A 72,089-nucleotide genomic window follows, 5' to 3' on the forward strand; every position below is an offset into this window, starting at 1 on the left:
ATAATGTAAGCAATTTATCCTTGGTTTAATAGTTAAAAAAATGAGTTGAAATGACTTGTGCAGCCAATTTTAAAATTAGAGGAAGTTTTTTTTTACAGCGAGGAAAGGATCAAGAAACAGTAGCCTACATATCATTCTTAAAAAGACAGAGGGGGTACGTGAACGAAATGCTGAGTTTTGCCGTTCATTTAATTCTACCCTACTGTAAAATAACATTAAAACTGAGCATGTATTTCTAGCAGGTAAAATGCCGTAAATACATGACATCCAATCAAATTACCTCATCTTTCACGGTCAAAACTGACTGCATCCACACAAGCCCGGTGCATATGATAGGTTGTGTGCACCGTGCAGAGTATGTTGCCTTAGCAAACTGCGCTATATTACTTCCATTCTTGACCATGTACCTTTGGAAAAGCGAGAGAAAGGCTTGTCCCTTGCAGTCTTCCAATGAGCAAAACTCAGTCCTTCGCCTAGCTGCCACAAAGACATCCGCCAACCAGGCCTCCTCAGCAGAAGATGGATCATGCTTTTTAATCCAGGTTTGTAGTTCTTGACACAAAATTCTCAAAACTGATTATAGTCTCTGCAAACTGCTGTATTGCCTTTTCTGGAACAGAAGCACCAGTTCTGGGAACTAGGTCCGGTTGGTAAGTAAGTAAGGCGCAACTAACAAGACCTGCTCCTCGTCCTCCCTTACCTTGCAAAGAGTCTGTGCGAGATGGCTCACTGGGGGAACTCATACTTGCGTTACCAGCGCATCCGTGCCGACGGTCCCCTCGGTCAGGGAGTATAACTACTGACAGTGGGACGTGTCCAGAGTGGCAAACAGGTCCACCTGTGCGGCTCTGAAGCGTCTCCAATTTAGCTGGACCGCCTGGCGGTGGTGTCTCCCTTCTCCCGGAAGCGTGGGCTGTCGTGAGAGCTCGTCGGCTGCACAATTGAGCTCGCCCGGTACGTGAATGCTTCTGACTCCAGAAGAGGAGATGGCGGGGAGCGAATTGTGACATACAACAGGAGCGTAGTCATCCTGGCGGTTGATGTACGCAACATCTGCAGTGCTGTCCGCCTGGACCAGCACATGCTTTCCCTGTAGCAGTGGTCTGAAGGCTAGCAACACAAAACAAATGATGTGCAAATGCAATCAAGGTCCTGTCTAGGAGCCCAAGGCTTCATGCTCGTGGCACATGGCACCATAGCATCTGTTGAGACAACAACATGCCTGGACACTTATTCTATGGGAACAAGGTCTGACCACGGGCTGAAGGTTTAGCAACAGGCCGGTGTGATTGCCACCCGGTGTGTGTGTCGCTGCACCATGCCCATATCGAGACTCGGCCGTGTAGCCAGTGCTGAAGCGGTCTCATACGAAGCAACCCAAGTGGCGTGACTGTGGCTGTGAATGCCATATGCCCCAGGAGCCTCTGAAACAGTTTCTGTGGAACCTCTGCTGTCCTGCCCTTGAATGGATTCAGGCAGTTCAGCACTGACTTAGCAGGCTCGTTTGTGAGAAATGCTGTCATGTTGACCAAGTCCAACTCCATACTGAGAAAAGAGATTCTCGGCACGGGGAAGAGCTTGCTCTTTTCCCAGTTGACCCGAAGCCCTAGATGGCAGAGGTGCTTGAGCACCAGGTCCCTGTGTTAGCACTACTGCTCCCGCGAGTGGGCCAGGATGAGCCAGTTGTCAAGGCAGTTGAGAATGTGAACACCGCGGCTCTATCGCGTCCATCGCCAGTAGGACTGCGATCTCCTCGTGCAGGACAGGAGCATCCTTGTCCACCACTGAGGTGTACCGGGCGCCAATGAACCTGGGGGGACGGCAGGCAAACTGAATCGCATAGCCGAGTCTGATAGTCCGAATGAGCCAGCGAGACGGGCTAGGAAGCAATAGACAAGCTTCCAGACACTGTACAAGTGGAGTCAGAGAGACTGGAGATGTACCCGCAGTGGGGCAGCCTGGTGGTGCACAGGGGCCGAACGTGCAGTGCAACACTTACCTGGCTCCACGATTTGGCACTGCTTTTTTACTGAAGCCAGTGGCGGAACAAACATTTGACTCAGCAAAAGATACTCCACACCAACACTCTCTGGAGGTGTTTGTAAAATAAAAAAAACGCTCTGCTCTTAAATGAATGAGTGCTGCACGCTTCCTTATATACCCACTTCGCCGAGCGGGGTTCGCAATGCAAATCTCACTCGCCAATGTCCATTGGCTTGTTTTGTTTACACTCGAAGGTGATTGGGCTCTCCGGTGAGATCACAATTCGTCAGTCACCTAACATATCTTAGAACGTGACTGACTGATAGGGAACCAATTTTGGTTCCCCAAAGAACCTTTCAGTTAAAGGGATTGTTATTATTAAAATTAGCCCATGATTTACTCACCCTAAAGCCATCCTAGGTGTATATGACTTTCTTAGGGAATACAATCGGAGTTATATAAAAAAAATTCCTGTCTCCTCCAAGCTTTATAATGGGAGTGGATGGCTGGAGAAAATTTGAAGCCAAAAAAAGTGCATCCATCCATTATAAAAGTAATCCATATGGCTCCAGGGGGTTAATAAAGGTCTTCTGAAGTGAAGCGATGCGTTTGTGTAAGGAAAATACCCATATTTAAAACTTTATAAACTATAATCACTAGTTTCCGACAGACGGCTGTACGCATCGACCCCTCCAGGGGTCTCGTTGCTCCTGCTGCAGCTGTTGCTTTGGTGTGTGTCTGAAAAAGCTTTGTATATCTTTCTGTTTTGAATCATTATTTACTATCATTCCTTGTTTATACTGCTAAATATAACTTACTCAACATTACACATTAACCTGACATCGCTAGCTTCAATCTAATTCGTTATTGCTAGCACAACACGCTAGTAATTCGCTAGCCTGTTAGCGCTCTTTATTTATCTGTGCGCTCTTTATTTATTTATTTATTTTTCTCTCGCGCCTTTTACGAGTCCATCAAACAACTTAGGTGAGTAGGATCAGTCAACAAACACGGTAAGTCATGTCATCTTCTCCTCTTATTGTTACTTGCACATCATGCAACATGTTTAGCATATCCTTCTCTGTCAGCACAGGATTTACATGTGATAAATGCAGGGAGATAGTCAAGCTGACGGGGAAGATTTCAGAACTAGAAACACGCATCCAAGCTTTAATCAAGGTTAATTGTAAGAGTGCAAGGGCTTTAGATACTGCTTTGGATGCGACTAGCTTAGTGAACTCTTTACATTGTTCGGTTCCGGCTGAAGTAGAGCCCGTGCAGCAGGGTAATTGGGTGACGGTGAGACGCTGTAGTCGCGGGACAAAACACAGCTCTTCTGTTCCGATTACAAAAACCCATGGCTTCACATGGCTTACAAAAACCCATGGCTCCACTTCAGAAGGCCTTTATTAACCCAACGGAGCCGTGATGAGTATTTTTATCATGGATGGATGCATTTTTGGGGGCTTCAAATTTTCTCAAGGCATTTACTCCCATTATAAAGCTTGGATTAGCCAGGACATTTTTGTATATAACTCCGATTGTATTTGTCTGAAAATAAGAATGCCATATACACCTAGGATGGCTTGAGGGGGTGAGTAAATCATGGGGTAATTTTCATTTTTGGGCGAACTATCCCTTTAACAGTTCTTTAAAATAACCTTTTTTTTTTTTTTCTTTTTTTTTTTTTTTTTTTAAATAGAAAGATTCCTTGATCTTAAAGGTTCTTCAATCCATCAATCCAATATAGAATTATTACAAATATTAATACAAATAAATATTACAAATAGCGCACAATATGTTTCACATCCCTGTTCATAGTGGCTTTTCAGCACTGCATATTTGGGATTTCTCCCTAATCTAACCTGATTCAACTCAAAAGCGTGTTAGGCTCCCGTCTCCTGTGCTGGAGAATCTCCCATGAGACTTTGTCTGCTGTTGCCAGAGGGTATAGGATACAGGCAGAGCTAGGGGAATATTGTTTTTCCTATACTATAACCACCTTGACAGATAAGCGAGGCAGTTGGAGAGACCTAAATAATAATGGGAAATTTCACAAAAATAACAAATTCACTTTATTTACAATACTGTTCAAAATTAGTTTGAAAGGAGTCTCTTCTGCTCATCAAGGCTACATGTATTTGATAAAAAAAAAAAAATACAGTAAAGACAGTAATGTGTTAATTACAATTTGAATTTTCAGCATCATTTCTCCAGTCTTCAGTGTCACATGCATGATCCTTCAGAAATCATTATAACATGCTGATTTACTGCTCAAGAAACATTTATGATTATCAATGTTGAAAGCATGTTGTGCTGCTGATTATTTATCTGGAAATGGTGATACTTTATTTTCTGGCGTTCCTACTTGACTACTGCGTACAACTGTATTACACCGTCATGCTCTCCAATTGATAGCCACAGCATTTACATACATTTAAACTCTGCTCAACTGTCACATCGTTCATACATACTCAAATCAGCGACTCTCGTTTTAAATAAATTGCTGCATGCCTTCAGAATTACATACATTCCTCAATCCTGTTTATGACACACTGGAGTACTCTATTCAAATCCGTTTTCGCACATGTTCACTCAAAATCAGCTCAGAAAAACACATAAAGACTGTCGAACAGCCTGCCACTTCAGATTAGATCTGCATCACGCTTACCATGTCCAAGTCATAAGTAAAACTCACTTCTTTTCACCGGCTTTAAATATATCACCAGCATTTTATGTATGGCTTCTGTCTTCTTTTATGTTATTTGATCAATGGTTTATGGTGTATTGTAAAGCATGTTGTTCAGCTGTTGCTGTATAAATGGTGCTGTATAAATAAACTTTGACATATTCTGTCTAAGTGTAAGTCTACAAACGGCATGCCAATCCTCAGGCCTCAGTGTGTGAGGATTTTAGTGAAGTGGAGGGAGGGAGCTATTGCTTTTTTTCTTTCTTTCTTTTTTTTTGCCAGCTAATGGTTTACTAAATTAGGCTCCCCATCTGTCGGCTCTTACAGAGCTACCTATTCCCTAATCTACGAAGACATTCTTAGCCAAGAGATTTTGTAGGGGAGTGGGGGAAAGGGCATAACCCTTGGTTTTAGAGTATGTTTTTGATTGCTTTTGATTTCTGTTTGAATGGTTAAGGAGAATAGAAACTGACATTTTGTTTGGCAAAAGGACAGAAAATTACTGTGGATTAGTGTATATAATTTAAAAAATGACATACTTGTATATATTTTTGTTGCAGTTATTGTTGTGCACAGAATCACGGAAAATACAAATTATGTTTTTAATTTATAGCAAAGCCTCTATATATAAATGTTTCTGTGCTGTACTCAACATCAAGCCAATACCAAGTGACAGTTGCCAGATAATTAGCTGAATTTGTGTGGATTTTGTGTCAATCATAGCTTTGATGCTTGTACGTGAAGAACAAGAATTTGCAAATGACCCAATTATTTTTTAAGAAGGCACTTTCAGGTGTACCTTTTACTCACAGGATCTATTGTTATTGAGCACATCAGAATGTACATTTGCTTAGCTTTGACAGGTACTTTTCAAACACTTCTTTAAATAAAAATTGGGTTACGGTGGTTTCAAACACAGTTCTTCAAACTAATATCTAAAGACGGCATGAAAAATCCAAAATCATATCCAGAATTGCAACTTTTACCAATTGCATTCAAAAACTCAGTGTTATTTATTAATGTTTGGTTCATAATTTAAAAAAAATATATTATTATTATTATTATATTAATTATACAATATTACTATATTAATTATAGTTTGGTGTAGATTTTGCAATAAATTCAAAAGCAAGTGCAATTATTTCATCAAGAAAATCCAAGAAGGTTTTATTGTAGCAATTAGCAGTCCAAGGTCTGTTTCTTTTATTGAATTTAAGTTAATTAGACTCCTGCTGTTCCACTAATTACTGTAACCCACACTTTTCATGGAATAAATTAGTTCTGCAGGTGCTTACATTTATTGTTGAAAATGTTTTTTTTTTTAGTTTTTTTTTTTTTTAGTTTGGAAACTGAGATTTTGTCTATGAAAAGCATTGTTTTAAAAAAGGTATTTATGCAGATCAGGGGAAATGTGTCATTCTTTGTTAAATGATTTAATAAGAAAGCATCTGCAATATGATGCTAATGATATGAGTTATGCCATGATAATTGAGTTAGCTATCAAGCTATTTTTGTTGAATTTTAATGAATTAATTAGTGTGAACTATAGCAACTATAGTGTCAACAATAGTGTGAATTAATTATGGAATCATTAATTCATTAATGATTCGTTATTAAATCATTAATAAACCAACTCATTAAGAGCCGGTTCAAAAGTCATTTGTTAATAAATCAGACTGCACTTGCGTCTTGCTTTTGTGTGCAAGTAAATGAAGACAACTCATAATAGACCTTCCCCAAAACCTCAGTCTGGCTCTTAACCTGTGTATTTTAATAAATGTCAATCTTTCATTGGGCTTTATATATTTTTCATTGGGCTTTCATCTTTATCTTTATAGGGTATTTATCTTAAAGATTACAAATATATACGAACTTGTGAAATATTATGATACATAATACAGTGGGACACAATGCAGTGTTTTGAGTTAGTCTAAAATAACACAAAATGTTCAGATGTTTACGTGGTTTGGCGCAGCTGTTGTTATTTATTTTATTTTATTTTCATACCGAATAACATTTTAGGGCATATCATGAACAGAGAAACTGAAAGCTCTTTACGGTAACCCTTCAAAATAAAAGTTCGGTTTAACTTGAAGAAATTGTTACAGAAATATATTACTGTTGTACAGTAGCCTAGAATTTAGCAATGTAATAACACTAATAATAATAATAATTATTATTTTTAAAACTTAATTTTTAAAATGAATGTTTTATGCCTTAATTTGATTGCCAGAAAATAGACAAATAAAAAAACACAACACAGAATTTCTGAAGAATAAAACGCATTTCATAAAAATAAAAAACAGTTGTATTAAAAATTTTTTTTAAAGTGTTATTATGAATTAAATTAATTAGACATGCTTTTTGATTTTTACAATTTAATTAAACCATTAAAATGGAACCCAGAAAACTTAAAACAGAAGACAGAATTTGGTAAAAAAAAAAACAAAACGGAATTTAAGAAGAAAAAAAAACTTTATCTCATAGGACCCTAAACATGTTTTATTATTATTTTTTTATATAAATTGTTGTTAAATTGTATAAGTTTCATGATTTAAACCAATTAGACATTCTTTTTGATTTCTAAAATTTAATTTAACCATTAAAATGGAGTAAAAAAAAATGAAAACAGAATTTGAAAAAAAAGAAAGAAAAGAAACGTAATTTGGGAAAAAGTCAAACGGATTTCATGGGGCCCTGCATTTTGAAACTACGAACACTTTCATGAATCTGAAAATGTTGAATGGCCTTATAAAGGATTTACACACACACACACACAAAAATCCTTCTGCTTGTGTTTCGTGAATGAGACCCATTGTCTTTATGCCATCATATTGAATTCAAACTGCAGGCTCACATCAGGTGAAATGATCATTTGTTTTGGCATCGGCGCTGAAGATTCAGCAACTAAACAGCAGCTCAGGAAACGCTAAGTAGCTTAAACAAAGCTATCAACGTTTACTTAAAACGAACGTTGGAGGCTTACACTACATCAATATGTAATCTTTTGTATTGGCCCCTTTAACACACATTACTGTGCTCCCAATCTCCAAAGAAACACTGTCCGTGAAGAAGCCCCTCCCCCACCACACTGGTATTTGAACATCAGATTATCCCTAAACGATTTGAGCGCTGTGCATGAGACAAAGCTAAGGAACGAATTAGGCAATGAGAGAGTTAAGTAATGCGGGCCTTGTGCGCGAGTTGAGTTGGGGGTTACAACTAGTCTACAACTAGTCATTTTTAGTCCTAGTCAATGCTCATTAAAAACTGAAGAAACTGAACCAATCAACAGGTCAGTTTGGTCTGCATGAGAACGTGCCACAACAAATCAATTTACTGCATTGTTTCATACATGTGCACACGCAACAAAACTGTGTCTGTTACAGTTTAACCAAACCATTACCCAAAAGCGTATTCAGATCACTTGTGAGTGACTGCTTTGTCTTTTCGCTGTGGGACTGATGCCTTTTGTTTATACCATACTGCAAAGAAGACCTTGAGGGTATGTGGAGCCCTGGTACATATAGCGCCTCTGTTTGTGTGTTTAGCTGTCTCTAAAGACGCCTGTAGAAGACTCTTTGTGATATGATCATTTAATATCAGCAGACTTTGTGATTTTTACAACGCAACCGAAATTTTTCCTTTCCTGAAAATGGATTATATTAAATATATATTCTTTCCAATTACTATTCTGACCCTGACTGTGAGAATGCACATTTTTCACATATCCGCAGTTAATTGTAAAAGTCTGAATTCACGCGTAGCGTTATACAATCTCTTTTGGTCTCATGACTTAGTTCTATCGACTGAGTAAAATAAATGCTCTTCCAAATCAGTATTTTCAGTGAATACATTTCAATGCGTTCCTCACACAAAAGCTTCTTGCTTCAATGTGTTTTATATGTGCTTGCAACTCAGGTTTCTTTCCTGATCTGTAAGGTACTTACTTGTCTGTTATTGCTTATTTAAGGTTTGAGTTAGATTTTTTTCCGTTTTTTTGGGTCGGAGGGGAAATGTAGATTGGAACAAGAGATTAAAATATAACAGCTACTTGCGTCACATACAGTAGAGTAATTATTTGAATACTCTATTATGTGAATTCAACTGGAATAGTTGTGCACCTCTGGGGTTTAAGAATCATTCACTTCATTAGCTATGGCAACATCATGACATGTATCTGAATAAGGGTCTCCGGGAGCCTGTACTGTATAAAGTTGCTTAGTTCGATTTTTTAGCTTAGTCCTTCCTTTTATTGCAATTTTCATGTTTGATAACCATTCTTACTATTTACTTTTGTTGGATGGAAAAGAGTAACTTTGCTAATCATCAAATTCTCCACACACAAAAAAAATTATTATGATTAACTAGCCTATATACTTTACTGGCATACCATTTGGAGTGAAAATTAAGCACACTATTCTCAGGTAGAAAATAACTTATAATGCATTTATATTTTATTCATTTCATTTGCCTTTCTTTTACCATTTCATCCCATATAACAATTGCTTCAATTGTTACTGTGCACAGTAACCCATTGAAATCACATTAGGAAATCTGCAGCGCCACTGCTAGTACAATAAAAGCTGTCAGTCACTCCTAAACAGCTTACCTTTAACTGCACTGTACCTGCTATTCTGCCAGCATTAATTGTGAGGGAACAGAAATTCCTGCTTTATTACATGACCAGAGAATCACTGCCTTAAAAAGTTAGCTAATCGATTTTACTCGATCCACTCATTGGATCTCCACTCGCTGCTTCTTCAAAGTGACACCTGATTGGCTGAGCTGTTGTCCGAGTGACACCTGATTGGTTGAAAAGGCTGCAAGCTGTTGATGCATGGCAATCTTTCTTGCATTGCAAGCCATTATCCTTTTTATACAGGGATAGTTCACCCCAAAAATTGTAATTCTGTCATTAATTACTCACCCTCATGTAATTCCTAACCCGTAAAACTTTCAATCTTCTTCGGAACTCAAAAGAAGATCTTTTTTTTTTATGTGTTACGCAGCTCGTTTAAACTTCTGCAAGAACCAATGAGGTTCATTCTTGTGTTACAAAGTACGTTTAAACTTCTGAGAGAACCAATGAGGTTCATTCTTGTGTTACGCAGCACGTTTGAGCTTCGGCAAGAACCAATGAGGTTAATTCTCATGTTGCGCAACAAGTTTGAGCTTCAGCAAGAACCAATGAGGTTCATTCTCGTGTTACACAGCACGTTTGAGCTTCAGTAAGAACCAATGAGATTCATTCTCGTGTTACGCAGCACGTTTGAGCCTCAGCAAGAACCAATGAGGTTCATTCTCGTGTTACGCAGCAAGTTTGAGCTTCAGCAAGAACCAATGAGGTTCATTCTCATGTTACGCAGCAAGTTTGAGCTTCAGCAAGAACCAATGAGGTTCATTCTCGTGTTACGCAGCAAGTTTGAGCTTCAGCAAGAACCAATGTGGTCATTCTCGTGTTACGCAGCAAGTTTGAGCTTCAGTAAGAACCAATGAGATTCATTCTCGTGTTACGCAGCAAGTTTGAGCTTCAGCAAGAACCAATGTGGTCATTCTCGTGTTACGCAGCAAGTTTGAGCTTCAGTAAGAACCAATGAGGTCATTCTCGTGTTACGCAGCACGTTTGAGCTTCAGTAAGAACCAATGAGGTTCATTCTCATGTTACGCAGCAAGTTTGAGCTTCAGCAAGAACCAATGAGGTTCATTCTCGTGTTAAGCAGCAAGTTTGAGCTTCAGTAAGAACCAATGAGATTCATTCTCGTGTTACGCAGCACGTTTGAGCCTCAGCAAGAACCAATGAGGTTAATTCTAATGTTACGCAGCAAGTTTGAGCTTCAGCAAGAACCAATGAGGTTCATTCTCGTGTTACGCAGCAAGTTTGAGCTTCAGTAAGAACCAATAAGATTCATTCTCGTGTTACGCAGCACGTTTGAGCCTCAGCAAGAACCAATGAGGTTCATTCTAATGTTACGCAGCACGTTTGAGCTTCGGCAAGAACCAATGAGGTTCATTCTCGTGTTACGCAGCAAGTTTGAGCTTCAGTAAGAACCAATAAGATTCATTCTCGTGTTACGCAGCACGTTTGAGCCTCAGCAAGAACCAATGAGGTTCATTCTCGTGTTATGCAGCAAGTTTGAGCTTCAGCAAGAACCAAATGAGGTTCATTCTCATGTTACGCAGCACGTTTGTGCTTCAGCAAGAACCAATGAGGTTCATTCTCGTGTTACGCAGCAAGTTTGAGCTTCAGTAAGAACCAATGAGCTTCATTCTCATGTTACAGAGCAAGTTTGAGCTTCAGCAAGAACCAATGAGGTTCATTCTCATGTAACGCAGCACGTTTGAGCTTCGGCAAGAACCAATGAGGTTCATTCTCATGTTACGCAGCAAGTTTGAGCTTCAGTAAGAACCAATGAGATTCATTCTCGTGTTACGCAGCACGTTTGAGCCTCAGTAAGAACCAATGAGGTTAATTCTCATGTTGCGCAACAAGTTTGAGCTTCAGCAAGAACCAATGAGGTTCATTCTCGTGTTACACAGCACGTTTGAGCTTCAGTAAGAACCAATGAGATTCATTCTCGTGTTACGCAGCACGTTTGAGCCTCAGCAAGAACCAATGAGGTTCATTCTCGTGTTACGCAGCAAGTTTGAGCTTCAGCAAGAACCAATGAGGTTCATTCTCATGTTACGCAGCAAGTTTGAGCTTCGGCAAGAACCAATGAGGTTCATTCTCATGTTACGCAGCAAGTTTGAGCTTCAGTAAGAACCAATGAGATTCATTCTCGTGTTACGCAGCACGTTTGAGCCTCAGCAAGAACCAATGAGATTCATTCTCATGTTACGCAGCAAGTTTGAGCTTCAGCAAGAACCAATGAGGTTCATTCTCATGTTAGGCAGCACGTTTGAGCTTTGGCAAGAACCAATGAGGTTCATTCTCGTGTTACGCAGCAAGTTTGAGCTTCAGTAAGAACCAATGAGGTTCATTCTCATGTTACGCAGCAAGTTTGAGCTTCAGCAAGAACCAATGAGGTTCATTCTTGTGTTACGCAGCAAGTTTGAGCTTCAGTAAGAACCAATGAGGTTCATTCTCATGTTACGCAGCAAGTTTGAGCTTCGGCAAGAACCAATGAGGTTCATTCTCATGTTACGCAGCAAGTTTGAGCTTCAGTAAGAACCAATGAGATTCATTCTCGTGTTACGCAGCACGTTTGAGCCTCAGCAAGAACCAATGAGGTTCATTCTCATGTTATGCAGCAAGTTTGAGCTTCAGCAAGAACCAATGAGGTCATTCTCATGTTACGCAGCACGTTGGAGCTTCGGCAAGAACCAATGAGGTTAATTCTCATGTTACGCAGCAAGTTTGAGCTTCGGCAAGAACCAATGAGGTTCATTCTCATGTTACGCAGCAAGTTTGAGCTTCAGTAAGAACCAATGAGGTTCATTCTCATGTTACGCAGCACGTTTGAGCTTCGGCAAGAACCAATGAGGTTCATTCTCATGTTACGCAGCACGTTTGAGCTTCAGTAAGAACCAATGAGATTCATTCTCGTGTTACGCAGCACATTTGAGCTTCAGCAAGAACCAATGAGGTTCATTCTCATGTTACGCAGCAAGTTTGAGCTTCAGTAAGAACCAATGAGATTCATTCTCGTGTTACACAGCACGTTTGAGCCTCAGCAAGAACCAATGAGGATGAGGTTCATTCTTGTGTTACGCAGCAAGTTTGAGCTTCAGTAAGAACCAATGAGGTTCATTCTCATGTTACGCAGCACATTTGAGCTTCGGCAAGAACCAATGAGGGTCATTCTTGTGTTACGCAGCACGTTTGAGCCTCAGCAAGAACCAATGAGGATGAGGTTCATTCTCGTGTTACGCAGCAAGTTTGAGCTTCAGCAAGAATCAATGAGGTTCATTTTCGTGTTACACAGCACGTTTGAGCTTCAGTAAGAACCAATGAGGTTCATTCTCATGTTACGCAGCACATTTGAGCTTCGGCAAGACCCAATGAGGGTCATTCTTGTGTTACGCAGCAAGTTTGAGCTTCAGCAGGAACCAATGAGCTTCATTCTCATGTTACGCAGCACATTTGAGCTTCGGAAAGAACCAATGAGGTTAATTCTTGTGTTACGCAGCACGTTTGAGCCTCAGCAAGAACCAAAGAGGTTCATTCTCGTGTTATGCAGCACGTTTGAGCCTCAGCAAGAACCAGTGAGGTTCTTTCTTGTGTTACGCAGCACGTTTGAGCTTCTGCAAGAACCAATGAGGTTCATTGTCATGTTACGCAGCACGTTTGAGCTTCTGCAAGAACCAATGAGGTTCATTGTCATGTTACGCAGCACGTTTGAGCTTCAGCAAGAACCAATGAGGTTCATTATCGTGTAATGCAGCGCGTTTGAGCTTCTGCAAGAACCAATGAGGTTCATTCTCATGTTGCGCAGCACGTTTGAGCTTCGGCAATAACCAATGAGGTTCATTCTCGTTACGCAGCACGTTTGAGCTTCGGCAATAACCAATGAGGTTCATTCTCATGTTACGCAGCACGTTTGAGCTTCTGCAAGAACCAATGAGGTTCATTCTCATGTTGAATGAGGAAACAGATGGATTGACATAGCCTATGTCTAAGTTCCCCCAGTGGGGAAAAATTAAGCTGACCAAAATCAATGTTCGTCTTGATTTGAAGCATTGAAATATCAACATTGATCCAATATTATTTAGCACTGAATTTTCAACCTCAACCAAAATGATGATTCTGATGAAATTTCAACATTCAATGTTACCTTGCTATCTGGGGTCTCTTCAGAAAATGTGGACTACACTGCTCGATTCATGGTTTTACTTATCTCTTTATGAACTTTTTGAAGCATCTTTCAGATTTAATCAAAAAGATCTTAATGTGTATTCCGAAGATGAACGAAAGTCTGACAGGTTAACAACAACATGAAGGGAGAGTAATTAATGACAACATTTTCTTTTTTTGGTGAACTATCCCTTTAATGCATTAAACATTCCTCAGAGAGACTAAGTACAAATGTAATAATTCAATTATATTTCTGTAATGTAAATTATGTTATATTTTTATCTAAAGTATATATTATTAAAATAATTACAATGTATTTTTATTGTTTTATATATTATTTATCAACATATGAAATACACAATATAAATGACAAGGATCATATAAGTATTAACATACGATAACAGACTATTTTTAAACGAAGTCATCTGAATTATTTTCAGAAAAAAACACGCTATAGCAAAATGTAAAGCTTCGGCATAGGCTGAATAAGATTTGGATGTGGGAGGGACATGTCAGAACAGAAGAGTGCTGCAGCAGCGAAGACCCCCCCCTCCAGCCCTTCCCACAGAGAGAGAGAGAGAGAGAGCGAGAGAGAGAGAGCGAGAGAGGGGCTGATGACGTCGACTCTGGGAAGCTCCCAGTAGAAGGTGCGCGCCCGCGGGAGGGGCCGATAGAAAATGGCGAGTCTGTGCAGAAGGCAGCAATGCACGATCGAGAGGCGCGGCTTTCGGCAGGAACTTGATTCGTGGCGGCATAAACTCATTCACTGTGTAGGTAAGCTCGTTTAACCTAACATGCAGAATTGTCCAGAACAGCTTCACGTTCCGTAAATGTGTATATTTGGTGTAGGGGACTGGTGGAAATCTATTGCCTATAGCGGCGAGCGAAGCGTTTTTTTTTGTCTCGCAACGATTTTTTCTCATAGCCGCTCACCACCCGCTGGACCTTATCAAAAAAAAAAAAAAAAAATCGCAGTTATGAGTTTAGTTATGCGGCCGTAATATGAGCAATAATGTGTGTCAAGTGCACATTTGTTTTTATTCCACTGTGTAATAGTTATCGTTTTTGCCCCCGACGTTATTTCTTTAAGTTATTATTTTTTTAAGAAAATTTGGGCGATGTTTATTTATTGTAAGCAGGGCGTGTTACGTGTACAGAGAGAATTGTGCATTGACCAATCAAATGCGTTCCTTTTGCCAGTGTGCGCGCTCCCTGTTTTATTGTAGGCTACTGTATTATTTGGGGTTGGGGGAGGGCTATGCGCGTCCCCGCCCCACTGTCATGCTGCTGCTGCGCGCGCGCGCGCGTCCTCCCTTCCCTCAAATCATCGGCGCTGGGGGAGCGCGCTTTGCTGCAATGGGGAAATGTCAGAAAATAATTTTGTATTTTAGGGGAAGGTGGGGGGTTGACAAAGAAAATGACACTGCGCATATTGCATAGTTGTTATCGCGGCCTTGTCAAGACCAATTCTTGCTATCCTGAGCATTTTAATATAACGCTTTGATCTTAATCTGACGATTTTTTGGCGAATGTATACGCGCTGATATTTGAGTCTGTTTTGATGTGTTTTTTTGGTTAATCGATTGCTCGCTTTGTCCGTGCACGAGACTTGCCAGTGTAGCCAAAATGTCGCGCAAACAACAACATTATTTGGTTTTTAGGAACCCACGAGTCCCGTTTCAAAGTGTTATTTACTCATATTTTTTTCTCATTTCCAAAAATATGATGGAAAATATTGGTTTCCCGCCCCTCCCCCGTTACATGTAATGTTTCATTAGCTGTGTTTAATCCTTTTAAATCGCCGTATCTGATGTTATTGGGAGATTATCTATTGAGTCTTAACCTCGAGGTTTCCTCGTTTTCAACCCTAGATTTGTGTTAATCTCCCTTTTAATGTCAGACAGAAACCCCTTGGCTTTTGGCATCTGTTAACTGCAGCTTTTGAGTAAATGTTGGTCATTCTTTATCAACCAAAACAATGTAGATATTTCAACGACATAGCGAACCGCACAAAGTCTGATTATAATGTTGCTTAAGATATGACACATGCCTCAAATACATTTTAGATGTCACATATGTGGATCTCTATGAATGGTAAAGCTTTTATTGTGAACTTTGCTCTTCTGTTTGCTCAACATGCTCTACATCATATCAAATATGATACACTTCTGTGTTTAAAATGACTAGGATGTGTTTTATTATCGAACATGGCATGTGTCAGTGAAACCTGCTTAGTTATCATCTCATGATATGAGGAAAACACTCCCAATCTGTATCAAAATGCCTGTTTCAGGAAGTATCAAGGCACTGAGGTTATGTTGGTTGGATTCATTGCTCTTCTGTTCTGAAATATGAAAGATATTTGGCAGTGAGCCATTAAAGGGTTGGTTCATCCAAAAATGATTTCCTTACCCTCAAGCCATCCTAGGTGTGTATGACTTTCTTCTTTCAGCCAAACATTATCAGAGTTATATTAAGTAATATCCTGGCTCTTCCAAGCTTTATAATGGGAGTGAATGGTAGAAGATATTTTAAAGGCCGAAAAAGTGTATCCATCCATCATAAAAGTAATCCACACGCCGTCAGGTGGTTAATAAAGGCCTTCTGAAGCACAGCCATGCGGTTTTTGTAAGAAAGATATCCATATTTATAACTTTATAAACTATAATCGCTGGCTTCTGGTAACGGCCGTACGTGAGTCTAGTTCCGGCGGAAGAATGACCTCTGACCCGACGCGTGACGTATTAACGAACGCGGAAGTGTTACCGAAAGCCAGTGATTATATTTTTCTTACAAAAACGCATGGCTGTGCTTCAGAACGCCTTAATTGGAGTCAGAGGGTTAATAAAGAATAAAGAATATTACTTTTATGATGGATGGATGCGCTTTTTTGGAGCTTCAAAATCTCAGACGTTGCTTCCATTACAGTATAAAGCTTGGAAGAGCCAGGATATTTTTTAATATAGCTCTGATTGTGTTTGGCTGAAATAATAAAGTCATATACACCTAGGATGGCTCGAGGGTGAGGAAATTATGGGATCATTTTCATTTTTGGGTGAACTATCCCTTTAATTATTACCTTACAAATCATGAGAATTTCCTGTTATAATTTTTCCTGTTATATTCTGCTCAAAAATATTACATTGTATAAGATTGTTTCTTTGAGAGTACAATCTCTATGAATTTAAAATAAAATCTTTCTAGTAATCACAAATGAATATGTTATGGAAAAATTATTATTGTGTGGGAACTCTATTTTAAATATAATTGCTGTGTTTAAGGCTTAAAGATTGGTTGCTTCTTGTATCTTGTGCTGTGTAGTTATTCTGTCCATCATAAGAGATTAATTCCAAGTACATTTTGAGGACATCTAGGCTAAATATTTTGGGCTTAGCCTATTGAAAATTTGCAGTGAATTCATAACGAGAGCTTAGCTTTATCATGTGTGTTTTTAAAAAGTAACCAAAGCCATTAATCTCCCACCGTATTTCTGAAATCTACAAGTGTGTAAAAGTTGATTCACACCTTCATGACGAGATGTTTCTCCCGAAGCTCTGTTGATAACGCTTTAGGGAGCATCATAAATCATTCCCTCAAACTTTTTGTTGCAGGGTCAAAGTTCCAAAATCCAAACTCTATTGTTGTTAATACACTTGTCCAGCATTCCAGCACTGATAGAAGTTGCAACGTTCAGAAACACATTTTTTATTATTGCAAGCTAATTAGTTTGATGGTGAATTTGGACCGTCAGTATCATATTTTGTCATACATTTCTCTTTCCGTTTCTATTTGTAGTCTGATACTGAATCGCCCTCGGTAATGTAACATGGACTATTATGTTTCCTACAGGCTATAGCTTTTCCTGTATGTTGCTGGTAACTTTTAATACAGCCTTGCATTATGGGAACAGCAGTGGTTCTCAAAACTGATGGAATCCTTAAAGGACTGATTGCCTAAAATGGTTAATAACCTGATTAAAAATGTTAATAAATTCATAATAATTGACAAAAAATGACCAACATTGAATTTATCATCATATTCATTAACTCATAACTGTTATTTACATTAATTTTATGATGAGCATTTCAGTTTCAGTGCCATTCCTTGTCATTAATTTTCATTTACTTTAAGTAACAGTCTATTATGAGACCCCTGAATAGGATTTGGGGTGTTATGGATGGATGTTTCATTTGGTTAAGGTGCCTGTGTTTTAATAAGCCAAATTTATTCCATCTGCTGTTTATTTTCACCCCCCCCCTGCAAACAAGTTGATCCGTACGTGGACCCGACGCTCCAGTGCCAAACCTAACCTCGGCTTTCCCGGCTTTCCGGACCTCTTTCTGTGTGAATTTGTCGGCACACATTTGGTGTCATGCTCGAGAGCGTCACAAATTCAAACAAAACTGAAGGTCAAAGCTGCTTGCTGTGAGAACCATTACCATCAGGAAAAATGTCACTTTTTATTTTTATCTCTAGTCATCATCTACCTCCCCCTCTCTCTCTCTCCTCGAAAGCTTCCCTTTCCTCTCTTTTCATCAAAGATCAGCAACAACCTTATGGCCAATTATGATTCTTGCAACGTTTCTCTCAAATATAGGGCTATTTTGGATATTCCTTTGACATTTTATCAATGCCTTAGTCTCCAGTTTTGGTCTAGTCCATATTAGATAGATAATATAGTGCTTTAACAAGTTCCTGTAGTTCTTCTCAAATGTATTATTGGTTGATATTCGTGCATTTTGGTTTTGGTGGCACATATTGAGAGCGACTTCATACCTTTATTTTTCTAGCTAGACCGTAAAAACCGTTTCTAGCAGCTCTTGAACATCCACCCCCAACTGAAGAGGTTGTTAAAGAAGCGTCTGGAGCTATTTGACGACAGTTTCCAGCAGATTTAATTGGTATGTAGGCTGCAAGAAGGTGCATTGATTCAAGTTGCATACGTTTTGACCACCGCTGAAAATCAACAGCATTTTAAATTGATTTAAAAAAAAAAATTGTCATCTGAATTGTGTATGGATCTTTTTCTCAGTGGGAATGTTGAGAAGCTGCATATTGGGAAAATACGGGATGGAATTTTTTATTACATTTTTTGTAATAGTTATGCTCCATAAAGCTGCATTTAGTATTTTATTCAGTGAAATATAGGTTTCATTGCACTTAAGTTTAGATGACCAAATGAAAGACGTGTTTTGTTCGCACCATTGGAGAAGCCGGTTTATAATCACAATAGCAACTGTGATTATTTTACAGTGGCGCAGCTAAGGAACTAAAACATTGATTCTTCATGATTATCGAGTTTACAGCTGCAGTTTCCATCACAGCTTTGAAGCTGTCAGGGTTTCACTAAACCATGTAAACTACTTTAAATGTACTAGCACTACACTCCCACAGAGATAATACTTTTGGTTTTTCCACTGGATTTTTCTCAACAGTTCGGATCTTAAATATGCCAGGCTTCTGTGCCTAAGTATTTTGACATCTGGGAAGTCTGTTTCCATTATTATTTCCTTTAAAACCCCAGGGATTCTCATTCTGTCAAAGGGCATCTAGATTAAATCCGTACTTTATCCCAATTCTGACTTTTCTGACTCCTCATTTCATGCAAATCCTGTTCTTTTTTTGTGTGTGTGTCCATGTACATAGTGATTTTTGGATTAAAGGCACAATATGTAAGATTTTTGGATTAAAATATCCAAAAACCACTAGAACAGTGTTATGTTTTTTTTTTTTACTTATACTTAAATTATCTCATGTTTCCAACAATGTTTAAATCCATAGAAATCAGCAGTTTTAACCAGTGTAACATTGATGTCATTTCCGCATTACCCTAGATTTTCACTTTTACTTCCGTTGTAATCATGGAAGCACCAAAGACGCTTTAATAAATATTGTTTTTTATAGCAACTGTTCGGATACATTAATTGACGGAAAACTAATCATTGATTTATAGCTCAACACAATAGTGTTATAACAACTTTCAACACACTCAAATGTGTTTTAGTATGATTGTTTTGACCAAGTCAAACACCGCTGCGTTACTCCACAATTTTAATTTGTCAAATAAAATGGCCAGTATGAGTAATAATTCAGCACTTTCATTAGAATTACATAAAATAATGTGAATTTAAGTGATCAAACGTAACTGTAACAGAATTCAAGTTCGGGAGGCAGACATTAATCGTAAAATAAACATGACCAACAAAACGAAAGGAACGGCCGACTACGGCATATTAAGTAGCCTGGAAATCCAGACCTAAATCTGAAAGATTAATGGTCTGGCGTCGACTAATGAAAATCGTCCAGCTCGAGGGGCGGCACCAAGCGTGCATTCGAAAATCTCACTGCCCGCAATTGGATAACACTACGACCAATCACAACAAGCCCCATACGCTTAGCTACCAGCGGAGCTAACTGGTAGATTAGACTCTTGCCGTATCCGGTCGTCAAAACAGCAAAAACGTCCTTCTTGTAAAGGAACGATTCGAGCGGCGTCTTCTGTTCCTCTTTTAGATAAAAAGCCAAGTCTAACTCGTTCATTGTAGCGGCCGAAGCCGTTTCAAACAACTGGTGTTCATCCATAGCCATCTCGCAATGTTTACTAATGACTTCGACGTCACAGCGCTGTCGTCATCTCGCCTCTGGCCCGCCTATATCAGATAACCCGATGTGATTGGTGCAGCTCAGATCGAGGGGCATATTTAATGAGCATCATTACTCAACACCAGAGTCACTCGCTGAGCAAATTCAACTTGTGCTCTCGCGAGAACTCTGGATTACCAGGTTAGCATATAAGCATAATAAAAACGGCAGCGTAAAATGTCCCACGGCCCGGCTTCATACCACAGTAACGTTAGTAAAAACTTTTATTCATTAGCTCATGCATGAACACGATTTCTGTTTATTTTTCATTGGCTGTGAAGGTGAAGACGACAACTCCCATGATCCCGCGCTCATTCACGGCGTCATCAAGCTACGCCTTTGTTATTGTTTCGAATAAGCGAATAATAACGCTCTGGCGGCGAAACTTACACACTGTGCCTTTAAGTGGATCAGTTGGTATTTTGGATGTCGGATGCAAAATGAACAATAATTGTGAAATAAAACCTGTGTGTTTTGAACACATTTGTTCTCTCAAGGCAGGTTTTCCCCTAAATTCCTCAAAGATTCTAGGTATAAGCGAGTCCTTTGATTTGATAAAATGAAACCTTCTTTAACAGCCTCTTGCGCAAGAACTTTGGGAGTGTTTCTTTTTGATATCCAGTAACCGTAAAAGACAAGATAAGCAAAATCTTCACTCTTCCTCTTTCTGTGCTGAAGTTCATTTTAGCCTTTAGCTAAACAACTCCCTGTAAATTCAAGTGTGTCAAAAATCTGCCATATGGTTTACATGTTTTTTTTTTTCTTGTCTACTTCTCATGTGACACTCTGTGGTTGTTATCCATTAAACCCCCTGAACACTTGCCGTGTTGGGAATGAGTTTAGATTAGGGTGAGGGTTGAAGGAATTTTGACATTATTTTTGCTGCCTAATGTTTTCAGGGAACTGTTGGCATGCTGACGCAGGTTTCAGTGGCAAACAAATGAAAACCATTCAGCCTAGTTTTCAGGTTTACAATGGTGGTACAATTCCTAAACGCTAAAAACATTTTAGCTTCACTTTTAGCAAAGTAGTTTAAATCTTACTGTAACATACTAGTGAAATGTTGTACACAAAGACATTTATACATTTTCCAAAACTGGTTTTCTTATTGCAGTTATTTGATGGATATTTCGCATGCATGTGAGTGACTTTTCTTTTTTATCCCAGATTTTGTGGTTAAAATTTTGAATACTTAAGATATATTTCATTTAGATGCTATCCTGCAAATATATTGAACCAAATGTGAACAAAAGTCACTCTATCATGAAGTAAAAGCCACTGTTAATGTTTCTTGTGTCATTGTTTAACATTAACATTGCTTAATAGTTTTACGGTCGGTTAAGTATTTTCATGTATTTTGGGGTTATGATTAGCTGTTATTAGGGATGGGTTGCGATGGTCGATTGATCAGACAAAGTACTTGTCGATTAGTGAGTTTTTTTGTGAAAAATATTTTGCACCAATACTTACATTTGCATCCTGTAAAACTCTCTCGGAAAAGTTCGTCCCGTTTAAAGCACAAAGGTGAATCCAAAACATACAATTAATTAATTTTTTACACACACAACCCACCTTTTATTAGAGTTTACAAGTGTGTAGTTCTGCCCATCCCTGAGCTTTATGTTTGCATCATTCATTTTCTCCTACATCCATCTGGATTCCAACACGTGAAGGATTTCTTTTGTATCTCATAGCGCAAGAATCCATGTGAAAATCATATGAAAAGAGCCGGCTGAAATCTCATATCAATTACACGCCCCCCCCCCCCCCCCCTCCCTCCCTCCTCTCGAATAGAGATGATTTTATACTCTGGTGATCTGATGACTATTGTCTTCAGGGTCTTTTTGCTATTAAATGAGGATTAATTGTGAATCCCATTGTTCAGTAGCTGGCACTAATTAGAAAAGTAAAATCACGTGTTTACTATCCTGAATTATTATTATTATTATTATAAAACGATTTCTTTTTTGGTTATTTTAATATTCTCAAATGTTTGGGGATTTTTCCACACAGTTCTGATTAAAAATCATTTAGTGGAACGCATTATCTCTCCAGCGAAGTTATTACTTTTTGTCCGTTTTTTTTTTTTTTTCTTCAAAGCTAGATTAAATCTCATTAAAACCCATATAACCTAGAATAGCATTTAAGCAGATATAGGGAGTACGAAGTGATGTTATTTTGCTGAAGTTTGAGTTGTTTTGTGTTTCTCATAAATGAGAAATGAGAAACACAAAGCAATAGACCTGGATATATATATATATATATATTGCTGTTTGGTTGAATTGTGATATTTTCATGGTAGTTTGACAGTTTCTTGGTAAATCTTAACGCTGGTTAATTTTGGGGCATTATTGGGAAAAATCTTTTTTTAAATCCTATTTTTTTTACCAACCATTTTCTGAATTGTGCATTGTGTGTAGTTTTTTGATTTGTCCAGGGAGAGGCCTGGAGGATTCAAGACAGATTGATTTGTGGGAACGAGTGCTTTTGAATGGAGTATCGCATCTCCTGCATTGTATGTTGACTTGAGAGATGAAGTTTTCCTTTCACTCGTGTATTGTCGAATTATCACACTGGCAAACAGTGGATACATGTTCTCTGATGTCTTTGAAACATTTTGAACATACTTGGCAACATTGACTGCATGGTTGAAATTAATCGTATTTATACAATATAATATAAAATATATGAAAAAAACCCCTGAAAAATAGATACATTTTTGTTATATCAGTCAACCCTATTAAATGAACAGATAGAAGGATATTATTGATTCAAGGTCCAGGTGCAAAATAGCGGCAATGTAATACACACACGATGAAGGCCATGCCTTTTTTGTAAGTGCTTTCATTCTCAGATTGTCCTTAGGCTATAAAAATAACATCGTTTTTTTTTACAGAAAAAATGAATTCTGTCAAAGAAATATATATTTTTAAATGTGCTGCAGATGTTCTGTGGGTTTACATGGAGATCGCCACATCAGTTTGACGTGCTAGTCGTGAAAATAACCAACAACGCCTTGCAAACATGAAGTATCCTTTAAAAAATGACGGCTTTTTGAAGAAGAAAAAAAGGCGTTATTCTACATCACATTTGTTTTGTTTTTTGGTGAACACTTAACCCTATAAATAACCTGCTCTGCACTGGACTTAAATCCACATCTACTCTAACCTAATGCTTCACATTTGGTACTTAATGGCCAAGTAAACATTGCTTTTGACACTAATCACCACCATCAAAAGCTTAAAATTGCCTTTCGTAGCCAATAGTTCGTTTTTATGACAACTGGTGCATGTACGAGATGTACATTCCCTGCAATTGGGGCTTGATGACCTAAAAGGTCCTGTCATAGAAGGCCGATGTCCTGATGGGTTAAATTTGATGGGCCGTTCCCTCAAAGCACATCTGCGGGTGTACAGTTTTCCCGCACTCGAATTCAAACACACGATCTAGGTCAAGAGGGGCCCGAATGACTTTGTTTAACCTCCTCTCCAAATAACACTTCTGCACTTGCAATGTTCTTGCTGGAATTGGACAAGGGAAAATAAAATAGCTGATGCAGGAAGCGTTTGAGTGTGTTTACTCAGAGTTTTGTGCACTAACATGTACCAGGAATGTTCTGTTTTTTTATTTTTTTATTTAGTTATTTATTTGTTGTTGTTGCTGGAAAAGCAATGTATTTCAGGTAATAGGACAAGACGGCGAAGTCTTCTTTTATCCTTTATCTTTATGATCTTCATAGTGTTTCTTACTAGGTTAGACTTATTATTATTATTATTTAGACATTTAACAATCCAAACAAGATTTGAATATATTTTTGAATAATATTTATTTATTTACTGCCTTTTTACTTTATTTAGATTCTAGTCTCCAGGGGTATCAAGTAATATTTGTTGTCTAAATTTGGCTGTTGCTTTGATACTTAAAATGTTGCATTAATTTGCATATTTTTGAGAGTGTTAACAAAAGTGACAAATGCTGAAGTTTTTATTTAGTGAATTGAGCCAAGATGGGGTACAGCAATGGGCATTATATTTTCTGGATAGTGCGTTTATATTATTATTAGTCATGTATTATTGCCTGTCATATGACAATTTTTCGATTCTTGCCTGAAAACTGTCAATTCTGATGAATTTTCTGTTTGTAAAAAGTTTTGGGTGAAACTGTTTTTAAAAAATTTTTTATACAAATGTGTAAATGTGTTTAAAATAAATTATATTATAATACATTTTCTTAAGGATAAAAAAAAATCTATTTTAGCTAATGCTGTCAACTATATGGGGAGCCCTTAATTACAAATTACTATAATATTAAAGGTTACAATTAACAACAGAGCCCAAATTATTAAATTTAGCTGCTATTTATTTTTAGATATATAATAATCAACACTTAATTGCACATAAGGCAGAGCTGATAAGAATGTAAACGTGTACCTTGAAATGCAATGCAAGTCGCTTTGGATAAAAGTGTCTGCCAAAAATGCAGAAATGTAAAATAGATGTTTTGCGTTAACTTCTAAATCTAATTATAAAGTAAATTTTCTAATCAATTTTTGAAATTTAATCATTTACTCAGTGGCTATCATAACTTGTTTTCATGACATATTTATTTAAACATACATTAAATAATCAAGACATTAATAACAGGTTAAGTGAATATAATGTATAGGTTAATATAGTGCATATATACGAAATGCTTCTCTCTAGAGTTAATTTATCTTTCGGACTGACCTGCAAATCTCTGAGGTAAATGTAATGCTACGTGAGATATTATTCTCAAGTTGTTTTATTGATACAACACTGGTTGAGAGATGTAAACAACATCGAGCGATCGTCTCTTCTTCTTCTGTGCTTTTTACTGGTAGAGAACAGCGTCGCCCCCTTCTGGATTGGAGTGTGGATCACCTGTAATGAATGTATTCGTCGTGTGACTGCATGTACCGAACCGATGTACGATCCGATGTACGGTTCGGGGCAAATACCTAGAGTTGGGTATCGTTTGAATTTTAACGATTACGATTTCAATTCTGCTTATCGATTACGTTTCTTATCGATTCCTAATTTAAATTCCAATAAGGTAAAAAAAAACAACCAACAGGCTAAAGAACAACTTGCGCAAGGAACGTTTGCCTGTGGTTTAAAAATACCAAAGAAAAACAACTAGCCTTCATATTTTAATATAAATTTCAAGGATTTGCGACAAATAGATACAACTGAACAAAGATACGATTGAAATAAACAGTGTTTTAAGATTTCCATGTATTCGGGTACAGAAACTGTAATCAAATGTAAAATAACACTGCACTTTATAAATAAAATATACATTACAAATATAGTTGCAAAAGTTATTCAGTCAAGAACGAGTGAATTTTCTCTTTGTCTTTTGTTATTTGATTAGTGTTGTTATAGAGACGGCAGCAGGAATATTAGGCTGCTGTCACTTTAAGAGTTGCCCAATAGTTACACATGCAGAAAACAGCGTGCAAGTCGTCTTTATAACAAGTATCCGATTCCTGACCTCAAGTTAGCCTGGGTTTCCCCATGCTGCCTTGAGCGCAGCGCGGTTTTATTCACGCTGCTAGGCAGCCTGGAAACCATGGACCAGATTTTCGCCTCAGCGAGGGGACCAATCACAGAACGGGGAGGGAGCAGCAAGACGATGACGACGTCTATACGACACACCGAAGCAGTTTGTTTATATCTATGGATCCAACATGGCAGCAGACGCGAAGTTACCTTTCGATGAAGCCTTCTAAGTAGTTTAGTCTTCTTCCGCCATCGTCTTCTTCCTCGTCGAATTTCTCTCGCTCTACATACGTCATCTGGTATAATTGAAACGATTGGCTATGAGCTACGTACAGGCGCATTTGATAGACATTCGTAGCACCCAATAAACGGCTCTGGGCATTCGTAAACCCTACACTCCTACTTATCAGTCAAAAGACCAGGGGTGTGTTTCCCGAAAGCATCGTTAGCCAACTATGTTCGCAAGTTCCGTCGTCATCAGCATAGTTCAACGAGTCGGTGTTTCCCGAAACCTTCTTTCTAACGAACATTCGCAAACAGCATCGCAAAGTTGTGTGGTTTGAACGACAGCTCTCGAGCTGTGGTTAGAAGCAGAGTTTCTAGTTTGCATGACATGTGGACTTAAGAAATCCTGATCTTTAGCAAAATAAGCAAGATGACATTCAGGACAACCTGTGTCTTTAATTTAGAATACATACAAATGTCATTTATGTCTTTTAGTTTGTCAAGAGATTTAAAGCACCATTTTTAAAGAGTGCGCATGTGCGAACGTGCTCTAGTATGTAAGAACAAGTCTATGATTGAATCTGGAAATAAAGCAAAATAACTGAGAAAAATGAGAGATAGTCAGATGCCATGTCCGTAACTTATAGCAAAAAATCTAGCATTCGATCTTAAACAGATTCATTAAAAGTAGTTATTACTCCACCACCTGCGTGACGTCATTAACCAACGTGGCTGGAGTGGACGACCAATTTGCGACAATACAGTTTTGGGAAACAGTCACGACTAGCTTAGCGACCAGCTTCTCCTAGATTGGGGCGACGCCCAACCGTTCCCTGACGTCTTCGTTCGCTACGTGGTCCCGTCGCTTTAGCCCGTCCGCATCTCCATAACACGCAGAGCCTGTTCGTGTTTCACAGGGCGAACAATGATCTGATAGATCTTGGCCTTGAGGCGGTCAGGCATCCGTTCGAGTTGTTGTCTTTACAAAACAGACAGAGCTGTTTAACAGCTAAAGCTCAGAATGCTAATTAAAATATATTTGTAGTGAAGAAAAAGTCTAAACCTCACTGAGTCCTTAATAAATGCGAGGATCTAATTTGCTGTCATTCACTTGTATTATATTATATATAATCAGCATTATATCTACCATCTTCCACCTTGATCTCAGAGTATCGTTTTTAAAAAACTCATATTAGTCATGCTTTAATCTCCATTGTATGCAACCGTTTAACATTCATTTACCTTCCCTTTAACCTAGCGCCCTTCATCTGCAGTAGACCTACGGCATTCTCCAGGAACTCGCAGTTACGGCCAGCGTGTTATAAATACTTTTCTAACTTCATCAGATGCTCAACACATCATTTGAGGATCATAATTAGTCATTCATCTGCAAACAAAGACCCCGTATGAATGATGGGGGTAGATTTCCTGATTCAATCCTCCCTTTTATACCATGCGTGTCCTTTAGAATTCAAAAGCCTTTTTAAGAGTTTTTAAAAGCAAGTTTTCAATCGCAATCCAAACATGTTTTATATATATATATATATAGTCCAAAAAAGATGACTGACAGGCAGCAGGAGACAAAGGGATGGAGGAAAGGCTAATTAAGAGAAGTATATAGCGATCTCGCCCAGTGTCACTAAGCAACGTGTGAAAACCTTCTTTTACGCCCTGAGGTTAGGAAGCACACGTCTGAGAAAAGCCGGTCTGCCTCCATAAACTTCCCTTTTTTTCCCGTCCTCTCTTTATTAATAAAGTATGTGCACCTTGCGACCTCATAATTAGCTTTTTCAGCGGTCTTTCAAATTAATTAGTTTGATGTCTGTGTATGAAATACGGGGATAGAGGGCATTAAATGGTGAAGGCAGGCAAAATGGCAGTAGCGTTGCGCTTATTTATAACATTAATCTCACGCAGGTGATGTGGCACTCTTTTATTTAAGCTTCTGCGATGAAAGAAAACAGGTTTTTAGAGGTTTGCAGTTCTTGAACGAACAAAACGAAACATTAAGGTCGCACCTAAAGCCGTGGCGAAGTGGTTAATGGCGCTGAGCTGTGATGCTCACGCGGACTCTTGAGGTTCAAATCCGGCTTTCAACGTGTCTCTTCCCTTCATTTACTGTCGTTTTTTCCCACTTTCATGTGGTAAACATTATATAAAGGGGCAAAGATTTCGCGATTTCAAAGATTTTTTAGTTTTTGTTTAGCCAAAAAGGTTTTATTTCCTGTAATCTCATTAAAAACGAAGGCCAAACATTAAAAAGCAAGGAAAGGTCTATGTTTTGAATTCTGTGTTTTTTTTTGTTTTTTGGAGCCAAAGAAATACTACAGGTTTTCAAAGCATTTGACACAAGGTCATCTGTGAGCAATGCTTTTATGTTGGTGTTTACAGTTTATTTGGAGTTGAAGTTAATTGACTCTGGCAGAACGTGTGAATTGAAGCGTAGAAAACCCTATAAAGCACTTTCCTGTATGAGAATAGAGAATTGAGTCTATTGATATAACGTAGACACCAACAGCAGTCGCATGAGATATCTGCGCTATTCACTCGGCGTTGGTTTGTATTTGCTCGCCGTACACCTTCGCAGGTGATTGAGACGAGAGCAGAAATCCACTCTCTCAAGGGTGAACCCGTCCAGCTGCAGCATAAGCAGCCGAAGGTCATCTTCGTTACCCCAACATCTGTTCCACTTCACTAAAAATATGAGCGTCTTAAACGCTGAATAAAACATAAGCGTTTGAAAAGCGCTCGCTTTTTGTGAGCAAAGTGTCTCTGCGTCCAGGATAATGATTTGTGAATTTATATTCTGTTAGTAAAGAATGTGAAAATAGATGTGAAATTGATTACTTTTAAAATGATTTAATTTGAGTCTTTTGTTTATCTATTAACTTGCTGAAAAAATATAAATGTAATATAAAAAAACTATGAATATTCATTTTATTTATAAATAAATCTTAGAATATATTGTAATATATTTTCATATATATTTACATAATGGATACCTTGACAGTAAGAAGAATTTACTGAATTTGAAGATTTGTGAGATAAAAAGTGGCAATTTTTTTTTTTTTTTTTTATTACGTGGCGGAAATAAGCTTCCATATGTTTGAGCTTGAAGTGATAAAACTTGTGTAGTACTTGTATTGATGTCTCTGGCTTGTATTTTTTTTTTTTTTATATATATATAGTTTTTTGTTGGGACAAACGAGTGGATGTTATCATACCTTGATGCTTCTTTTCATATTTCTAATAACCAGCGTTCCCAGCGGGCTTTGAGGCTCACACTATTTAGATATGTGTTTTGTATAATATATTGAAAAGGTGTATTAAAGATAGTGGGACCTATCAAAATGACTTTAGATTAACTCTATAGTATTCTAGCTATATTTCTTGGTGCTTGAAAATTAGAGCACATTAAAAATTGATTTCATTTATTTTTATGAATGTGTCAAAGGAATAATAAAAGATATCAAGCTTGCGTTTTACAATTGAAATCCTAATCATTTCAGTGGCCTTCAGTCGGATAATTAAATAATTGGATAATTAATTAGACGTTCTGCTTTTGGCACATGGCGCACTGAATAAATCATTGGCCCCAACAGGATCGTTGAACTGCGCTGCGTGACTCCTGCGCGCCGCCACACTGAATTCATCCGGCAGATTCCTGTCACAGGGAAAATGTTGCTGCTTTTTTTTTTTTTTTTTTTAAACGTATAGAATAGCCGTCAGGGTCACAATGGCAGGTTCTTCGCAGATTTGGGATTGCTTTCTCAAACACTGCGGCTTTTTTTTAGTGGGTTAACTCCTTAACCAAACAAAGAGAAATGACCCATTTTCCTCCACCCCTCCCCAATTTGAATAAGCTTGGAGTGAAATTGGATAAATGCGGAGAAACTACTCTTTAAACACAACAGTGGACTGAAGAATGAAGTTGAGGGCAGGATTGGGATCATATTTTGGTGTGTTTTTTTGTCTTTTGAACTGCTTGGGGCCGGATAAAGGGTGACATCCTCTTCCGATGTATATGTTGAAATCTAACAATCTACTCTTCCCATCGGAGATGTTTCTGCTGGGACTAACCATTAGATCTAACCGAGATTAATGTGTCTTGATGGAGGTGTGTGTTTGTCATTATATCGTCTTGAAAACTCAGTTAATTTTGCTTCGACACACTGGTTTGTTTAGTTTTCCTTTGACCTGGCTGTCACGCTGCTGACTTTTTTTGTGTACCATCCGTCTCAGGGAATGGCTCTACCAGATAGAGATGGTTGTAGTTGACACAGATTTCCCCTGAAAGAACAAACCCAACCCCCTTTCTACCTTCTGTGAATGGAGGATGTTAAGGATTGGGGGGAGGGAGTTGGCTTAATTTAGGGTTAAGATAAACCACGGGGAGGCAAGCGTGCACCGTCTCTAATATGCTGATTTTAATGATTTAATGAAGGTATTGCCATCCCCGGAGAGAAAAAGATATTTCCCCCCTCAGTCTTAATGTAAGATGATATTGATCTCTTGGGTGGTGCTTAGTTCCTTAAAATGTTACAGAGGAAGTCTGGAGGATATTGACAACAGCTCAAGCCTTTAGGAAAGTCTATATTTTAAGCATGAAATGGCAATCAATTTGATTTTTTTTAAATAAAACAAAAAATGTTAAGGTACATTTTTAGCAACATATATGAAGCCAAAATATTAACAAATTATTGTAATATTCATTCAGAAGCAGTTAATATCCAAGTTCATTTCAAAGGGGCCAAATGTCAATCGGTGTGCCTCAGGGTTCGGTACTCGGTCCAACGTGTGAAAATCTCCAAATCGACTTGCTGTCGCCACAGATAAAAATAATGCTAATGCTAAATCTCAAACTTTGCTCGGAGACGTTGTCACATCCGGTTCGATCCCATAAACTTCTTTCTCTTACTCGTATATATATATATATATGAAGAGTTCATATGCAAAAGCCTCTTAGTGCCATCTGAAATTTTCTTCTAGAATGATCATTTTTATCAAGCTTGTATGTTTAAGTTCAGTAATTTCACTTAAATGACAATTAATAGGTAATTTTCATTGTCATTTAAGTGAAATTACTGAACTTAAATATACAAGCTTGATAAAAATGATCATATGATCATATATATGTACACACACATTTTAAGGGGATAATATAATAGGAATTTTAGTAGATAAAATAAACCCTAATGTAGTTCATGGATTTAGAAACATAGCCTCCATGTTGATTGTGTTTAGACTAATTTCAGCATTAGAGGTAAAAGCATGATTGTTTTTGTTTTTTTTACAGTAACTGAGCCTTCCAATCTGTCCTCAATATAGATTACACATATGCATCTATGTTCAATTAAATTCAATTAAAGATTGAACAGTTAGCTTGTGTGGAAAGCTTGCTCAAGACGTACATCTTAGAAACGTTGTCCTTCAACCATCCGCAGAACTCAGACTCTGTACGATATATCGATCTTATCTACTGGTTAGATACATGGTTGCTTGTTGCCCAGTGAAAGTAAATTATTCATTCATCCACTACACTATATATAGACTATTAATGGTCACCAGGAAGTTCGAACAAAAAGCTGCTGACGTGACCCTCCCCTGGTGTCAAATTGATTGGCTTGTTTCTGTTCGTTCACGCACCCCTCAATGGGACATTTCCCCGCCCTGGTTTTGCTGTTGTGTGTGTATGGAATGCATTCTTCATTTGCTCATGGCGATTTAGGGTCATGTAGTGAATGAATGTTAGTTTTGTTGGCTTGACTGAGTCGCTCTATGTCGATATCCCACACAGTTGTCCTTCATACAAAATGCAAAAGGCCTGTATGAAGTATTATACCAAGACTTATGATAATACAAAATACTTCTTGCAAACCAACTTGCGTAAGGATTACATTTTAGGCTCAATTTTTACACACACACACACACACACACACACACACACACACACACACACACACACACACACACACACACACACACACACACACACACACACACACACACACACACACACACATATATATATGTATACATTTTGTTTGTGACATTTGTAAATTATTTTAGATTTTTTTTATTTGCTTATCAGTTTTTTTTCCCAAACACTTTTCCCCATCAAACACTCCATGAAGTAAAACGTTAGTTTTGTGGTCCATGTGTGTCAGCTTTGAGGTTCTTGAATTGTTGACAAAATTGGCTTTTAGCAGATACATATAAAATGTACAGTCTTTTTCTTCCAGGAAAATGGCTCATCTTGCATCGCTCATTATTTTATCGGTAACACTTAATAAGGTCTTAACATGTATTAGCTAACATGAACTAACAATGGACAATACATTTGTTACAGTATTTATTAATCTTTGTTAATATTAGTTAATAAAAATACAGATGTTCATTGTTTGTTAATGTTAGTTCACACTGCATTATCAAACACAACTTTTGATTTTTATAATATGAGTAAATGTTGAAATTAACATTAACTAAGATTAATAAATGCTGTTGAAGTATTGTTTATTCTTAGTGCATGTTCACTAATCTAGTTAACTAATGAAACCTTATTGTAAAGTGTTACAATTTTATCCAAAATATGTATTAAATAAAAATATAGAAAAGAAATTTGGCATCACAGTCCATTCATCTTTTTTTATTTTTTATTAAATACTCTTGATTACAATATAACTTATAATGTGTATCTGTAACTACACATCATATGAACAACTACACTGACTTTCACAAGCAATATAACTCTGTATCAGTTGATTTTGGGCAAAAAATGATGTATGGCAAAAATGTGTAAATGTTTGTGAAATGTAATCACACAAAAAAATCTCTCTATATAAAATTTTTTTTTTTCCTTAATCACAAATATCTTTGCATTCTACATCCAGTGCTTGATCACTGTGTACCTACCAATGCAATTATCCACTAGAGTTGGAAAAGCGCTGCAGTTTTAGCATTAATGCGGTGCATTTAATGGACTACAATGTTAGAAGTCTTTGAAGTGCTCGTTTTTGTTTTCAAAGCCTCCTTTGTAGAAGCAACAATTTGGTATGCATGCTTTATAACGGCAGTGGGAACGGCTGATGAATAGTGAATCACACTAACTAAGTCTGGCTGTTTCTGTTTCTGTTTCTGTCAGAAAGACGGCGGTCTCCCCTGAAGGACAAACACTTGTGATCATGTTCTTCTTAATCATTGTGACAGCATAGCTTTAAGGACGTCATTGAACAGTATGGTTTTTTTGCCTTAACTCAAGAAAATGCCATACATTCAAGTTTAAGTGTACGGTACGGTTTAGACTAGAAAAATGCACAGAAATGTTATTTTGACAATGTTAATTATTTCATTATGATGGCTGTATTAATTTGCTTAAACCTTTTTTTAGAGATTTTTGGTGGCAGTTCTTCATTTAGGAGTTGACATTGTGTTCAGATATTGTCTGCATCGCATCTGGTTCCTTTGTAAGATTTCCAAAGCTTGTACAAAATCACTTCTATAGACATTTACCCAGAATAATACTGATCTTTTTTTATTTTTTTTGTATTCCCTATTTTAGCCGGCTTCATCAGAGTGTATTCATGCAACTACTCCGTAGATCCAGTATTTTCAGTTAATTAAATTGAGTGGCAGGATTAAATTGGCAAAGCATTGATTTAGTTCATAAAATTGAAAGCGGTTTGTGCTTGTGTGGGGGTAGACGTGGGTGGACATGTGATTTGTACTTAAAGTCCACACATATAGCTAATAAGAATGTTACCTTTGTCTTCTTCACAGGGTTTGAAAGCATTTTGGAGGGGCTGTTTGGACCAGGACTCGTAAAAGATCTTACCTTCTTTCAAGGTCAGTGTTGCAATTTATATGATGGTGGTGAAGATTAAAATAACGATAACTTTTAGTTTCGAATGTTGTAAAAGAAGAACAAATTTGACTTGTTCAGATTTTCTTATATTAGCCATGTTCCTAACCTTAAATTATAAATCATGAAAATGTATAAAAAATCCATAAAAAATATGAATTATTACATTTAAAAAACATTTGGCCACAACTAACAATTTTGCCTCTTAAGTTTTTTCCAACTATGACTGTTTGTTCCACTGTAGGTTACCAAAGAAACAATAGCGTCAGTGAAGAGCATGTTCAAAACTAAATATGACATTAAATTAAAAACGATATTGTGCATAATTTGCAATCAACCTGTAATTTTTTTTTTTTAAACTGCGAAAGTGTTGTGTTCAAAAATAGTGTGTTCAAGGGTACGCACAGTGCTAGCAATAAAATTAGCCTTTGGGAGACAAAGAAGTTGGCCGGTTTATTCCAGAAATGTTTAAAGTGTTATTTTAGTCTCAGAATGCTTTAAACATAATACATAATCCGAGATTTAGTGAAGTTAGGAAGGAAATCTGGACTAAAACATGCAGAATAAATGTACAGATGTTCCACTGTGGTGATGGGAGCAGCTAAAAGAGAGAGAGAGAGATTTGTAGAGTTCTTAAGTTATTGGAGGTTTGACGTCATTCGTGACATTCACTCTGATAAAATGAATGGTTGTAACCACAGATATACGAGTAGGCGTCAAACTAGGGCTGTGCAATGATTAATCGCATCCAAAATAAAAGTTTGTGTTTACATAATATATGTATGTGTACTGTGTATAACTATTTAGTCTATATAAATCGATGTAAATGCACACACATGCATGTATATATTTGAGAAACATTTGCATGCATTTACTGTATATATATTTATATATAATTTATATTATATATAAATAAGAAATTTTTCTTAAATATATACATGCATATGTGTATATACAAAATGATTATACACAATACACACACATATATTATGTAAACACAAACTTTTAATCGTTGCACAGCCCTAATTCAAACCATCAAATTCATTCACGCTGAAAAGTCCAAATCCCAACTCGCGTAATTGCAAATTACTCTCGGAGGAACATTGTTTTGGTAGTTTTATGCCTCCACTGCTCGACGGACAAATCTTTTGTACTGCACTTTAAATAATGAAACCGTTTAAAGAGGTTTTTTGTCCACTTAAACAAAATTGCTGTTGAAAAATGTCTCCTTTTGTTCTGGAGTGCCTCAGGGCTCTATTTTAAGACCTTTAGTCATTTTGTAAATTCACAAAATAAAACGCAACGATCTAATTGCACATTAGCTTGTCAACCAGAAAATGTTCAAACTGTCTGTTTCTAAAGGTATAACTACTTTAGTTGTTCGCTCAATAGAACCATTCATGAGCCTAAACCCATCAAATCATATTAAGCTAGCTAAATTTTTATAAAAAATGTCATGAATGAGCATGAAATATAAACATGGCTTTGATGTTCTTTTTTTGCAGCACTTGAAGTGCCAATTACCTTCACACAGAATTTTCTATGCCAAATATGACCTTTTTCTCCAAGTTTTAAAATATGCTGGCAATTATTTATTAAGAAAAATGCGTATTTTTGCAATAACATTTCATATTAATAAATGTCCATTGATAAATATATTTCGTCTTTGATAATTTTAAGGACATTTCTGTTTATCTTTTGCTGTTACTGGCAACCACAGTAAGAAAACAACTATTCATACCCAGATCAGTACAGTTTAGTTCTGGCTCTTCATGTTCTTTGGTAATGAGAGATTGTTTGATTGCTTGAGACAGATGACACAGCATTTGTTTTTTTAGTTATCCTTTTGTCTTAATTTAATAAACCGTTCTCTGTTCTTCTTCACTATTAAATAATCCTTATTATAACACATAATTTGTTTAATTTACCTGTCACACATGGAGTAGTCTAGACTGTCCCCTCTTGGGTTACTTTGCAGTCAGTCGGTCAAGAGACGGCAACTCCTAAAAATAAGCAGAATGACCTTTTCATGTGATTGTCAGCTAGCGGCTATGATCAGACACAGCGTTGAAAACATAATCTGCCAAGGATCATAACAAAGAAGCATATTTAAAGGGGTCATATAAGGGCCCCCCCCCCCAGGCCCACTTATGGTAGTCAAGGTTTCTTACACCAAAAACCATTGTAATTTAGTTTCGCATGACCATTTTCCACCCCCTCTTTTGAACCCTTAGAAATTAATGGGCCATTTTTATTTTTTTGCACATGATTCCTGTCAATGTTCACCAATACATCAGATCACTGCAGTCTTCCATGTGATTTAATTTAATTAATAGTTTGGTCACACTTTAGATTAGGGTCCAATTCTCACTATTAACTATTAACTTTGACTTTTGCCTCAGTAAACTCCTAATTACTGCTTATTAATAGTTAGTAAGGTTGTTAAGTTTAGGTATTAGTGGATTAAGGGATGTAGAATATGGTCATGCAGAATAAGGCATGAATATGTGCTTTATAAGTACTAATAAACAGCCAATATCCTAGTAATATGCATGCTAATAAGCAACTAGTTTACAGTGAGAATTGGACCCTAAACTAAAGTGTTACCAATATTTTTAAATCAATTACTAGTAAAAAAAAAATATATAGTTAAATACGACTCATATGACCATTATTATTTGTTTTACTTTGTTTTGCTTTGTCAGAAGGTTCTGTTTCAGTTTCATCTAAGTTTACGTGATTGCGTTCGCTATTCTTCAGCGTTTTAGTTTGTGTGTTATTATAAAGACTGCGTTTTAGTTCTTACTCCTTTACAACTACGAGTCTGACACTCAACACACTGAAATTAGAGAAGAAAAGTTCACTTGTTGCGCATTTAATTGAATTATGCTTACTAAATATCTTCTGACTTCTGAGCTTAAACCTCTATAGTGTCAGGTTTTCTCAAAGTTTCATTCTTTTTAATACTTTAATATAAAAAAAAACATAGTATGGACCAAAATATGGTTTGGGTTGCTACTGAAAAATTGTCAGTGCAGGAAAAAACCCACAGTATATAATTTTTTCATATGCATTATAATTAATAATTATAATTGGGCCAACATGTTGTCATTAGTTGCAAAGTGTTTTCAGTGTTTGTATGTAAAAGGATAGCACTTCACTAACACCATGTCTTGTTCTCCTTCAGATTGTGAGCCTGAGGGTGTGTCAGATTGGTCGTTTAATGAAAATTGTCTCTTTTGCTGCTTAAGACGTGAAAAAGTGAAGGTAATTAATCTCGCTCTTATTTTCTTATCTATGTATTTCCACAAACAATGCATTAGCAATGTCACATTTCACCTTGAGTCATGCTATGTTTTCAACCATACAGCACTTTATATATATATATATATATATATATATATATAGTATCTGTAGTAGCTGGGTCATTGGCGTTGAATAAAAAGAAAAACAGGAGAGATGCTCATTAACGCTCTCAGGAATGTTTATACATTATTATTAATTTAACTCTTTTAGTGTTTAAGATATGATCTTCAGATGTGACAGATACACTGTAAAGGAAGATTTTCTCTATAAAAAAACCTCAAATCATGTTTTTTCTTTCTCTGAAAGTAAACGGCATTACTGTGTTTGTATTCACATCCATTTTTCAGGTGAAAAGTGAATTTTTCTGAGTGCAATTCATTTGTTAATGAAGTTTCTAATATGATTGCTTTTGCTTTTAATTAGCTTTTTTTTTATTTAATTAATTTAGTCTCTCATTGTATTTTCTCTCTAGGAAAATTTGGTTGGTTTGAACAACCAAGTGTTATCAGAAGCGGACAGCTTCAAGCAGGATCAGTCCAATATTAACAAACTTGAGAAGCAAGCAGAGGATTTCCTCAATGTTGTCTTCTATAGAAAGGGTAAGACAAGCTTCACACGCTGAACAGTTGAAGACTGTGTAAAGACACTTTTCCCATTTTAATGGTATGATCAATGTTAATTGTAGTTGAATTGTGTGTTTTTTCTTTTCCAAAGGCAATTACGGTGGAGAACTAAAATTCTATCCTTTTAAAATAACCCCAAATAATGATAACATTGCAAAAATCAATTTTGAAATAATTGACAATTAGTTAAAACAAACCCTTCAACTCAATTTAAAGAGGACCTATTATTCTTTTTACATGTTCAACCTTCTTTTAGTGTTAAATGTGTCTGTTTGAGCACGAAAAAGCTCTGAAAAGTCAGTATATCAGTGCAAAATATCAGTGTCAGTGTTTCTGAAACGCCTCCAGGAACAAAAAAGTCACAATATTCCTCATTTAAATCATTCCCGCCCATATCCATCCGCAAAATAAAGAGACGAGGCCTGGTTGAGTTAGTTAGTAGTGTGTTAAAACTGGCGATTATGGTAATTAGGGGCGGGACATTTCCCAAACACGCTTGAAGCGCTTAGCCAATCACAACACACTGCTCCAGCCGACCAATCAGAGCACACTGTGCTTTTCAGAAGGCGGGGCTTCATAGAGACAGGAACTAAACAGAGCGTTACTGACAGACTGGGAAAAGAGGAGCTGCAACAATGGAGAATATGAGAAAAATGTTGCGTTTTTTTTATCATTCATGCATGAAACCTATTCTAGTAGAGCCCAAAAACAAAATACACAAACAAAAAAAGTCTTGAAAAAGGGCATAATAGGTCCTCTTTAAATCAATTACAATATACAGTAGTCAACATTTGAAGTGGATCAACACCTTTCATCAAAGTTATACATTCATTTTGAACAATACCCGTTCTTGTCTTAGGACAACTTTGCTGAACTTTTTTGATCCACGTCAAATATTGACTATTGTATAATATATACACAGGGGTTGGACAATGAAACTGAAACTTTTGGAGGTTTCATGCCTGTATATGCACGGCCTGGTTGGCCAATCTTCACTGATTTGGTTTGAATTAGCCGAGCAATAGCACAGCTGTACATAAAATACTGCAAACCACACAGCATAATGGGAGACAAATCAGAGTTCAAATGCACCAATACTAGGGGTGTCACAATATATCGCAATACAAAAACGCAACAATTTGTATCGTGAATAGTGACAAAATGTACTGTGTATAGTTCGACCCAAAATAAAAATCGAGTTTTGGTGTCAGTACTACATTAAACTGCTATATATAATGTTGAATATAATGTATACTAATACAATGGGGGAATATGTGTGGGTCCTGATGATGCCAAATGTCTTGTTACCAGTAAAAAGTGGCCAATATTATTTTAAATATATCTAGTCAGTGAAAGAGTACAAGCATATTCGTCTAAAATAAGTCAGTATTTTCAGCTTCAGAATCATGAATATTGTTATTCTGGTGTCTCTGTTGTCCTGTGCTTTGGTTTATCAGCCTATTCATTTACACACACAATGTAATACTAAATTTATACTTAATAATACTTAAATTAATACTAAGTTAACCTTTTATCATCAGTCTTGGAGTATCGCAATAATATCGTATCGTGAGTTCAGTATCGTGATATGTATCGAATCGTGACATGAGGGTATCGTTACACCCCTTCATCAAACCATTCAGTCACCAGTCTTGCTGTGTGTATTGGACCGACACACACAGCAAGACTGGTGACTGATTGGTTTGATGAACATGAAAGTTAAGTTGAACATCTCCCGTGGCCTGTAGACTCACCAGATCTAAACATTTCAGGGTATTTAGGAGGAGCGAGTCAGAAAACACTCAGAATCCCGCTGTGAAGGACTTGTATCAGTCATTCCCAAGACGAATTGACGCTCTATCGGCCACAAAAGGAGGCCCTACACTATAATAATACAAAACCAATGTTTCCGTTTCATTGCCCAACCCCTTATATCACACATGCACACACACATGCTACAGTAAACAGCATACGATACGCATATGTGTACAAGATAAGGGTTTCAAATGTTTTCAGGAAGTTTTCCTTCCTTGTGCTGTGTGTATTTGATGTGTTATACTCTACGGAAACGGTCTTCCCTTTCTGAAAGCCTGCAGAACTTCACTGCCCAGTAGGAAATGTTTTCACAGCCTTGTCTGCTGAATCCAGGGCCTTTGATTTGAACAATGGCAGTAAACAAGCGCATTGTGAAATAGTTTGATGATGCAGTGTTATAAGATATAAAATTCATAAAAGAGAAATATTGATGAGAGAGAGGTATTTTTAGTCAAAAATTAACTTATCTTGTTCGTGTTCACCTGGCTGTTCAATAACAATATTGCAAAATACGTAAGAGACTTGTTCAAATCTGTGTGTGTGTATATAGACAAAAAAAAAAAAACTTGAACTAAAATTAAAACAAAAATTAAAAATGTAAAAATAAAGATCATTAAAAACATAGCATATAGCATCTCAATGATACTAAAAACACTGGTGTAAAGTGTGAGCTTGGAGTGATCAAAATATTTGGAGGCTAGACGTATATCTTATAGCTAAAGCTACTTTCTCTATATCTTGAGGTAATATATACACTAAATGCATTCATTGTCTCATTGCATCCCGTATATCTCTCTCAGCAGACCTCCCAAGATTCACAGACCCCCACATTCCTCTAGTGGCTCGTGAGATCATGCAGCGAATGATCCGACAGTTCGCTGCCGAATATACCTCAAAAACCAGCTCAACTCAGGACGTACCCCAACCCCAGTCCCAGCCCAACGGCACCAAGGACCAAAGCCTGCCGAAAGCGCCCTCGCTGGAGCCGGACGCCTCCACACCCGCTCCCGGCACCGGCACCGCTGCCTCCGCACAGAACCCCGTCCTCAGCAAGCTCCTCATGGCAGACCAGGACTCCCCGCTGGACCTCACCATCAAGAAACCAGAGACGCCAGAACCCAGCGAACAAGGTGAGGCCAGCTTCGGTCATCGCTGCCAAAACTGTTTTCTTAACATGTATGTGTATCTTTTTTAAATGTCCAAACATACTTATTTAATGTTTTCAACAAAAAAAAAATCAATTAAGTCTTTATTTAGGCTATTGAAGAATTGAAAAAAAAAAAGTAGTGCTGGGCAACAATTAATCGCATCCAAAATAAAAGTTTGTGTTTCCATAATATATGTGTGTGTACTGTGTATGATTATTTTGTATATATAAATACACACACATGCATTTAATTTAAAAAAATATATTTATATATAAAATATTTATATTTATGATCAACAGTCGTCAACATTTGAAGTGGATCAAAATCTTTCATCAAAGTTATACATGAATTTTGAACAATACCTGTTCTTGTCTCAGGACAAGTTTGATGAACTTTTTTTGATCCACTTCAAATGTTGACTACTGTATATGTACAGTATATATGCAAGTATTTCTGAAATATATATATATACATTCATATGTATGTATTTATATATACAAAATAATTATACACAGTACACACACATATATTATGTAGACACAAACTTTTATTTTGGATGCGATTTAAAAAAAAGTTAAATATCTATATAGTTAATAAATAATCAAGGCATGTCTTCCATTCCATTAAACATTTTAAAAAAGGAACAATTTTATTCTGTATTCACTGAAATATCAATACATTTTAATAAACAGCAATTTACCTACATTTTTTTAATTAATTTTTTTAAGCATGTTAATTTCCAATCTGTTAAAATTGGGGCAAATTATGATTCAGTGTTTTGAGAAGATTCATTTAAAATAATTGATACACACCAAAAAAAAGAGCGACTAAAATAAGGTTTAAATATTTGCCTGAAAATACACTATTAAAATAAATGTATTGCACTTACACAATTTTAAGAAATTGTAAAAACATGCTTTAAAATCATAACAATATTCACTTTGCTGGTGACTTTTATACTGGAAACAAAATATCAAATATATTGAGTCAGCTTTCAGAGTTTTGAGACAGAATGTGGTTTTGGTTGAGAATCTGCTCACTTCATAATTCTGTACACATCTGTTGTATATAGATCAGTTTTCACAGAGATTGTCTTGCGTTTGGGATGTGCATTACTCAGTTAGGAAACTGTGAATATGATTACAGAAATTATTATAACCAGAACCTCGTAAAAGATCTTTCAAGACTATAAAATATCAAGGTTAAAGGATAACTAGATGCTTTGGTTCAGTTTGGTCTACTGACTTCTGTTTTAGTTTGGTCTTAGAATATGACAACGTTTTATTTGCAGATGGAGTCCTTGACCTCTCAACTAAGAAGAACCATAGTCATGGTAGTGTCTCAATGAAAAGCTCTCATGGTTTCTCAATCATGCCCACAGTTAAGGGGTAAGAAGTCCTTTTTCTTTTCTTTGTGGCATTGTGACCATTACTGGCATGTCTGTTGTACACATGACTGTATCAGTGAATCGGTGAATGAGTTTTTAGTCCTATCTCTAGTTGCTTATTTTATGTCTCACTTTTTGTTTGCAAAATGAGCACTTCAGTAACATCACCCGCTACAAAAATAAGATTCAGTAAGTAGGGATGTCCCATGAATGAATATTGAATGAATGAGTCAATGAATATTGAGCATCTGCCGATACCGAGTCCCAATCCGATAGCCTACTTGTATTTTCCTAGTGCTTGGTTTTATATATATATATACAGTACAGGCTAAAAGTTTTTTGAAAGAAGTTTCTTCTGCTCATCAAGCCTGCATTTATTTGATCAAAAATACAGATTTTTTTTTTTAATATTGTGATATATTATTACAATTTAAAATAATTGGTTTTCAATTTATTATACTTTAAATTATCATTTATTTCTGTGATGCAAAGCTGAATTTTCAGGATCATTACTCCAGTCTATCACATGATCCTTTAGAAATCATTCTAATATTCTGATTTATTATGAGTGTTGGACACAGTTCTGCTGCCTAATATATTTGATGAATAAAAGGTTAAAAAGAACTGCATTTATTCAAAATAAAAAAATATATTTTCTAATAATATAAATCTTCTTTACTATCACTTTTGATCAATTTAACACATCCTTGCGGAATAAAAGTATTGATTTATTTCAAAAAAAGAAAGAAAAAAAATGACTGACCCCAAATGACTGACCAGTAGTGTATATTGTTGTTACAAAAGATTTCTATTTTTAAAACATTTGCTTCTTTTTTTTTCTTCTTTTTTTTCTTTTTATTCATCAAAGTATCCTAAAAAAAAGTATCACAGGTTATGAACAAATATTAATCAGCAGAACTGTTTCCAACTTTGATAATGAATCATCATATTAGGATGATTTCTAAAGGATCATGTGATAGACTGGAGTAATGATCCTGAAAATTCAGCTTTGCATCACAGAAATAAATGATAATTTAAAGTATAATAAATTGAAAACCAATTATTTTAAATTGTAATAATATATCACAATATTAAAAATTTGTTTCTGTATTTTTGATCAAATAAATGCAGGCTTGATGAGCAGAAGAAACTTCTTTCAAAAACATTAAAAATAGTAATGTGTCCAAACTTTTGGCCTGTACTCATATATATATATATATATATATATATATATATATATATATATATATATATATATATATATATATATATATATATCAAAACGCACACAATACATTTTTCTAGTTTAACACATTACAAATATTTAACACAACGCAGCATCCATTTTTTTTACCATCATCCTTTGGCTAGTGTTATATTATATGATCTGTGTATCTCCTGTCTGTGTGACAGAAACATGACTCGTGCGCACAGAAAGCCGCTTTAGACGGCGCTTGAACAGACAAAACCACATAAAATAATGCCGAAATTCCCGTTTTGTCGAGTATCCTCGCAAGCACAGTCTTACATGAGTTAAATGAACGTTAAGAGTTTGGAAAAAATGGGATGCGTGTCAGATCCGTGTCGTGCATCAGGTCTTAAAGTGACAGCTGCCTATTAAACCTCCTCGTGTTTGTTATTAATGTTAATCAAAGAACAAAAGAAAAGGAGAAAATCACTCATTGCTCTCGACTGAATAGCTTTTGTAGCTTTAATAAGGATTCATCTATATTTCGTTTATAATTTATGCAATGAAGACTGTGAAGTGTTTGATAACTTTATTCTATTTCGGTATATATCTTACCTGTTAGACCTACCTGAAAATCTTAAAGCACTTTTAATAAGATTACATGGGTCAAAAACAACGAAAACAATGACTTATTGTGCATTTTGACAGGGAAAGTAAGAATCTGAACTCGTCTGACTGGGCCAATAGAAAAAAAAATTAGCCTTGATATTATATTAGCATCTGTTACAATGGTAGACATTGTAATACAGACTGTGTGGTTACAATTATGAATATGATTATAATATTGATATGAACTTCTAGTATTGTGTCAGAATGCCAGTCTGTCAGTCAAGTCCGAAGCAAGACGCAACCCATAACACCGCGTTATGGCAACGATGTCTCAGATAGTCTGACGGCATATAAAAATAAACAGTAAATAAATTACCATTCGAGTGATTTGTTACAAAATGGTGCATCAAATACGTTAAATACCAAAGCTCGAACAAGCGCGTGTAAAACGTTAGAATAGACCTCATTGGTTCTTGCGCTTCACGCACGCATATTTGAGCTTCGTATTTTCCTTTTAATGGCGGTGGGCAAACAAACCCACTTGAAGCTGCTTCCTACTGCACAACACCTGACGAAAAATAAAGGATCGGCCTCGGGATAACCAACACCAATCAGTGTAAAAAAAGCATAATCGACACAGATACCGTTCAGTAAGTGAAAAGCATTATCTGCCAAACCATGTAATGCAAAGATCATAGAAAGACTGTTGCTGCACCAGTGTTTGGCACAATAAACATTTATACTCTAGGTACAGGTGTCCTTAAAAATGGTACTCTTTTAGGTTAAGAAATTGTTACTTGGATATACAAAAAACTCCCAAAATGTGCATGTCTGTGTAGTGAAATTTGTATAAATCTTGTACATAATGGTGCGTTTTTAAAGTAAAGAACTTTATTTGTACCTTGGGCAAGAATTACATTTCCCATAATTTAGCTGATGTTTGAAAGAACAGAGCAACTAGAGTTATCTCAGTGAAGTATCATCAGAGCACAATGGTGATAGTTTATGTAAAACCCCTTGTGGGACCTTCAATTTCCTGCTTAGACAATCAACTTTCCTTTCTGTACTAAGAGACTTTACTAAGGTACAGACAATGTGGTACATTTCCTCAGAAAAGGTACATTTTTAGTTCTCTGAAAAGATACAGAATTGGTACTGTGAATGATTGTCTATGAAACCACTCAAATAAGGTTCAAAAACTTCTTTTTTTTTTACAAATTGTATGTTAAACCTTGGATCAAAGTACATATTACATGAGCCGTTTTATTTTCTATTCATTTTACATGTGGTTTGCAACCTTATTAAAATTTGGGACATGTCTTAATACACTTTAAAACTCTGATTAGTTTTATTTTTAGCAATAAAACTAGCATAGATGGAAAAACATTGAATTAAAAATGACAACATGTATGAAATTAAAATGGTTAGAATGGCAAGCTAGCAAATTTGTGTAAGTAAAAGTGTAAGTTAATCTGTCACTGAAGTAGGGGTTAGCTAGATTGATACCAGATGTTGGTTTCCATTTATTTTCCATAAATGAAAGAAAAAATATTAGTTTGATATTTTCTAATTCCTATATCTATGACAATGGGGATGAATGACTAAGCTTGACAAATGCAGTCAACATTACATCATTAAGTTAATCATTATAAATAGTTTTGTAGTTGTAATGATTATAAATAGTTCAAGATTATGTGTAAATTATAACGTTTGGCATTCATTGTTCGACACAGTCGGGGATCTGTTGTAAAAGTGGTATTTGTTACTCTTTACAAAAAGTGACTATTCATGGAAAATCCCCCATTCAATTTCTTGAAGACAACAGAATTGTTCCTTTCCATTAAGTACAAGACTTCATTCCAGTAACATACCACATTCTCACATATGAACATTTTATCTTTCCATAAATTAGGCGTTCCCAGAGAGCTGATCACAACTATCGAGATGTTGACGATGAGGATGGCTTGCCACCGAGAAGCTTGCATGATGGGATAAGGGAGAACTGTATTAGTTCTGGACCCCTCAAGCCACCGTTGGCCCGTTCACTCCTTATAAAAGAGGAACTCCTGAACCAGAAACATCGCCTCCTTGGCCAACCCACACCTCTTTCTTTGGCTAGCCTAGAGTCCGTGGGTCTCCTCAACAGCCAAGCCCAATCCCTTCTTTCGCGTGATGGATCATGGGGAAAATCCCATCTAGACAGCCTCCTGAAGCTCAAACAAATTGGCGGGAATCTCAATGACCTAAGCGACCTGCCTCTTTTCCAGGAGAACCTAGGCCTGTTCACCAAGGGCATAAAGTCCCATGACACTGGCTCCATCACGGTAAAGAAAGAACCAGGACATTCCCCTCCAGTGGACTTGAAGATCCCGCAAGTCAGAGGCATGGACCTGTCCTGGGACTCCCATGGGAACGCCTCGGATCTCTATAGTTACAGCTCTATAACGATGGGTAACGTGCACTCGGAGAATGCGCTCAGTAGGAAGCTGAGGGTCATCTTGCCAAAGCAGAGTCGCAGGGCCGCTCTGGGAGGCCTTCTCGATGCAGGAGCGGTGGCCGAGTACTGGGGGGCAGACCTCGAACAGCCAACTTTGGGACCCCAGTACCCGACATCAGATCCAGAGGCCGACCCAACAGGCTCCAAGCAACCCCGAAAGAAAAGGGGACGGTATCGGCAGTACAACACTGAGATTCTAGAAGAAGCCATTGCTGTGGTGATGGGTGGGAAGATGAGCGTTTCAAAGGCGCAAAACATCTACGGTATTCCCCACAGTACCTTGGAGTACAAGGTAAAAGAGAGGATGGGCACACTGAAGAACCCACCAAAGAAAAAGCTTAAACTGATGATGAGGGCCGAGGGGCAAGACTCTGGGATCACCGGCGAAACCGAATCCACGTCGACGCCCGCCACCACACCCATCGCAACGCCAGTGGATCTCTTGCAGGGGACAGGAGACAAAGTCGAGTAGATTACACAGAACACCTCATAAAATGGAAACAGTTTTAGATTCTGACAGAAACAATTGATGATTTGGAATTGAGGATGGGGCTTTAATTGTGCCAATTAACTTGCAGTATCTGGGTGAGCACAACTGCAGGGATTGATGGGAGGATTTAAGCCTGATAACTGGGGATAAGAAACAAAATTGGCAGTTATCAGTGGTCGCATTGACACTGCAAGCATTTGCTGAAGTTTTTTACAACACAAAGCAACAAATGCGTACTAAAGCCATAAGAGAGTATCGACAGAAAGACATTTTGTTAAAAACGAAAAGCAAGCAGATTAACCCTTTGTTCGCCCCCTTCATCATGAACTTTGCTAGCTGTGCCATTAATGCTCACGCGTTTTGGACGGCATGCCATTTTGAGAAATGAGAAGTGGGGTTTGAAGGGTTTACGTGCAAAGCTGGAAAATAACCCTTAAAAAATGAATTCATCTTCTCTTATTGGTAGGTTTATGAAATAATTCATGATCTTTAAAACTAATTTATTTCAAATGGAGTTGACAAGGATTCTGACCCAGGGATCAATCCTAGGCCCGTTTTCTATTAACAGGTAAAAACCAATTGCTTTCAACTCTTTGTAGTTTCCTCCTTTTATATTCTGCGCCATTGAAACAGACTAAGAATTAGACAAGTCCATTTAAAAAAAAACAAATGAAGCTTAAGATTAGTCATTCAGGGATGCATGTTTGTGATGTTGAAAAGATTTTTTTTTTTTTACTTTACTGTATAACTTTTCTTTTACTCTAGCGCTTTCTTTTGCACTACACTTTCAGTCTGGCGCTCGCCAGAGCCTAAATCTGGCAATTAGACCTGATTACCTCGACACTGCTTGCATTACGCACTTACTGTTCTGTCTGGCATACTACATCATACTCATTTTACAGTACTCTACTCTTGGTGAGAGCCTCTCTCTTAAAAGGTTTCCAAAACCCATGAAAAGGGGACAATGCCGACTTAAACCACACAGGACAGGAACGTGTTTCAGATTCACATCTTTCTACTAAAATGAATCGAGGGAGGGTTCAATGCAGTCAATTTTTGGCTGTTTCTGGCGGCTCCCTCGTCGCTGCTTATAGTCAGTCGCTGACGTGTATATTTATAAAAAGAAAAGCATTTTTCGCAGAGGGTTGGTTTTGGGGAGGGTGGAACATAGATGGGGGGGGGAAATGTAGGTGGGGTTATGACCATATAACCCTGTTATATTATAAATTTGCGTTCTTTCAGAGAGCCAATTGTTGTCTCTGAATGGATTCTTTTCCTCATGTAAAACTCAGGGCAACTGAGACAAATATAGCGATCATGTTTTTAGAGAAACAATGCATCTTACCTACTTGAACTGGAACCTGTGACACACTCGCAGTAAATGAGTTGGGTCAGGGGCAGGGCTTTATACCGGGCGTTAGTTGGGTCGAGCTGAGCCATGGATTGCAGATATTGGTGGGATGTTATCGTTCGATGGGAATTTTCTGAGATCTCTCTGAAAATAGCACTTTGTTTAAAAATAAAAGCGAATATGTTTGGGTGTGCGTTTTAAAGTAGCTTTTGCAGTAGCAGATAGCATAAAGGAGACTTGCAAGATCAAAGGGGGGGATCATTTCAACGCCCCCCGCCGTCCTGCAGCTTAGACCCAAACATGCTCATTTTGTTTTGAAAAAATTACCTCTTTAATACACAGTGGTCGACAGCTTGAACTCTCAGATTTGTCTAGTGTTGCCTCACTGTTTAGTGTCACATTGCCCCTCTTCAAATCTAAACCGTGTCACCTGATGTACATAAAACTGAAAAAGCGCGTAGATCTGTGAAGATTTTCAGAGAAGAGAAGGCTTTTGGAAATGGCATGCTCCACTTTGATGTTGTTTGAAGGGCATTCTGGTATATCACTGCCTGGTGCTCACCCAGTCTGTGACAAAAAATTATACTTCAGACTTCAGGGTTTCTGATGGATGAAACTGACTCTTTGAAATGTACCTTTTATTTATTTCATTATTTAATTTCAATAATTTAAGTAAATGGCATGCACCAGTTAAGTGGAGGCTGATGAGTTATTTATAATCTGACACTTTTGATGGTCAGGTTTGCTTCAAGGTGGACAACTGGGAACACCGTCCTGGCCTCACCTTTGCAATTTTGCCCCGTGAATTCAAGTCATTTTTAAAGCCTTAATTAGGCTTGTATGTATTGGACAATTTCCCTACAACACTATAGTTGTTTAAATTATTTAAATTATCTTATTAATCAAAAATTATTTTTAGTTTTGTTAGCTTTGTTTAATGAATTTGCATCGCCATTATAGCCATGTGTGGAGACACTACTGAAATTACTAGGAATCTTAATTATTTTTACCAATAGTACATACAATAGTAAACAATTGATGTAATATATATATTTAGTGCAGTTTTTAAATTATGATCTACAATTATGTAGCAAGTCGAAGGGAAGTTAGCTAAGTTTAGAATCATATTCATACTTATAGCTCTACGCGTAAATCCCTTTAGATCATCTGGCATCAAATGCACCAACACTTTACCAATGCTGAGCGTTTAAAGTGTCTAATTAGAATTTAGTTTGGTCCTTAATCAATCAATCAGGTTATTTATTAATCGACGTGATGTAAAATAATACTCTTGCCATTTAAACTTTTTTTTTTTAACCAGTATTGTCTTGTTTTACAGTAAAAAATAATAATAATTTAAAATCAAGAAATCAATTTTCTTGATTTTACAGAATATTTGAAACCCTTGAATTCAATTTGTCTTACCTCACTGGCAAATGTATTTTTCTTGTTTTAAGTATAAATTTAGTTGGATTCTCCAATAAAATTGCTTAACTTTTACTGGAAAACAAGATTTGCAGTGCAACTAGTAAATTATAAGTAGTAGATCAGTAGCTACATCTAGAGTGTTAGTACAACTAGTACTAACAGATTGAATATTTTCCCTCATAATTGGCACTTATGAAGTATTGCACTGATGGCCATGACTGGAAGTTGTTTTGCAGCACTTAAATCTTTCGGAGGAAACCTCCCTATTGTTGATCTAGAAAGTTCTGAACTTTCAAAATTGCTACTGTACATTCTTGCCACCTAATTCATCATCAGCCGTCTGATTCACAATGGTGCATGCCATTTCGACATATTTATTTAATTTGACTTCAATGATTAAATGTATTGCAGGGTTAACGGCTCCCCCTGTCCAAAAACATCCTCCCTCTTAAAGAACATCTTTTACGCAAATGAATGTAGAACCATTTTGGAATGATTTCTGACACTTAGTAGTTTAGAAAACCATGGCACTTTCACATTTCATACATTGAACAGACTGTTTTAATTTTTTCTCTTGCTGCTCGTTTCAACAGTTGTTGTTTTATTTGCGTTTCTCTGAAACGTACACCTGTAGCCTTCAGTACTTTCGTATCTCAGGATAGATTCAAGCAGAAGGGTTCGCAATATTTGTCAGTCGGATATCAATGCAGACATAACTACCTGTACAAGAAGTGCACAGACATGTTATATTAACTACGGTCTTTTGCACAATATACCTCATCCTTGGGAATAAACGCGCCTTTTCTGTGCCACATCCTTAAATACCATTCAGGGGCACGTGGAAAAGGAGCAGTTGAAACTCTGGGAAATTAATTTTATTTTCCTATTTCACCCTCTTTTTTGTCTTCTACGAGAGGGGATGGCGAGGCATTTCATGTGTCTGACTGACCAATATTTACACCCTTTTCATTCAGGTACAGAAAAAAACGATTTTTTTTAATACAATTAACGTTTCGCATCTCGCCAATAACGGGTCCCATCCTTTTAAGTTAACTATCGTTAATCGTCAAAGGCAAACATCAATGGATACTGTAAGACGCAATCCCTTTTTCCTGTACTCTGAATAAGCGATTCAACCGTCAGGTTTAACCCTCATGGGTGTTTCTGTGGAAAACACAAATGGAGGTTCGGAGGGGAGAATATGGGACAGGTGGAAATGTTAACCTTTCTGTTTTTTTGTTAGTGTTTTTTTTGTGCTCTTTGTAAACTTGTTTTTAAACTGCATTCCAAAAATCTCAAGAGATACCTTTATATGGAAGAAGAAAACTATACATATTACAAATGAATATATTCTATTTATTTTACTGTTAATCTTGTTTATTTGTCTTTTTGTTCTGGTTGACATTGAAATGCTACACAAAGAAACGATGGAAATCGACGCCGACATGAAGTGCCATTTGTTTTGTCTCAAGTGGCTCATTATGATTTCTTTTCTGAAAAGATGTTCGGATAGCCTTTTTTTTTTCTTTTTCTTTTCTTTGACAAGCTTTTGACCTCCACTGCATATCCACATAACAGCATTACCTCAGGTGAGACCTCTCCAGAGCAGCTGATTCTACATTTAGTTGTAGAAATCAGGACCTGTACTTGACTTTTACACGTTTCCAAAAACGCAACGATCACTTTTCAAGGAAGCAGTTTATAAATAACGCTAGTCGCATTTTTTATTTTTTTTGGGTTTCCTCCGGTGTATTTTAAAATTGAATGCTTTGCTTAACTGAACCACGGGTCTCTTTTTTGAATACAACTTTAGCACACGTTCAAATCAATAGGGCACACATTTGTACTCCACAAATAATACACACTCCAAAACACTCACATGCACACGAAACACCATCATGTCTACATCATGTGAGTGGTTTACAGTTTTAAGCTATTGGTTTGATGATTCTTCAAGGGAAACTAGTCGGTTGTGACATTAGAAAGAATCTGAAAAGGCAAATATGGACACGATGTCTTATTATATCTGATTAAATGTCTCTTTACAACTGCCATTTAAATAAATACTAGATGTTTAGTTGATTTTTTTTTGTTTTTGAGATTGGATTATTTTAGATTTTTTGTTCAAACCATTAGTTAAGCCCAGAATGATATTGTCATGTTGCAATTCCTTCAAGTTTAACTATTGTTTTCTATGGATTTTAGTGAAATTGAAGCGAATAGGCACACCTTTATTCAACAGAACGTTTGGAATTGGGAAAAAACAAATTGTCGGCAAGCATTGTAGTCCAATTTAATTATAGATATCCATCGGACTGTCAATCTATGCACTTGAGAGTTACTTGCACCACAACAGTTTTCTGAGTTTGTGATCATATCAAGTCGTTTTTAGCACCAATTTGTTCTTCGTTTGCAATTTAAATAGCATTATGTCAAGTAAATAAGTTGCATATTTTATTAAGATTTAGATCAGCAGTATAGCTTAAAATAGCAGTTGTCATGGTGCAGCACACACCGTGGTAAAAGACATGTTTTGAATGTAACCTCCTAGAGAAACATGTCTCGGAGGAAAAAGATGGAATATGCACAGACAGTTCGGCTCAGAATAGTCAAATTTACCATGATACTGTATACGTTATGCATTTCATTGAACTTTTAATAATTTTGTTGTCATCCGGAGTGCCTGTCTTGCAGTGTTCAATCGTCACCGATAATTTGATAATTGCATTCAATCACCATTACACGAGTACACATTGTTTACTAATTAATAGAAACGATACTGAGCCGATGATACCTATTGATAATTGGTAACAACAATCGAAAATCATTAACCAAGGCGACTTACAATCTATATATTCGTTTTCTTACACTGAATTGAATCAATGTTGAATAAAAATAAATGCATTTTATTTATAGGTGAAGTGTGTCATTTCTAGCGCAATGGCAAAAAAAATTTGTTTTTTAAACATGTTCAAAACACTCGTCCGGTGTGCCATTGGTCCACAAACAGATAACCCCGCCCCGAACTCGCTCTATTGGTTGAACCAATGTTGCTACGCTAGATGCTCATACAAAACAGATCAATGTTTTGACAGCAAGAAACAGGGACAGAAACATTTTTAAATACACACTTCATCTTTAAAATGAGATGTTCCTGCATAGTGAAACTGTGAATTATATGGAACAGAGCCATGAAAAGTCAACACCAAACCTCTACTGTCTCCACAATGAAACATTAGTATGGATGACGGTGAAGTCGTTGTTCTTAATACACTCAATGCTGGCTCAGCGAGAGGTCAAGCAGAGCTGTGAAAACGCAAATGAAAGCGAAAAAGGAGAAAATGTGCTTGATGAAATAGTCAGCGTTCTTCTAAAGAACTTGAGAGCTTTTGGCTGTTAAAGGGCTGCCATTGTGTTGCCATGACAATCTTGCAAGATCATTCACAAGTAAAGGTGTGCCTATTCTAATTACCGTTTTCTTGAGGCAAAATCCAACTCTTTTTTGTTCTTTTATTTTATACCTGGATTGTGCATTCTCAGTATTTCATATGCGATTTCTACCATAAAAATATAGACCAAATTTTTCTTTCTTTAGTAACTTTTCTATATAATTTGGCGGGACATAAAGAGAATATTAGATTGAAACGTGTTGGGAGTTATGATATTTCCAAGGGAGAGTCCTTCTTTCTGTAATGCGTGTTGGATCTTGTTGGCATTGCATGGCGTTTCATGCCTGGATCTGCTCTTGACCATTAATCTCATCCATGACTGTTTCAACCCTGCAGTCCATTGAGTTCTGCGGGATTAGGATTATTAGTTTTGCTACCTCAACTTGCAGATGGTTTTGACATGGGTAGTATGTTGGTAGTAAAGCAAAAATGACTTGTGTCTTGAGGGACGGACTGTCCCTAATCAGGTTGTGGGGAAAAAAAACGTGTTTGCGGTTTGATCGGCGTACCTGCCGTACTGTATGTAGCATTTCAGATGCACGGAAAAACACTGGCTCGTCGTTCCAAAAGTCACGGTCCCGTTCTGTCGGAAAGCAGTTATACATTCCGCATGCACATGTGTACCTAATAAACCACATTTATGATCGAGGTAATGGCTCTTTTTGGACCAAAAGGTCCTAAGTTATGCATCTTGACTGCTTCTAAGTCCAGTGTTTGGGAGGAATATCAGGTCGACCGATCACCTCTAAAGTTGGGAATTTGTCATTATGTGTTTTTTCTTAAGAATCTCAGTGTAAGTCATTCCATACCCATATGAGTTTGTGCCCTTGAAATTCAAGCCAAATGCAGTCTGTGGGCAGTATCTTTGTTTGCAATCGCATTTGCATTCATGCGTTTATGGTGCACGTCTCATCTCTCGACGGGATGCTGTGCCGCACATTTCTGGGGGTTGAAGTCGAAGCTTTATGGAGCAAAAATGCCTTTTGCTATCTGTTCGACTGTTCATATTTCCAAGTACTTTTTAAAGTTTGGTAAACATTTTCAGAGTGGAGTCTTAACGTTGTAAAGGTTCGGCGTTCAGTGTAGTTTGACGATTGGATCCCTTCTCCCGTAAACCCCCCCTCAGGTTAATGCATGAGACTGGAATGATTAGGCTCGGCTAAAGATTGATACCTTTTCTATATTTCTTAATACTGTTGATATTGTGATTTTAAAACTTTGATCAAAAACGCTTGCCTTTACGTTCCATTTCTTTCACCAGTTTTGAGAAGTCACCCCTCTTAATACAGAATCCCACCAGTGTAGTGGTCCAAAAAAAAAAAAAAACCTTTGATTTTTTGTTGCAATACGAAACGATTTGAGTGGTGAAGGCAATACTCGTGATTTAAGTCCCATTGAAAGTGAGTTTGTTGTCGCAGGCCCAAGAAAGCAGGTCGCCCAACAGCCGGACGACTCGACTCGACGTCCTTATCAGACCGCCTTTTTTGCATTTTGAAAAGATTCAGCCAAATATCCTTAGTTCAGTGCTTTATTAACAGCGAGGATTGTAAAGTACGAATTACCTGGGGAAACAAAAATGGACGCTCTAGATCTTTCGTTTGGTCCCTCGAGACCCACAAGGCCACAAAGACTATTTTGTTTCTGATGTCTGTACAATGTGTGATGATGTTTCAACTAAAAGAGAAAAAAAAAAAACCTTACAACGCAGAATACCTCAGATAATAAATCCATGTAAATCTTGACAGCCTCCACATGTAGATAGAGCCCTGTTCACTGCCTCCCCACCTCTCATGTCTGTTGGACGTTTCTTCTTCTTCTACCGTTTCACTGCCCGTTATATGTTGTGGAGGTTTCATTACTTTCTTTTCATGTCTGTTTTTTAAGTCCCAGGAACAAATGAACCGTTCATCCGTGTGCTCGTGTTAGGCGGCGTTCACACTTGACGGGACTCCGCAAGTCACTCGTGTTTTGATGAGAGTTGGCGATTTGAGGCGTCATGATCAGACTGTTGATGATGCAACAAAGTTGAGCTATTCAACTTTATGCAAATGCGTAGTGATGAGGTGACAACCAATGGGAGTCTGGACTGTGATTTGTCACCTGATCCAGTTGGATACTGTGGTTGAGTAGAAACGTCTTCTTCTAGCAACCAACAGTGCAGCGACCTCGTGACCTCCAGCGTCATGACAGTGTGAATGCCATTTTAGGAAGGGAAGACATTGACTCAGTAGTAGACACTTATTTTTACGGTCCATCTCAGAGTAACATTAATAATCAGACGTTTTTGGTAAAGTACCATGTTTCTTGCAGATTTTGCTCTACACTGAAAAATAATTAGTTGTTTCAACTTAGAAAAAACAGAAAGTGTTTGTGCTGCCTTTAAATTTTAAGTTTAGTCAACATGAAATGGTAAGTTTGTGACAACATGGATATTTGAGTTGACTAAACTTACAATTTTAAGTTTGTGACAACATGGATATTTGAGTTGACTAAACTTAAAATTTAAAGGTAGCACAAAAACTTTTTTAAGTGTAGTTCGTATTACGTAAATTAAGTTTTGGCTCCAAGTGTGGCTAGCCAAAATCAGACTTTTTAAGTGATAAAGTGGGCTTTGTCTTCTTTTAGGGGTTGTCTGTTGAACATAAGCCATAGTTTACGCATTTGTCGGGCGTAATTTCATCATTCGTTTTCGTTATCAGCTAAACTGAATGTAGGGGGAAAAAATAATACACAATTGAAACTCTTAACACATTAACTTTTTATGTACCTATACATACTTTAGGACAAGCTATAGATTATTATATTAATGTGTTCTTAAATATATATATATATATATATATATATATACACTCAACAGTCACAGTGCATTGTGTATATAATGTTCTGTATAGTTATATACTTATCTTCTGGAAAGAGATGTAAATCTCTTCCTCATTTGATTCAGGGAACAAACATTTCAGTGCAGTATATTTAGACTCCAGTATACGGCATTTGTATAGTTCGTTTTCATTTGCTCACACGTTTCTTTTTTCGTAAACATACTGGAATGGTAGTTAGTCTTGAAGTGAGCTAAACAAAACATAAGTTATTGTAAGGCATCTTAACGCTGCAGTGGTGCAAACAGTTGTGTTTTTCCACAATACTGTACAAACAGAATATATATATATATTAAGAGGAAACGCAAACTTTTTAAGGTGGATGTGTATATAGTCTCGAACCAATTTCGCGATTCGATTATTATTAATATTTTTTCTGTCTGGTTGAAAAACCGGAGTGATTTTAAAGTATTTATTGTTACATCATTTGGTGATGTAAATTGATTTTCCCCGTGGAAAAAAATGGTTATAAGCCAAGTTTTACGGTATTGCTTGTTATTTTTGCTTGCTACGTGTAAATGGAATTTAAGTTTCGAAGTCGGATGGTCAAAATCATTTGTAAACACTGGATCTATCGGACGATGTCCTAAAATCATCCTCATTCGTGGCGATGAGGAAATGCGCCCTGGGTGTGCTTTGCTGCAACTACTTTTTCTTAACGATAATGATGTTTATTACTACTATAATTTCTCGTGCGAAGTGAAACGTCTCCGTGGCTGTGAGCTGGTTCTGTATGAGTGTGTGGAATTGCTTGAGGTTTTATTTTATTTTTTCGCTTTTTACTCACGCATTTTGAGAATAAACCATTTCTTATACACGTAAATCATGCGATTTCTGAAAAGACAAGCCTGAAAAGACAAAAGTAGTTGTTTTCTTGATCATCTGTGAAGAGATAGAAAAATACGTTCCTTAAAAAGCATTTCTCTATTTATCTTAAATCCTATTATTAAGCCACAACTACGAATCCCTCAGGGACAAACGACACTGATTCAATCTATTCAGGTACTTTCTCTAGATTCTGCGGCCTAGCTGTTAAAATAGGACAAAAAAAAAGGACATATTTTTTGACAAATTAAGCAAAAGAAAACGGTCGCTCATGACAAGAGTCATTTTTAACCCGTTGTCACTTAATTTCTTTTTTCCTCTGTCCTTTTTAGTTTTTGTATTCTTTGTATCCAGACTTAAGTACAATATACTAAATGAATGTCAAGCTGAAACTTCAGGTGAAGAGCAACACTCAGCCAGACAGTGCTTTTCATTACAATTTCCTCTGCACACACTGTGCCTCAAATGCCTGAAGACAATACAACACTATAGCGACAAACACCACATCAGACCCCTCAATGATAGTGGTTGACCGGTTTCAGCACGCCTATACAGACGTACCTCTACAACGCCAGGCCTGATCTTTCACATTTGCAGTCAGTAATTGGTAGTTTCAGTCTCTGCTTTTAGCATGTAAGTATTTCAGCGAAGAAACTGCCTGAAGAAACTGCCTCTCAATATGTTTTTATTAGAGCTTTTAGGTGCCTACTATTATTGTCAAAAAACTCAGATACTTCACGAAGGACGTGCGAACTGGCTGTTTTTACTGATTAGAAAGATTATTAGAAAGACGAGCACAGGAATCGTGTATGTTAAAGCCAGATCATTTTTAGCGCAGAGGTAAGTGTGAAGAATAAGGGCAGCATTTACTCTTTAATTAGTCTCGGTGTTGAGTTTTTTTGTTGTTGTTTTCCTTCAGATTTGCAGTTCTTGAAAACATTCCTGTTGTTCATGTCGTCGTGTGTTTTAGATCATGATGCCTGATAATTGGCAGTGGTTTTGTTGTTTTCCACACGTGGGCTTGGATTCAAAAGTTCAGGCCTGATATAAGGCAAAAAAAAATGAAATACTTACATGTTAACTCTTTTAATACGAGACGGAACAGGTTTTTAAAACGCGCAGGTTTGCCGGTGTGGGAAAATGTGCTGCTTTTTCCGAATCTTCTCTGTTTTCGATATACCTCAGACCATCTAGATCGAAACGAGTGCTTTTTACGAAATGGCATCTTGTCCTGTAACACGCTGGTTCCTCCGAGTCAGTCCAATTGTTGGAAGACAGGCGCTCCAAAACTAGAATAGACCTCATTTCAATATATACTGTTTACTCTTTGACAAAAACATTGTATAGTTTAATATTTTCTTGTACTGTAGATTTATTTATGTATATTAATTTGTTCTTTTTTTGTACTGTGTGTTTGACTTTTATTCTAGACTATTATCGATGTCCGTGTTAGAGCACTTATGAGGATCACAATTATTTTTGTTTGATTGCACTATTTGTTTGTTTTGTTTTGTTTTGAATGCAAATTCTTATTTTTGAGCTGGGCTAATGAATAATAAGCTGTCTCCTAATGTATGTGATTTTTACAAAAAAAAAGAAAAAAATTAAAAGAAAAAAACTGATTAGATTTTCTGTGGTCTAATTTAAAAAAAAAAAAAAAAAAAAGTTTTCTCTTACTTTTTATTTGCATTGACCGTTAAGCAAAATGCTGATTAGATCCGTCTTTGTGCATGTGTGGAGTTTTACTGGTTATATTTTACCCATTAGGAAAAAAATGCCATTTTTCAACACATTTTAATTGTAACATTGTGCAAGTTAGTATTCACTGGATGCTAGAACCTTCTTATGAAAACCACTATTCTTCTAATAAATTTTTGTTGTGAAAACGACGTGTGGAGATGTTTTTTTGTGCAGTTGCATGCTTCTACTGGTGTTGTTTTTTTTTTTTATAAAACATATACATTTTTAATCACATAATTTATAGGGTGACCAGCCCAAACCTCAATTTTAGTTACAAGGGTTTTTCAATGAATGATTCATGAACAAAACATTATTTCAACTCTGTCACAGAAAATAAGTTCATTTAATGTTTAATAGATTATGTGTCTTGTAATCAATCACAAATTTGATCTATAATTACATTACACTTCTCTTTTTGTACCAACCCTGTAGCATTCATACAATTTCAGGGTTTAAGGTTGCAGAGTTAAAGATCAGAGCTTATTGGTCAATATTTTTATATTATGATCACTGCATTTTTTTTCCATAACAGAGTTTAACTATACAGCCTGATGAGGCAAATATAAGCATACGATTATACTGTATACAGTCTTTCATAATTCTGGCATAATTCTGCCTACATAAACGAAACAAAAAAACGTATTTTTAAGCTCCATAACGGAGTTGAAATATCATCTACTGGAATATCATGGAACGACACCACATTATTTGCAGTCGTTATTGTAGTACTTTGTGCCAAAAAAGTACCCCCCACCCCCCCATAACAGAGTTGACATACAGTAGAGAGTTTGACAGTGTGAATGTTGTCATTATCTAAATCATTAATCTGAGATACTGTCAGTAAATTATGGAGTGCAGCAAGGCTCTGTGTTAGGACCTATGCTATTTTCAATATATATGCTGAAACTTGGTAATATTATAAGAAAACATGGAATTAATTCCCACTGTTACGCCGATGATACTCAGTTATATATTTCTTTATATATGAATTCTCTAAATTATATAAGTTGACAGAGTGTGTTAAAGATATCAAATATTGGGTGACCTGTAATTTTCTTCTATTAAATTCATCTAAGACTGAGGTATTACTTATTGGACCTAAAACCTGTACTCAGAATCTCTTAGAATACAATTTGCATCTAGAAGGATGTACTGTAACTTCATCCTCTACAGTTAAAGACCTGGGCGCTATATTAGACAGCAACTTATCTTTCGAAAATCATATTTCATATGTAACCAAAACAGCCTTCTTCCACCTCAGAAACATCGCTAAGCTCCGGAACATGCTTTCTGTTTCTGATGCAGAAAAGTTGCATGCGTTCATGACCTCTAGACTAGATTACTGTAATGCATTAATAGCTGCTAATAATTGTCCTGCATCTTTTAGTCCAAAATGCAGCTGCTAAAGTTTTTACCATGTCAAGAAAATATAATCATATAACACCAATTTTATCATGTCTACACTGGTTACCTATTAAGTTCTGTATCAATTGCAAAGTATTGCTACTGAAATATAAGGCCCTAAATGGTTTAGCTTCTATGTTTTTTAACTAATCTTCTATCGCCTTACAATTCATCACGCTCTTTAAGGTCTCAAAACTCTGGGCTCCTGATAGTACCTAGGATATCTAAGTCCACTAAAGGAGGGAGAGCGCTTTCACATTTGGCTCCTAAACTCTGGAATAGTCTTCCTGATAATGTTCGGGGCTCAGACTCACTCTCCCAGTTTAAATTTAGCCAAGCATTCACATAATGCATCTCCTAACCTAATACTCCAGTTATATCAGATCAAATGCACATGATTATTTTTGCTTAATGTTACGAACAGCAGCTACGCTAATTATTTTCTATTTGCTTCTCTGTTTTATCTCGGGATGCCCATCCTGAGGGAACTAGAGAGTTTGTCAGCTCCAGTTTGGATCCAGCCTATCATGAAGAGTTCAGATGCCCATCACCTCAGAAGAGACGCGAAGACTTCAGATAACGCAAACTCTGAATCAACATGCACCAATGCTACATTTTTATAAATGTCATAATCATTTGTTAACAAACAAGTATTCATTACTTAATGAGCTCATTGTTTCTGCCTTAAATTATCACATTGTTTAAATTAATAAATGTTTATTAATCTCGTTTTGTGTCTGTTCCTTTAAATGCAAATGAGCCGCTGCTCCCGGCACAGGGGGCAGAGCTACAACAGCTTGCACTCACACAGACATGCACTGAAAATTTCAAAAACGTTCAGCCTTTTATGTTCAAACCGGAGTCAGAAAGATGGAGAGACTCAAGAAGAAGTGACAACATGTAGACATCATTTCTGAATGGTTAGTTGATGAATTTATGTAGCTTATGTGTAGTTATCTTCTAGTCAATAGCTATGTTTCCATCATCTTGTCAATCGAATTATCTGAAGTTCGGTAAAAAAAATCATGCGAATAAAGCTGGTGAAAGTGTGTTTCCATCAAACGGCTTTAAAGCGAATAAAAACCTGTGCGTAATGACGTCACATGCTGTTTTGCGATCATATTGGTATATCGAATTGATTTGAGACATTTTAAGGTGTTTCCATTCATTTTCGCACTGAATCGCACAACATTCAAGCAAACATTTGCGAACAAAGTTTTGCTAGACAAAATGGATCGCGCCATCTCCCAACAAATGATCAATATTGCACAAGTTGTAATAGTGCAGAGTCCTGCACGGGTCCATTTTTGGAGACCCGTACCCGCAAAGTTCAGCACCAGATCTGACCCGTGCCCGCGATAAATCGCACACAAGCTAAAATCATTCCATTTAAAGTGCTTTATTTTTTATCTCGCACCTCTCTCGCGCCATTCAAGTAGCCTAGGCTACCTCCAGTTCACGCGCGGGCGCCTCTCCGTGTCCTGATTATTGCCTGCTATATTTAGCTCTTATTTATTAAATCCAGGAAAATGGTTGATTAAACATTGATTAAAATTAAGAAATTAATACAATTAATACAAAACGAAATTCACTTTAAAGAAAGTCTTTCTACAAAAACAAACTTAATAAAGTGGCAAAATCATGTCTGTCCACTCCATTTGTCTCCCGATATTCGGGATCATCTTATCTTATTCATGCTTTTTTCACTTTTCATATAATCAACATGAAATAATAAAAAAAAAAATATATATATATATATATTATTTTATTTAAACATGAATATGAAATTAAATCGTTTTTTAATGACTGGGCTACAACACATAGGCTTATTAGCCTGCCCTACAATCATTGAATATTATTTTGCTTGATTGACGGGTTTTTATTTAAAAGAAAGAGCGTAGCCTACACAATACTTAGGCCTACTAAAATATAATTAATATTATTTTATTGCATTTGTATTAGTTGTTTGAAGAGTAAAAAAAATTTAAATCGGTCGATCTTAACGCAAGTTTACAACCGGCCAGTCGGTCGGACTAAAAGGGAAAAAATGTAAAAATAAAAATAAAAAATTAATTGGGTCGGTCCTAAATTGACAGGATCGGTCGGGTAACGGCAAATAAGAATATTTTTAAGGATGCCCAAAACACATATTTGCGAGTGTGTAATGGCAATTTAGACAAACAAATATTGCACATATTTTTCATCCGCTACCCGCCCGCAAGGAGTTCATTATCCGCCCGCATCCCCGCCTGTGAATTTTAGGAATGTCACAATCCACCCGTTTTAGCCACTTTTATGCGGGTACCCAACCCATTGCAGGACTCTAGGTGCTTATGTGACAGCTGATAGCGACATTATTTGACTATTATGGCATTTCTTAGATTTTTGCTATAATAGCCGTTTTATTTTTCTGTTAAATTAAATTCAAAAAGTATCTCGTCTCCTCGTTTGTCCACTTTGTTGACACCGGCCATGTGTGCAAACCAGACAGTATATAATGGGTGCAAACTGGGCGGAAATTAACTAAAACTTTTTCTTTTGTGGCGGGTTGTACCCATAAAATGACCTAAAACTTAATCGCAATCCATTATTTATTCGGCAAATAACGTTTCCATCAGCGTTTATCGCATAAACCGTACATCGATCAAGATAAAATCCGATGAGACCGACCGTATTTCATTTTAGTCGATATTCAAGAAATTCAATCGAATTTTACTGTTTCCATAAGGCATTTTTCATTCGATATCACATAATTCGGATAAAAACGTGTTGATGGAAACATAGCTATTGATTAGCATATTCTGTCATGATAATCTATAAATCGTGTTCAGGGGGCGGGGTTTATGTAAATTTTAGGGTTGGTGATGTCACTAACCCGGGAGGAATGTCGTGTAGTTCCAACCAGCCGTTTGTTGTAGTCCTTAAAAAGCAATTTCTTTAAAAGCAAATATCTCCCTTTGCTTTGAACTTTGAGCGTCGTAACTTTGCAGATGTTGTTTATGCTCAAACAGCAACATTACACACTAACTAAAGTTATAAAAGTGAAATAATAATCAACCACCCCTTTAATCTATATTATATATGCTTATACTGGCCACATCAATCTCAATAGTTCAACTGTTGCGGAAACAACTCATCACTGTTATTTTTTCCGGCATTACAGTTGAACTTCTACTGAAATATAATTGCACTTCAACACATTTATTATTGTACATTGTGCTAAAAAAAATGCTGTGACCGTTATCGTTATATCATCTTAATCACTATTATATATGCTTATCCTGGCCATGTCAATCTCAATAGTTCAACTCTGTTATGCAAAATAAAAATAGTTCTTTGCCCATAACAGAGCTGAACTATTGAGCTTGATGAACTATTAAACACTTACTATGGTTTGAACCATCAAGATGGTGATGGTAAAAGACAGGTAGGTGAATGTGTTCTCCAAATTATTTGCCCATATTTTCCAAAATCACTTGCATGTGCATGTCACTTTATGTCAGAGATCGAGGGTACGTGCCTAATAATAACTTTTAATTTTGGCTGCTCTCTTTACTTTTAGATTTCCAATTATGTTAATGTGCCATTTAGGTAATAACCAGTCAAGCAACACCAAGATATATTAAATGGCGACACCATTTGAGATTAATCACAGAGTTGTGTACTGTGCACGGTGACCTTAAACACATTACATCAGTGAAATCATTTCACATCACCCGTTTTTGATTGGACCATATTTTAACAATCCGACCACACTACACTTAGCCACTAAGGGTCTGCATTGTTTTAAATTGACACGTGTCAGTGAGTGGAAAGGTCAGGTCCATAATAAAAGAGCCTTTCCCACTGTGCACAGTTGCAAGCGCCCAGCAAGTGTCCCCATTACTGAATAACAACTGCAGAAAATGGATTCAATTAAGAAACTGAGGACAATTCACAAAGAATGTCTTTGGTCATAAAGATCATCACACTCCCACAGGCACGTTCAAGAAATAAATCTATTTCTGTCTTATTTAGTTGACCGTTTATATCCAAAATGGCGTTAAAAAGATTGAAAGTAAGATCTTGAAAGGTATTTGATATATTAAGATGTATAAATACATTGCCAAGAAATGTAATAGTCCGTGTTTTTGTTAAAGCACGTACATGAAAAGTTTATTTTCCAGATGGATGAACTTATATGTGGTTTTAAAATTGGATAAACCTTAGCGCAGATAGACTTGGAAAGTGATTCTAGCATACTAGTCTCTCGCTAACATGTGTAACGCTTAATTCTTTCATAACTGGAGACAACATTGAAGCTATTTGACTTACATTGTATGGATTTTTTTTTTAAATGACTTTAAAAAAATGCGTCTTTTGTTCCACAGAAGCAAAAAGCTTCAGTCTTTGAATTTCCAACATACAAAGATGTTCACCTCCCCCAGTTGTGTATAAAGTCAAGGTTATTAAACTATGCTCATGGCAACATAAATTAGACCAACAGGTCTGTAATCATTAAGACAGCTTGGATGAGAGGACTGTAGTGCAGAGGTTAGCGTGGCTAATTTGAAGCATTGTGAGTAGTTGAGGCTTGGTAAAAATAGCGGTGTACAGTGTTGGTGTGGAGCTCATATGGTGCACGGACAGGGATAAAAGCTTCTTGTAGTTTTAATTCATTTATTGATGCACAAATAAATGCTTTTATATTGTGCGAATATTGTAGGTTTTTGTTGTTTATACTGTTCGGAAAGTGTGTGTATAATACACTGGTTTTATTAGTGGTGAGGCAAACATCACTATTACTATTATATGCTCATAGTCAGGGCTTGTGATTTGAACAAACCCTTAAAAGTATTAAACTTGGGTGTGAAACCCATACTTTTTTATGGTTAGGTCTATTCAAAGAGACCAATACAACTACAGTAGTTGCCAAAAGTGATTAGGAAAATGTACATCTTCACCCTTTATTTAAATATTATCACAAATGAGTCAATTGTTTTATTTGTGATAATGCAATAAAACAAGCCAAACTGGTGACATCATTTTTGGCCAGGCTGTCATTCAAAGAAGTTATGAACACATGCAAAGAAAGAAGCATGAAGCACAGCTCACACAGAATTCACTTTTTAAAACAAAGCAACTTTCTGTTGGTCAACATGGCAAATACAAGTGACCAACATTACATGAACATGTTGCAAAATATTACGCTCTTTATTTAAATGACTACATTTTGACTGAAAATTTGCAGGATGGTATATGTGACCGCACCTTCACCAGTGAAACTGCTTTGGGAGAGGGAGAAAAGAAAGCAGTTCTCCTGGGAAGTTCATATTTATGAGTTGGGAAGTTGTAATTACAGGAGGACTTGAACGCACCAAAAGAAAACCCCAAGTCTTTATTTAAAGCTGGGCTCAGAGTACAGGGGCCTCATGTATAAAACCTTCTGTAGATTTCATCCAAAAGCTGGATTTTGCAATTGATTGCAATAGATTGCTTAAAATCAAGCAGGTTTACCGTATTAAACATGAAAAACTGTTTTAGTGTCTCATCTCATCAGAAGTATAAATTCAACTATATAGAAGCTCTCCGGTGTGTTCATGTTTTCACTCGCGGACGTCTGACTTCGACGGACTGAACAGGAGAAATGAGCCAGAAAAGATTTCCACGTGAAAGAAGGCGGAGCCTCAGAGCCACACCTAGCTATTATGTAATCGCCATTTTCAATGACGTCACATCAGTTCGTTTTTTTATTTCACTTGAAGTATATTATGGGTTTAAGATTATCATGCCAGATTCACCACCTCACGTGACTCATGGGGAAGCGGATGTAAACAAAATGGATCCTGTGTGGCGAGACATTATAAAGGCAGTCCTGTTGTTTCCACATTTGAAAAGTTCACTCCTTGTAGACTTGTCTCTCATTGGCTATTGTGGAAGTACTGAAGTAATCATCCCGATTTAAAATCCTAAATATCTGCGTAAAAATCCTAAAAATAGATGTGTCTGCGAGCAGATTGGGAGGTTTAAGATTTGATCTGTAAACGCCTCATATTACCATATAATCTAGTCCGAACATCGGAACCGACCGATGCCCTGGATGCGATTTTATTTATTTTCTTCTCCAAATTTTGGGAGGGGGTAAATCGGGCATAAATCCGCCTGAAACTAATCTTGAACCTCCTGATTTGTTCACAGACACATCTGGGCAGGGTTGGCAGGTTTGCGTAACAAAACCAGCCCAATCGCTATTCAAAACCCACCCAATCACAGCCAAAACTAGCCCAAACACTTCAATTTGGTTCGCGTAAACCCAAGGCAACAGTGTAAAAAAAGTAGCCCAATTCCGCGGGAAAACAGCAGACCTGGCAACACTTTATATTTAGGATTTTAAATCAGAATGATTATGACTATGATTACGTCAGTACTTTCACAATATCCACTGAGAGACAAATCTACAAGGAGACGGCAGTGAATGAGAGAAGTTTTGAAACTTGAAATGGTGACCACGAAACAAGCTGCCGTACGGGTCCGTTGGACAGCGGCAATGAAAGGACGGTTTGAGGAAGTGTGGCAACAACACCACTGCCTGTAAAACATTTCTTCAAAAACATACCACAACCGTACTGACAAAGAGAAGAGCTGGGGAGAAATCGTCCTCAGTTGTGGACCTACCAGGTGAGTGTAGAAAGCTGCTAGCGCTATAAGCTAATGTGCTGACGGTGTTGCCTAGAAACAGCAAACATTTTAGCCGTCGAGGCTAACGTTAACTAGCATACTACAGTATCTCACCTCAGGTTCTCCCTGAAGAACAGACAAACAGGCAATCTACACTTTTGTTTATTACAAGATGATTCGTGAACATGCAGAACTCAGCACTGAACAAAAACCCTGGCGTTTAGCTTTATAGAAATGAACAGACAAGCCATCTCTGTGTTTGGCTACATTGCTCAATGCTGCAAAAACACATTGTAAATAGAAACCTCTGATGCTCTCCAGAGCATCTTCTTTACATCCGCTTCCGCACAAGATCATTTGAGAGAATACAATCTGTAAAGGTTCTCCTTATGTGTGTGATAAAACCAGATTTCAAAATCGGTTATGAATTAAATACTCCTGTAGTCTGAGACCGGCTTAAAGGGGTCGTATTATAAGTCTTGATTTTGCTTGTGAGGTGTACTAGAATATGCTTTTAATGTTCGATTGTTCAAAAAACACATTATTTTTCACGTTTTACATTATTACAGCACCTCTCTCCCCAGTCTGTCTCAAACGTGGCATGCAAGTCCTTTTTCGGTGAAGCCCCTCCTTCCAAAATACGAAATGTGCTGTGATTGGTCAGCTGGTCCAGAGTGCTGTGATTGGTCAGCTGGTCCAGTGTACTGTGATTGGTCAGCTGGTGACTGGTCCAGTATACTGTAATTGGTCAGCTGGTCCAGTGTGCTGTAATTCGTTAGCTGGTCCAGTGTGCTGTGATTGGTCAGCTGGTCCAGTGTGCTGTGATTGGTCAGCTGGTCCAGTATGCTGTGATTGGTCAGCTGGTCCAGTGTGCTGCGATTGGTCAGCTGGTCCAGTGTGTTGTGATTGGCACCACATAGCGCATGTTCGTGAAATGTTCCACCCCTTACCATAACCGTGAGTTTCATCTGCTTATTTGGAAATATTAAGGATGCCGTCTATTTCAAACCAATTCAAGCCTATTTCAGACTTGACAAACAAGAGGATCGTCCAGAACGGATTTCATGCACGGATGCAAACACAGATTTTACAGGACGTTTCAGAGTGGTATGTTGTTGTTGTTTGTAATTTTCTCATACATTTTAGATGCGATGTTAATCACCATTTAATTGTGATATTTGTCTGTAAACTATGGTAATATAAACAGTCATCGATCACAAAACCCTGGCTAATTTTCCTAAGGGGCGGTGAACAGCCTTACAAAAGCTACAGTAAACATATCAACACTAATGTTGGCTAGCAGGCGAGCGGAGGCAAAGCTTTGCCCTTTGTTTACATCGTAGCAAAAACATAAAACGTATAATTGGAACCGTTAATAGAAAACGCAACTAGACATAAAAAAACATACTTACAATTTGTGATCCACAAACAACAGATTGTCCCGACAAAGTGGAAAGTGCTCCATTGCAGGAGAAGTTTTTGTGCCTAGCCTGCATTGTACTCTGGAAGCAGTTCAAAATGTGCAGTACGTATAACCGTTGTGGTTATAATGTTCAGGAACAGTTTAAAATAACTTTTAACCACTCTAAGTTCGTCAGCCTTAGGAAGGTCAAACAAATGAGTTTCGGAAACGGGGTGGAAAAAACAGCATCTCTTTGACGTAGCAGCAGCTCAACCAGGCCTCACGCCGTTTTTGCATATTCCATGGGCGGGAATTATTTAAATGAGTAACATTATGACTTCACAAAGCCTGGAAAAAAACATGTTTTTGTCCAAACGAGTCGTTCATTATAGTTCTTGGAAAGTGAATTCTGTTAAATAAAATATCTCCCTTTAGAGTGGACTTTGAGCTTTGTAACCTTGCAGATCTTTTTTGTGCTCAAACAGCAACACTACAGACTAACTAAAGTTGAAAAAGTGAAGAAAAAAACATAATAGGACATTTTTAAGACATTCGTGTGCATTCAGATCTTTCCAGCATGGCTTGATTGCAACATTCCACATGGCTAGTGTTACAATAGTCTTTTCTTCCCTATTGCGCACAGATAAATCATTAATAATAAATACCACAATATCCCATAAATAAAAAATAAGAAGAATTGTCCATTTTGATTTCATGGTGACTTTAAATAAATCTTTTATTTATTTTTTCAGAACTTCACATTAATATTAATTCAAATATTGTTGTTAAAATACCTATAACACAAATCAGTATTCATGACGCAATCCATGCATGGTAGCCTACAGTTTGTGTGCTGATCCTGTTAAAGAAATTAAACTTCTTTAGAATGTCATAGTTTTCCAGTTTAAGTATAATTATTGAACAATTATAAATAAATAATTTTTTTTAAATGCGAGTGACACATGAAAGTGCAGATTTTAAATGGTTTTCTCATAAGTGTATGTAGCTTGCTTAAAGCTACCTTACTCACCTGGCATTTCATTAATCACCTGTCATTTCATTAATCACCTGTGTGTTCAGGTCCATTAGGGTTTGGTGACAGATCTCCTGTAGTGCAGTAAAGAATCGCCTGCTGAGCCTTCTCTCGTCTTCTCACTTTATGGCCTTCAAAGTGGACTTCACAGGATACTCCATTTTAAGCGAGATTTCAATCAGAAGGATGGGAACATGTTCAGCTCAAAGCGGACTACAAACGACACAGGGAATAAGTGTACATCAATACATCACTTAACGTGACGTGGAGAGGGATATTTACACACCGATCAGTAGGCATCGCTACCACAAATAAGTTTGAATAAAATAAACGCGATGAAAAGGTGTTGACGCACGTTCCGACATGTGGTTTGTATGCGATTGTTCGCGGGTAGAAAAGGGCGCGAAATTCGACAGAACACAGTGCAAATGGAACTATCATGATTACGGGTTATTTTCATATTTAACATCCAACCCAATCATCCAAACATGAGAAATTCTTTCGATAGACCTTATTCACAGCAGCGCCATCTTTGATTTTTAATGGGAATGAAAGTGAGGCTGTGAGGGACAGACATGCATCTCTTCAGTGGGCTTTAGAGGAGCGCGGGGCACTACGTAACGCGGGGCTAGTTGTAACACCCTTGTTTTAAATACTTCCACACATGCTAGCATGACGAAACTTGGTGTATTTACTAGTTGCCATATCAAGACTATATAGAGAAAAAATTGCGCCAAAAGAATTGTTTTTTTTGGAAGATATCCGTAGACATTTATTAAACCATAGCAAAAGTAAATTTCTTAAGTAAATTTTTCATCTCTATTTTTTGTGTTTATTTAAAATTAGGCAAATCTGATATTATTTCAATCTCCAATATGTTATTTAACAGTTGAGATAGTTCTTTAATGCTTCGCTAACTAAGACACTAGCCGGGTTTCAGTTGTGCAGGCGGGGCATGTTGTCACAATGTGCCCCTATTAGAAATATGCTATTCTATTCTATACTTTTATTAATTCTATTGAGAAAACATGAGAAAAAGGTGAATAAAGACTGAGAGTCAATGTTCAGAAATGACTAATTATTTATTTGTTTTGAACTATGTTGTATAGCTGTGTTTTCCTGTGTTCGCAGTCAAAACTCAAAAAATGAGTTTATATTTAATTATTACAAAATGCCATTATTTTATATGAAAAAGTTAATAATTATATTTTATTTAGAAAATATTTTAGTTTGTCTTGTATATTTTTTTATTAGATCAGATAACATTTTAAGCTGTCATATATGGTCATGTTACAATGTCTATGGGGCATGTTGTCACATTTCACTTCCATTCTTTCGGGGTATATCAAGAAAAAAAGTATATACTGTATCAATAAAACAAAACCACATAATTGTACTAGACATCTGGGAAATTAATGTGGGAAAAAATAAATACTCAAAGTAGATTTACACAAACTGAGAAAGTCAAAAAGCGTTACTTTGTGCCCCGCTCTCCCCTAAACCTTTAATGTGTTTTTGGATTGTTCTGCTCATGAAACACTGATAAAATATCTTTCCAAGAAATTTCAGTTGACAAAAAAACTCCCGACAATATAAGCTGTGGAAAATCTAGGAGCTTTATACAGCTTTTTACAGCGGATGCCATTGGAAACACGGCAAGTCTATCCCTCACAGCCTCACTTTCATACCTGTCATGGCGGCGGCGCTGCTCTGAATAAGGTCTATTAAACCATATTCTATAAATGACCGTTTTATTAGTGTATTAGTGGTGGCCATTTACTGTAGGCTAGTGTGCCATCACACCACAACTCAGGTTCTGCCTTTGTGATGATGTTGTAGACTAGATGTATTTAGACATATAAACTAGCCAATTATTTAAAACATAACCCAGTGCATTATTGCTAATATTAATATTTTTGAATGAAACACTCTAAATAAAAATTCATGCCTAATATTGAGTGATGAAATCACTTCAACTGTCCTAAGAAACAAAAAGGCTTGGTTTTAAATGACAGTGTGTTTTAAAGAGGTTCAAAACTCTTTAATGAAATAAATAGAAAAACTTGCACACAAAAACACTGCATTAAATGAAAAGAAAAAGCAGCCTCAACTACTTTATCAAACAATTGTGGGTAGAAAAACAGACTAAAAGGTAAAAAATTGTACATCACCAATGTTGGTGTTCAACATACAAAAATACTATATGGAAATTAAAAACCGTATATATTACAATCAAAATTAATGTTAAATTACAATTATATTAAATACTATAAATCCTGTATAACATGCTGTTTGTTAAACTGTATTCTTAATCCAATTGTTAGATTTTTACTTTCAATAATTCACAACTCAGAAGAAAATACCCATAATTCATCATTCACATGCAAGAGTTATATTTTCTTAAACAGATGTTATGCTCCATGGTACACAGAGACAAATGCACGCTTTTTTTTTTTTTCCCGTCTTCCGTCTGTCTCTAATCTTTAATGACTACACACACTTTCCACAGCTGCATTCGACTGTCTTTTCCACATCCTGTGAGAAGGAACTGCCATCGTCGCACTGGAAGCTGTAGCGTCTGCGTCGTAGCCTGGATCCGCTACAGCAGAAGCCCGTATCCGGCCCGCACCCGCCGCCACACTCCACCCAGGACAGCGGCTGCGTGCTCCGGCACTGGACCTCGCCGCGCCAAACCCGATGGAAGTCCCGCACCGACTCGCCTTGGCAAGGAGCCACTGGAAGCAAAGGGTCATATCAGTGTTGGGGGTAACTCATCATTACAAGTAACTTGAGTTACGTAATCAGATTACTTTTTCAAGTAACTAGTTAAAGTAACGCATTACTTTTAAAATTTACAACAAAATATCTGAGTTACTTCTTCAAATAAGTAACCCGAGTTACTTTGTTTTCCCATTTATTGACTGACAGAGCTCTCCTGTCCACAAATCGAAGTGCCGAGGCGTTGTGTGTAGACATGATGGGTATTGTAGTTCTAGACTAAATGTGAGCATTTACTCATCTCACTTGCACAAAAAAAAAGATTCAATATTCCTCAAAATGAATAAAATCAGTGAAATGCATAATCAGAATACTATGCAAACCTCAAATAACTAAATATGTTAAATAAAACATACATTTTAATGC

At 36.9% G+C, this 72,089-nt stretch overlaps 2 protein-coding genes across 4 annotated transcripts in view; one reads left to right on the plus strand and one right to left on the minus strand.

Annotated features, from left to right (window-relative positions):
• The first annotated feature begins 14,122 nt into the window (after positions 1 to 14,122).
• lcor (ligand dependent nuclear receptor corepressor) lies at positions 14,123 to 49,647 on the plus strand. 3 transcript variants are annotated; one of them, XM_082137850.1, is made up of 7 exons: positions 14,123 to 14,243; positions 33,635 to 33,700; positions 36,904 to 36,983; positions 37,495 to 37,621; positions 40,261 to 40,590; positions 41,900 to 41,996; positions 45,706 to 49,647. In XM_082137850.1, exons 1-7 carry the CDS (start codon positions 14,147 to 14,149, stop codon positions 46,760 to 46,762), a joined length of 1,854 nt encoding a protein of 617 aa, XP_081993976.1. In that variant the 5' UTR covers positions 14,123 to 14,146; the 3' UTR covers positions 46,763 to 49,647. The 3 variants fall into 3 exon arrangements, with proteins under 3 accessions (XP_081993976.1, XP_081993977.1, XP_081993978.1); XM_082137851.1 differs by having other exon boundaries at positions 40,264 to 40,590; XM_082137852.1 differs by lacking the exon at positions 14,123 to 14,243 and adding an exon at positions 16,582 to 21,043.
• Positions 49,648 to 71,409: 21,762 nt separating this feature from the next.
• slit1b (slit homolog 1b) overlaps positions 71,410 to 72,089 on the minus strand; it is a 48,735-nt gene continuing 48,055 nt past the window's right edge. Inside the window, exon 37 of the mRNA XM_082137964.1 lies at positions 71,410 to 71,680. Coding sequence (XP_081994090.1) covers positions 71,436 to 71,680 — 245 coding nt within the window. The 3' untranslated portion in view covers positions 71,410 to 71,435. The remainder of the gene's footprint in view (positions 71,681 to 72,089) is intronic.

The sequence above is a fragment of the Leuciscus leuciscus genome, assembly GCF_965113295.1.
Source record: "Leuciscus leuciscus genome assembly, chromosome: 15".
Taxonomy (NCBI): domain Eukaryota; kingdom Metazoa; phylum Chordata; class Actinopteri; order Cypriniformes; family Leuciscidae; genus Leuciscus; species Leuciscus leuciscus.

Coding starts and splice junctions, on each gene's coding strand:
- lcor (XM_082137850.1), top strand. CDS start 14,147: ATGGCGAGTCTGTGCAGAAGGCAGCAATGCACGATCGAGAGGCGCGGC. Junction 14,244..33,634: donor TAAACTCATTCACTGTGTAG/GTAAGCTCGTTT, acceptor TCTTCTTCACAG/GGTTTGAAAGCATTTTGGAG. Junction 37,622..40,260: donor TGTTGTCTTCTATAGAAAGG/GTAAGACAAGCT, acceptor TATCTCTCTCAG/CAGACCTCCCAAGATTCACA.